General features: G+C 39.7%; 4 protein-coding genes across 4 annotated transcripts; 2 read left to right on the top strand and 2 right to left on the bottom strand.

Moving 5' to 3' along the window:
- Positions 1–11,097: 11,097 nt before the first annotated feature.
- On the top strand, positions 11,098–24,050 carry spdef (SAM pointed domain containing ets transcription factor). Its single transcript, XM_080026812.1, has 6 exons — positions 11,098–11,361; positions 18,681–19,148; positions 20,477–20,674; positions 20,824–20,871; positions 22,429–22,563; positions 22,781–24,050. Exons 2-6 carry the CDS (start codon positions 18,683–18,685, stop codon positions 23,023–23,025), a joined length of 1,092 nt encoding a protein of 363 aa, XP_079882938.1. The 5' UTR covers positions 11,098–11,361; positions 18,681–18,682; the 3' UTR covers positions 23,026–24,050.
- Positions 24,051–26,636: 2,586 nt separating this feature from the next.
- pacsin1b (protein kinase C and casein kinase substrate in neurons 1b) lies at positions 26,637–54,997 on the bottom strand. Its single transcript, XM_080026842.1, has 10 exons — positions 54,905–54,997; positions 35,027–35,152; positions 32,577–32,733; positions 32,244–32,479; positions 31,616–31,771; positions 30,879–31,054; positions 30,659–30,779; positions 30,295–30,413; positions 29,790–29,986; positions 26,637–29,077 (listed from the first exon to the last, which is right to left on the bottom strand). The coding sequence occupies exons 2-10, from the start codon at positions 35,084–35,086 to the stop codon at positions 28,968–28,970; spliced, it is 1,332 nt and encodes a 443-aa protein (XP_079882968.1). The 5' UTR covers positions 35,087–35,152; positions 54,905–54,997; the 3' UTR covers positions 26,637–28,967.
- An 887-nt stretch (positions 54,998–55,884) lies between these two features.
- rps10 (ribosomal protein S10) lies at positions 55,885–59,721 on the top strand. The gene is made up of 6 exons (XM_080025464.1): positions 55,885–55,936; positions 56,383–56,532; positions 57,287–57,461; positions 58,736–58,813; positions 59,265–59,320; positions 59,636–59,721. The coding sequence occupies exons 2-6, from the start codon at positions 56,383–56,385 to the stop codon at positions 59,675–59,677; spliced, it is 501 nt and encodes a 166-aa protein (XP_079881590.1). The 5' UTR covers positions 55,885–55,936; the 3' UTR covers positions 59,678–59,721.
- Positions 59,722–61,547: 1,826 nt separating this feature from the next.
- nudt3b (nudix (nucleoside diphosphate linked moiety X)-type motif 3b) lies at positions 61,548–71,774 on the bottom strand. The gene is made up of 5 exons (XM_080026827.1): positions 71,523–71,774; positions 68,648–68,758; positions 65,882–65,926; positions 65,679–65,763; positions 61,548–65,387 (listed from the first exon to the last, which is right to left on the bottom strand). The coding sequence occupies exons 1-5, from the start codon at positions 71,619–71,621 to the stop codon at positions 65,191–65,193; spliced, it is 537 nt and encodes a 178-aa protein (XP_079882953.1). The 5' UTR covers positions 71,622–71,774; the 3' UTR covers positions 61,548–65,190.
- Between the last annotated feature and the right edge of the window lie 315 nt (positions 71,775–72,089).

Below are 72,089 nucleotides of genomic sequence, written 5' to 3'. Positions count from 1 at the left end.
GGCAGGAGGAATGACAGAATAAACAGACAGGGTTGTCAGTTTTTTTTTTCTTCTTTTTTTCTTTTTTAATTTCCAAACTTCTCTGAGAGGATTGAACAAACAGTATCAGGTATCAGCCTTTTACATCTGATACACATTACCTTTCTACAACCTAGTGTAGCAAATAAAATACAAGCTCATTTCCTAATATTCAAATTATTTTTGTTTGTTTAGTGTCAGTGTACTGGTGCTCTCTTTACGTTTGTGGATTGCCTAAAAAAGTGTGCAACAAAAATGTTCACGCGTGTCTGCTGCCTGTAGCCCGGGGAAAGTTGTCTTCTCTCTACACGCCCTTTACAGCTCATCTCAGCTTCAACATGATTGGATTTTGCACAAATATTCGTTGGCTATTTTGTTGGTTTGAGTGCACTTCACTAGAAGAAAACTAACCTTAAAAAAAAAATCCTTCCTTGTTAAAACATCACACCTCTTTATTTAAACTAAAGTTAGTTACTTGATCCATGTGCATGCAGGTGGCGAGCACCGAGGCAATTATTTGAACGGTGCTTGTGTAGACATCGTGTGACATGGACTCTGATGGCAAATATTGACTTTTGCCTCAGCATGGATGCTCCAGACCTCCTATCATATCTCTGTTCTCTCATAGCCCTTGAGTCAACACAGGTTTGTTTTATTAATGACGGATAACTGCGTATCATTTTGTATCAAGTCAAACAGGCCTTTCACCTCTGCGGCTTCCAGAGCGCACATGTGAAGGAATGAAGCACAGGTGATGCTGACAGTGTTTTCTGGCTTGTGGAAGCAAAATATAATATATTGTGTGTAATGTGGAGAGAAGATGATTGCAAGTATGGGTTTTAAAAAAAGCCATAAAAAACTCAAAGATGAAAGTATATACTGTATTTGTCTTATTCACATTCAGGTGGTTTCAAATTGAAGAAAGACTATTATGGAGAACTTTGGGGAAACCCTTAAACTGAAATGTTCAATTTTAAAATCTCTTCCTCTGATCCTTATCTGGGACATTCAAATGAACCTCTCCATAATGTCTTGCCCCCAGCAGCAATGCACAACAAACAAAGACTCACCAAACACATGCATCACGACACAACATTGACATTATATTTATTTACTGAACATCAGAAAGATTTCATTTGAAGTGTTTAAAGGGACAATGCAAAAAAAAAGAGGCTGAAGGGTTAAGTGGTGCCGTGAGTGTCGGAGACAGGAAGCGGTGTGTGTTTCCATACGCCATCTGGTTGATAGAGTCCCTACTGCCTCGGAAGTATCAATGTGATTAGATTAGGGATTTTATTTGTCTGGGTGGGGAACGCTGTGGGCATCATAAACCAAGACCCAACGCAAGTCAAACTCAGAGCCTTCAGAACCCAGAGGAGAGACAATCTGCATGACAGATGGAAAGAAAGCGCAGAATAATTTGCATCAAAACATATCAGAAGTAGAAGACCTTTCATAAAAGCTGGAGTAGTCTGGAGCCATAAACCAAATGTTTATGTTGTAACTGGTCCAGGTGCCATAGTTTTACGGTTTTATATACTCCCCAGACCCCAGTAGCAATCTATAGCCTCTTAAGCAAGGCAACTCATATCTCATGTTATGAGTTTTTGTCTGTAAAATCGTTATCTTCGAAGGTAAACATTCACAACTGTTGTGTAATTATAGTTGAATAAAATACATATCCGTCTGATACGTATAGCAGAGTGGAAGCATAACGTTGTGGAAAGTCATTAAAGCACCTAGTAAAACATTGAGCTATAGTCAATGTTTTACTGCACATTTAGAAGCTACAAAGACAAATTATTATTTAAAACATTTTCAGGAGTTGGAGGAGACCAAAATGGAGCTTCAAGGAGAGTGAATATTAAACATATGTCTGTCAGGTGGCTAGAAACACAACTATCAAAGATAATTAGTGTCTAGTTCTGGCTGTGTAAATAAGCAAATGTATGCTAACAAGATAATAATATGCCAGTGTAATGTGTACAGCTTCTTACACTGCCCCACAAGTGGCTATAAAACAAATGTTGATGCTTTAAGTATCGCACATGAAGAAAACTGTACAATGTGAAATATGTTTAAGAAGAGGTTGATTAATTCACAGGTATAGTTGTGACTCAATATTGACAAAGCAGTGTTTAGAAATGTGTGGGATTACCAGTAGCACAAAGATTAATATTTACTATTAATATTCAGCCCATTATGTTAGTTTAATGAAATGCAAAATATTTTTGGTTTTTCTTTTTTCTTTCATGATATAGTAGTAAATAGTAAATGACTAACCTCTTCTGTATTTTACTAAATTTAAATACCTTATCAAGTTTATCCTTAATCCAGCTAAAAAAAATTCTTCTGTGAATGTTCAATAATCAATAATCAGTATATTTATAAAATGTAGCCTTCAGGTCAGTGATCCTCTTGTAGTAAGTAGTAGCCGAACGGTTGGGTGTCTTAATGCAACAAAATAAAGAGGTCTATACCCGTTTCATATTAAACTTGGCAAAATTGCTGCTCACTCACCACTTTGTCTGTGTACTTTGGATTGGATCCATTTGACATCAAAGACCTGTTCTGTTTTCTCTCTCTCTCTCTCTGAATCCCACAAAAAGAGTTATCAAGCTCTTCACCTATCCTGTTTTTCCACTTTCAGTTCCAACAAGAGGCTATCAAAGAGGAAATCTCCTGGTAGTTCGTTGTCAAAAGAACAGCAGTGGTATCTGGCATAAGAGCCTGTGGCATTGGGGTTGGCTATCAGGAAACACAATACAAATGTCTGTGTTTTCTGGACGTGTCAATTCTTGTGTGCATGTCGTGGAAAATATCAACCGATCGGGTAACGTGAAACTGAATAAATGATCAAGTTTGGCACCGTCAGCCACACAGGTGCAGCCCAGCACACAAACCTGATGGACATTTTTTCATTAACAGTCGGCGGAGTGTCTCCAGCTGCAGCAAATGTTCTTAAGTGGTGCACTGCATTCAAACAAAAACCTCGACATACAGTATGTAACAACATATACTGTACCTGTCTCATCTTTAAACTCTATGACAGTTAGTTTTAGGAGCAAGTCCTTCAATATATACTTTACAGCCCTGACTGTAGCTCTATGTCGGAGTGTTTCTTAATGTCAGAAGAATAATTATAAATAAGGCAAACCTTGTTTTGAGGCATCTCTATGCCCTTCCTTATTGATAATATAAGAAAGACGCAGTATTTTTTTCTTTTAACAAAATATCACACGTGTGTATGAAAGGCGTCAGCTTAACCAACATATATAATAACTAAACTGCAGCTCCCCACGCCTCTTTGTGGCTTTTAGCATCTTTCAGCTTTGTTTTGGGTTCACTCTCCAGGCTCTCATCACCGCTGTTTGCATATAAAGCCACAGCAGGCAGCTGTTTACTCAAAAAACCCACTGTGCACTAACCTGTTAGCCACAGGGCGGCAGACCGCCACAGTTAGCCTCAAGCGTATGAACACAGTGTAGCATTTAGCAGCCGAATGAACATATAAGTGAATCATGAGCAGTCTGTGTAGAAAACAAATCACTATCATGAAGTTTTGAGTTGGGTCGTATAATGTGCGTGGCCACCGTCTTGGACACAGTCCAGGGGATAGGTCACGTCGTCTTATCGTTGATGAACTTCTTGGGTTCTGTGATGTTTTGTGTGTTCAAGAGACTTTCTTAGCCAAACAGGATTTGGAAGATCTAAATGCATTACATAATGAATTTTATGGGGTAGGGGAATCTACTACTGATCTAACTACTAAAATCATCCGAGGTAGGATACCCGGGGGTGGAGCTATCCTCTGGAATAAGAAATATGATCCACTTATTTCACTTGTAAGATTGGGAGTGGATTGGGCTATTGGTATAGAGTTTAATTGTCATGATACAAAGTTTATCCTCATAAACATATACACTCCTTATGAGTGTCATGTCAATGAAGCAGAATATCTTAATCGATTAGCATGTCTTGAATCTTTTATTCAAGATAATGCCTCAACCTGTATTTTCGTTGTAGGAGACATGAATGCTGACATCTCTGATATGAATTCTCTCTTTGCTCTGATGCTGGTTTAGTACTCTCAAGCAATGTTCTCCTGCCTGCTGATAGTTACACTCACATCAGTGAAGCATGGCATTCTACCTCATGGTTAGATGACTGTGTTGGTACAACTGACGCTCATGACTCAGTGGATGCCATGGAGATTCATTATGAGTTTGCAAATGCTGATCATATACCATTTTCTTTGTCTGTGAATGTTGAGAAGCTACCCGCTTTGTCTACTGTGGCTAGTAGCATCAACACAGGGAGACTGGATTGGTCTAAGCTAACTGAAGAAGATGTCCTGAATTATTTAATTAAGACTGATAGGTTGCTGGGAAACATTTCATTGCCTAAAGATGCCATACAATGTTGTGATATTAACTGTAAAAATTCACAACATATTAATGACTTATGTGTTTTATATGATTTAATTGTGAAATCACTTCATGCTGCCTGTAGGCCTTTTTATAAATTCCAGTGTGGGCTTCAGAATATCAAGCCCGGATGGAATGAGCATGTGGCAGGGCTTCATGCCGAAGCTAGGAGGGCTTTTAAAGCCTGGATAGTGTCTGGTAGAGACAGACAGGGACCTTTATTCGAACAGAAGAAACGTGCAAATGCACATTTTAAATACGCACTTCGATACATCAAAAGGAATGAGAACTCGCTGAGGTCTGAGTCTCTGGCATGTAGATTACAATATAAAAACTATAATGATTTCTGGAAAGAGATTAGAGCCATGAACAATAGTAAATTGCCCTTACCTACAGATATTGAGGGAACCAGTGGATCAGATGCTATCTGTCAGATGTGGTGACAACATTATAATGAGTTGTTTAACTGTAATGGGAGGAATAATTTTGAGGTTGGATATGTTTATAATAATGAAAATGTGGTTATTAATTCAGAAGAGATACAATCTGCAGTATTGGGTTTAGATGACAACAAAGCTTGTGGTGCTGATAAAATAACTGCTGAACATCTAAAATATGCTAGCAGGAAACTATACTCTGCTTGCTATATGTATGACAGGATTCTTAGGCCATGGGTCTCTGCCTGAAGCCATTTTACCAGTACTATTAGTGCCTGTTCTTAAGGACAAAGCTGGCAAAATAAACAGTATAGACAATTATAGGCCCATAGCTTTAGCCTGCATTGTTTCCAAAATCTTGGAGAAAATCCTCCTTAGCAGGTTGGAAAAGTACATTCTTACCACAGATAACCAATTCGGTTTTAAACGTAAACATGGTACTGATATGTGTATATTTGCCTTAAAGGAAATTTTTGACCGATATAATAGCTTGAATTCCACTATCTTTACGTGTTTTATAGATGCTTCCAAGGCATTTGATCGTGTGAATCATCAGAAACTGTTCCTTAAGTTGCATCATAGAGGAGTGCCTAAAGTCATTATTAGAATCTTAGTCTACTGGTACGCTCATCATCAGTCTATGCAGGTGAAATGGGGGGATTCTGTGTGCAGAACCTTTCTATGTTGGTAACGGTGTACGCCATGGTGGAATCCTATCTCCTTTTCTTTTTAATGTGTATATGGACGAATTGTCACAGCAGTTGAATGCATGCAATACAGGATGTGTGATTGGCAATAGTCTCATTAATAACCTTATGTATGCAGATGATTTTGTCATATTTTGCCCATAGTGCTGGCTTACAACAACTTTTGAAGGTTTGTTCCCAATACAGTGTGGATTTTGATATTCGATATAATGCAAATAAAAGCAATATTATGATTGTCAGAGGCAAAGAAGACAGGAAATTGGTATTTCCTGATTTCTTTTTATCTGGTACTGCTCTTAAAGTATGTGATGATGTGAAGTATTTAGGCCACCATTTTGTTAATGATTTGTCAGATGATAAAGATATCAACAGACAGTGTCGTAAGATGTATGGTCAAGCCAATATGCTTGCACGTAAATTTAACATGTGTTCAACTGCTGTAAAGGTCGCGCTATTTAGAGCATTCTGTACCCCGCTATACTGCCCATTTGTGGCGTGCTTACAGAAAAAGCAATATGAAAAAACTAATTGTGGCTTATAATGACGGAATGCGGATGCTTCTCAGAATACCGAGATGGTCTAGTGCCAGTCAAATGTTTCTAAATGTTGGTGTGCCTACCTGTCATGCTTTAATTAGGAATTTGATGTATCGTTTTATGTGTAGGTTGACGGCATCTGAAAACAGTATTATTTAGGCATTGGCCAAGCCTGGGCTCAGCTCTGTCAGGTTCTCATCCACACTCTGGAGACATTGGAGGACATCTTTGTATACTGCAAGTGTTGTATGCTGATCTCTTATTTTATTTGTTTTTTTAATCTGTATGCATTGGTGTGCTTTTTTGTTGTTATTTTTGTATTGAGTCTATTTTGTATGCATTGTACTATGGATCTTCATGTGTCCTGAATAAAATCATATATATATATATATATATATATATATATATATATATAGGCTATATATATATTTATTTTTTTCATTTTTCATTTAACTTTTATTTATCCTCGAGAGACCAATATATATATATATATATATATATATATATATTCCTCATTGTATTACATTTACACATCCTCATCTATCTGATCATTTGCACTTTTTGGGTCAGGCTACCTCCTGCACAATTGTACAGCTCTTCTTTTGTGATAAAGGATAATTGCACATATTTCTCTTTATATAATATTTCATTGTAAATTGTAAATTATATTGTAAATTTGCTACTTATATTCTCAGACTTGCCTCTTTGCGTATGGTTATTGTGTGCCTCATTAAACAACAGAAAAGCCCTGTATGCATAAACATACCTGGCAATAAACCTTAATCTGATTCTGAAGAGCTAGATATTTCCCTTTTGGAGTTGTTAGAGACCAACAACAGAGTTAAAAGGAGAGGAAACATCACACCTTCATTCATCAGATAGTCAGAAACACGGTTCCAGCCTAATGCTCATGTTGCCCCAATTCTGCTGAAATAGCGCCAAGTTATCCCAGTCAACTTGAAAGGTCTAAATACAATTTCCAAAACTGTTTTACAAAAGAAATGTCCAAACCTGTTTGCAATGTCAAGATTCACAAATAATTTCCACTAGTAAAACAAGAAATCACCTTAATATTTGTTCATTACATATTTCTAAGAATTCCTGTATCTTCTTTTTTTTGTATTTTCAGAATATTGCTTGTTTAATATGTGTATTAATGCTTGCGCACACATGTACCTTTAGAAATACACATAATGCAATGTACATACAAACATCTGGCAAATATCAGTATAACTCACATCTATTCAAATTCTAACTCACGGATTATTGCATAAAACAGCTTCGTCCATCCATGGGTGAGTAACACAACCCATCTCAAGGACTGAAACTCTTCCGGATGCTTCCACCACTGCATGTCGTGTCTTGACATGTGTGACTTTTTTTGTTCATACTGTCCATGCCATCGTTTGACCTCATGTCTGTTGGTTTTTTACACATGTACGGGATCAGGCATGTCTCTGCAGTGTTAACTGTTTTACAGGCAGCATACTGTTTTGGCAAGCTGCCTGGCTGTTGAAGTAAATCATCAGGAAATGGATCTTACCTCGATCTCAAACTGTCCTTGTGACGACAAACATTGACGTTGAATGCAACACTGTCAATAAACCCCTCTCTCTCTCTTTCTCTGTCTCTCTCTCTCTCTCTCCATTTACTTTCAAGAGGAAGTAATTCTATAAGGTTCAGTTACTCACAACGCACTGTTTCAAATTAATGAAGTCGTATTTATTCAAGCAGTCATTCACAACTGACTGATTTTCCCTCTGATAAGGATACAAAAATACATTAAAAAAAACAGTTTGAAGAGCTGTCATAACTAAGAGGTGTCTAACTTCATACTTGCACATATATACAGTACATGGTCTGACAATATGACACAGCTCACTCAACAAAGATTAGATTATTTGCTGATTATTGAGTTTGCTAAAACAACTCAGAAGGTCATCGACACCTGTTCATAGCAGTGACACCTGCACAATCGTTATTCATCTCACCATCACAGTGGACCGATTGTGACAACGTATTTGACACCCAGTCTGTTTCTTCTTCTTGCTCATTGTCTTTCAACCATGAGAATGTTGTTCCGGAGCCAAGGAAAAGGTCAAACACTATTTGAAGAAACTGCCATGCAAATTTTTCCTTGAACTGGATGTGAGTTAAGCCAAAAGCAAACAGATGTTTTCTCTTTGTAAAAATCTGTAAATATTTCCTTTTTTTTGTAAATATATCAGCAAACTCTTTTTATGACAATATGTTCAGTTTTAATTACAATCATTTAGCTCTGTGCTATGCACTTATAATGTGTGTGGTCATGCACAATGTGCAAGTCTGTTGTCCAATGAAAGGAGGTTGTCATCGTTCAAGGTTTGATTTGGTGTGTCTACAAACACTCAGCGGCTGAGAAGTCTTGACGCAGTTTGGTGCACACCCTCTCTGTATTTCAAGATTAATCCATTCAGACTGTGTGACTGTATCAAGCTAGCAGCTCCTGAATTAGAAATGAAAGAATAGAAAATATGTCCTGGGACTGTAAAAGAGAAAGAAACCTTAGGATTCAGCGGTCGCTATCAGAAGACAGGCCATTTAGCGTCTTACATGGTGAATTAGAAGCCAGATTAGAGGGAAACGATTAGATACAGTGGTCTTTAAGTACTTTGATTGTTGTGGGTTACCACTGTTTTGTAAAGAACATAGTTTTCTTTGAAAGCCTTTTCACAAATACCTGTTAGTTCTATGGTTTGGACAGAGCCACATTGTTCAGACCCGGCTTAACTTACGCAAAGGAAACGGTTTTTCATTACAATGCATCAGTTCGCAGTTAGCAAACAGAGTTTACACACAGACCGGCTTTTTTTCTTTCTTTTACATTTGAAAAAAGGAGCCAATAATCCACTATTTCACAGATGAGTGGTGGTGCATGACAGTTTCTACTGCCATAGAAAAGTCAATATTTTATAGTACTCCTGTGCAATGATAGAGATCTCAATAGTTTCCCGTAATTGTTGTCGTTAGCCATGACATCACCCATGTAACTGAAGTGCAGTCCCTTTGGTTGAGTGGATGCAACCGTGGAAACCAGTGTGAATGAGGCAAAATATAGTATCAGAGCATAGCCCCAAGTAATAATGTCACATTATAAACTCATCATAATGTCATGCTATAAGGTTGATTATACACCTGAAATGTGGAAAGCATGTTCTTATCTATTTCTCAATAGAAAACCAAATGTTGACTCCTCTTTAACAAATGCGATCAAAATGATTTTATGATATATTGCACATATAATATACTGGAAGAATGTTTTGGCTTATTTAGCTTTTTGTTCCTTTGAGTTGTTCAAATAATTGCACTGAAAGAAATAAGGAAATCAGCACCTTATTTGGACTGCTGAATCTAAACACCAAATAATCAACTATATCTAATGTTGATGTATGAGCCTGAATTTTTTTTACAATTAAGGAACAATTACAGAATGCTCTATGGATCAACTTACCACTGCTAGTTACAAATAGCAGCTGTGCTAACTCAGCTGACAATATGTTAATGTTGGGATAAATGTGCCCAAAAATAGTCTAGCCACACTTTAGCAGCCAACAGCACAAGCTACTAACAAATACAGTGTATTTGGAGATATTTCTTGGGAGACTATAGCCTATGCCTTTTTCAAATACATTTATACAGATAGTCAGCAGAGAAGTTGAGTGAGCTGCAGTGTTTTGAGAAGTTCCTATGAATATTTCTCCTTGTATAGTTACTGATACAGTCTACAAGAGGTCAGTGTTTTGATACAAAAAAAATGGATATAAAAAGTAAACGTTTTTCATCTGTGGAAATAATTGTATATTGTATTTAGCTTATTCTTTCTTGAAACTCAAAGTCGCTAAGTAGCCTATAGCTGCATACATACAGTAGCCTACTTATACTTGAACAATTCAATGTTATGCTACTACACTACACGTAGGAAGGGATTCACTACAATCATTTATTGACTTTGACACATTGTTTATAAAGTACCCAACCGTATGTAAAGCAGTTAAAGTGAACTCCACCTCCAAAAGCTACATTATTAGAAGTCTGGTGGTTTTGACTTCTGGAGGATTCAGGAATCCCTAGAAAACAGTTTTGAAAACAGGTGGATTATCCTGGTGAAATAGAAATAGGATAAAATGATGTGAGGTCACCTAACTTAATGAATGAATAAACAATTTAATGCAAGAAGAGCAATTTAGGTGAGTGAGGAGATTAAACTAAAACACCTGTGGGACCATGGTTTGTATAGTATAATTCTGGAAACGGGCTAGTCTGTAAACTATTTTTAAAAACAACTTTCTTTGCACCACAAAGAAAATGTTTTGGGTTTTTCTCTGTTATTTTGTATTTGTTTATACAACCAATATACTGTATTTATTGTTTAAATGAAACCAGAAGTTTAGAGAAGAGACATCTGAACATGGGTCTTAAGCCAAAAAAGGTTTGGAATAACTGGTTTAACCGTTAATAATGTACTGTATAGTGACAATACAAGTGCCATTCTATATTCTATAGTCTCTTATCACTTTGTCTGTCACCTAAGTAGTGAGGTCAACTAATCATGCTAGAAGAGGTCTGTGCTTATGTCGACACACACACACACACACACACACACACAGACACACACACACACACACACACACACACACACACACACACACACACACACACACACACACACACACACACACACACACACACACACCCATACACACACACACACACACACACACACACACACACACACACCCATACACGCACAGCAGGTTGTGTGCATAAGTAAACACCACTACCCTATAAATACAAATTGCAGTCAATGGTGCTAGAATTCCTTTGCACTCACTCACTTGCCCTGGCTCACTCTCACTTTGTGCACACCCCCAGCAGGTGCTTTCACTTGAGGTTTACTTTGCAGTTGTGCTTTAGGCTGTGACTTTCAGGTTAAGTGGTAATTGTACCAGGGAGCCTGGGAGGGTCCAAGGCCTCAGGCTGGGGGTTCTGCGACAGTCATCAAGTGGGGGGAAAAAAAACAAAAAATATAGATTGTAGGGTGTCTCGCCTCTGTCCTCTGCCTCTAGCACCCTTCTGAGCTGAACATTTGTCCATCTGCAACAGGACAATAGGCCACCATTCATCGTCAACAGATCCAGAGCTGAGAACCGCATCTGCCTCCATCCAATCGGGTCTTCATCAGAGCATCTCTGCCTCGGTAAGAAGACACTTAACCTCTCTCAACATCCTCAATACGTATGTGACACTTTATTTTCCCTGTTCACTGCATGAATTTAAAGTTTTTAATTAAAGGAAAATGTATGGGACACTTGTTGTGAAGTTTGCTGGGAATAAATGAAATCCAAATTTCTACTGTTATGCAGGTTCAGAGGAGGGGGATTTGTATACATTTCCAGAGCCTGCAGTTAGTTTGCAAAACCTATTTACTCTACATGTAATTCTTAGTATTGAATATCATAAATCAAAAAGTAAATTATTTTCAGGAACCTGGGACCAAACACAGGACTATAATATGTTTGTAAACCAAACTGTGGGACCTGCTGTTGTAAACAACAACAGAGAAACAGTCATTCTCAGGAAGCTTTCTAACTTCAAACTGTGTTCCAGGGATCACATTTTCCTGTTAGGAAAGTGTGTTTATTAAGTTATGAGAATATACCATAGAAAATGTACATCTCTGACACACCCACAGTTACATATTGCATCTTTAATATTACATCTAACTTGTACCCTTTGCTCATCGATGTTGATATAATCATCTTATATTTCAGAGAAAAAATAAAAAGGCATCTCCTCTGTGACTTTCCTGGTATAGGATTACCACCATACAGCATTTTAAGGTGTTAACAGTCAGTTAGAATTATAAGGATAATCCAATTTATAAAGACAAATTTGCTTTGTAATTAATGTGTAGAAAGTTACAAAGTTTGATTGCACACAAATTGATTGTTTGGCATCACAACACAAGATTAAAAACAATAAGACCATTCATAAAGAGATATTTCAGAGAACATAACATCGTTAAACAACATCATGCAAAAAAAGAGTGACTGGATACAAGACTTAAAGCAAAACAAAGTACATTCTTGTTTACTTAAGCAGTTTTTAATATCACTGGTGAGTTGAAAACTATGAATTGGAAACAAAAGTTTATCAGGTAAAACATTTGTGTTGCTGCTGTTTGATAACAACAACGGGGAGGATTCATACAGCTTTTTTCATATTAATTTAATAATTTAATATTTTTTTTCAATCATCCCATTTCTTTTCTCTGTGTTTGCTCTGCAACTTGCGCCGTGCTTAACCGTTTTTCTCGTTCCTCTACATGTCAAATTTCATCATATAGCATTTACACGCTATGTTAAGGTGTGAAAAACAACATGCGGCAAGATAAACAGTGCCTGGGGACGTTGCTGGCTGTTTCAATGCCAAGACAAGCTGACAAATATGATATAAATGTGTCCCCGCTGTCAAGGATGAGATGGGGGATTTAAATGATGATGTTGACTAAAGATGACAGATTTCATTCATGGAGTCTGCTAAAAGCTTCCCTGGCTCTCTAGGTGGGTGGGGAGTGAAAAGGGACTTCACGTTATGATGATTTGCTTTTTCAAAGACACACATTTATGATCCATGCTGCTTTTTGATTGATCTCACAAGGAAAGGCTGACATAAGATGTAAAAAAAATAGGATAAGAAAGCATAAAACTAACTAAATTCTAAAAATAACTGCTGAGCAATGAACAACTGATTTTATGTCTTCCAGTCAGAACACCACAGCACTGAGACCGCTCTGGTTAAGAGCTTCAATGACATCCACTTAAACACAGACAGTGGAAAAAGTTCTGTCTTAGTTCTACTGGATCTCAGTGCTGAGTTCGACACAGTTGACTACAAGATATTACTAGATCGACTTGCAAACTGGGTTGGACTGGAACTGTGCTACACTGGTTTAAATCCTACATAAAGGACAGAGACTACTATGTGTCAATAGGCAATTTCACATCCGAGCGAACAAATATTGCATGCGGGTCCCCAAAGGTTTAATTCTTGGGCCTCTTCTGTTTAACATCTACATGCTCCCACTAGCCCAAATCATGAATGAGAACAAATAATGTTACCATAATTATGCAGACGACACACAAATTTACATAACCATTTCACCAGGAGACTATAGTGCCAACACTGGATGTGCCAACATTTTCTTCAATTAAACAACGACAAAACTGAAGTAATTGTCTTTGGTGCCAAATATGAACAATTAAAAGTCAGCGCACAGCTTAAATCTGCTATGTTAGAAACCACACACCAAGCCAAACATCTTGGTGTTGTCATCGACTCAGACTTGAATTTCAAGAAACACATTAAATCACTTACTAAGTCAGCCTACTACCACCTTACAAACATATCAAGAATCAAAGCGCTTATGTCTCAGCAAGATTTAGAAAAACTTGTCCATGGATTAGTAGACTTGTTAACTGTTACACATACGTAACAGATATTTGTGGTCCTGTCAATCAGACAACTTCAGCTAATTCAGAACGCTGCTGCTCTAGTCCTCACTAAGACCCAAAAAGTTGATCACATCACCCCAGTTCTGAGGTCTTTACACTGGCTTCCTGTCAATCAAAGAATTGACTTCAAAATATTGATGTTGGTTTATAAAGCACTAAATGGTTTAGGGCCAAAATACATTTGTGATCTCCTGATGCGTTATGAACCGTCCAGAGCCCTTGGGTCGTCTGGGACAGGTCTACTTACAGTCACCAGAGTTAGGACTAAACCAGGAGAAGCAGCTTTCAGTTTTTATGCACCGCATATCTGGAACAACCTCCCAGAAAACTTGAGGTCTGCTGCAACTCTCAGCTCTTTTAAATCAGATCTGAAGACTTTTCTGTTTCCCTTTTAACCTGCGATTTTTATTTAATTAAAATGTTTTATTTCTATTCATATTTCATATTTTTAATTTGCTTTTCTTGTGTCTATTCTATACTTGATGTATTTTATTCTTGATGTATTTCTTGCCCCTGTAAAAACACTTTGAATGGCCTTGTGTCTGAATTGTGCTATATAAATAAACTTATTATAGTATATTATATATAGTAGTGCTGTCAAACGATAATATTTAATGACAAGCTTTCTTTTCTGTTCTTTTTCCGCGAAGTCCCAGACTCACACCACACGGAAGAAGCTACTAGTGAAGGTCGCGCAGCTGAGCTAGAAAGAGCTAGGTTCCGGTTTCTGCTTCAAAATAAAAGTCAGAATTGACTGGACGTTTAGCCGTTTTGCCAGTTAAATGATTTTAATGTGAAATTACCCTGTAGGACATGTTCCGTTTGAATGAACAGTAACTTAACTGCGAGCCACATGTATAGTTTGTGGTGTTTCAGTTGTTCTAACATTACTAGTTGATTCAACAGCATGTGAAAAAACCACAACGTTTGCTAGGCCGTAAAGAGCGTAAAGAGCGTTAATCGCGCGATAATAAAAATATCGCCATTAAAATGGGTTTGCGTTAACGCCGTTAATAACGCGTTAAACTGACAGCACTAATATATAGTTATTATTTATGCCTTTAAACTGGTCAGATTTTTCCTGTAAACTATTTAGGGCAGGCAAACCGTAACAGCCTGTATTTCCAGATAAATTAAAATGTATTCTGCCTCACCATCGTCATATTACCATTATTAATGTTACAAACTCACAAAAAAATCTCTCTGCATTGATGTATTCCCTTTCTTCCTAAGAAATGCACAAGCAGGTGTAGTGCCAAGTTCAGCATGCCTGGCAAAAATTGCATGCACCTTTATAAATACTATGACGAAGCAGATTATATAGTCTTTTAACAAAAATGTGCCTTAATAATCACCACAATTTCTGCCAGTATCCCCTACAGCTAAGGTGCATGCCATTTTCGGCAGGCATGCAAAACTCTGTAGCACGTGCCTGGGTGCAGGTGTTGTAAAAAATGTTTTTTTAACAATATTATCGAAAGGTGCCGCTAGAAACAACAACAACTCAAAGTTCCTTGTAGCTAGGTGGATAGAAATTGAAAGTATTTGCACTATATATGAGCCCAATCGAAGTAGTGAAATTTGTGCATCACATTAAAGCTGGGGTTGAGGATTTGGGGAGAAAATGGCAGTTGGGATAGAGATTCAAATCCAAATACCTCAACCGCTCCACTTGTTCTCTTTGGTCCCTCCCTGACACGCACTACACCAGCAAAGTCGTGCCAAAGTGAATGGACAGTCCCAACAGCCAATAAGAACAGAGAATCGGAGCCTCGCTCTGATTGGTCAAAGTGTCAGCTCATGTTAACTTTGACCAATCAGAAATCATACAGTATACCCCAGCTTTAGTCTTCATTGGCAAATTGCTGGTGGTTATAATGTCACTTTAAAAGCGGCTGCCGATTGTACCAAACTTTTAGAACTATTAAAACAACTTGCTCCTTCTGATCTTCTGACAATTTGCACATTATATCCAGCTGCGCCAGAGCATGCCTTAAGGCCTTGTGGTGAGGGTGTCCATATCTTGGTCGTCTCTTCAATTTGTCTGAAAAAAAAAACTAAACAGGTGACAGGTTTTTCTTTCTCCATCCGTCCGTGCTATAACATCCAATCTTCAGGTCCAATCTCAGTGGTATGACGTTTATCATCTACATCATTAACTGTAAATGCTGCAAAAATAATTTGGACCAACCGCAAAGCACTTGCAAGTGCTTAGTTTCCAAGGATACTGGCCTAATGCCAGTGCACCTGACTAACAGTAGAAATGATTCACAGAGTGCAACACCATCCCTTCTTGGCAGTTAACACTTCCCACTGTGGACATGAAAGTAAAGTAGACATATAGGAGTATAATGAAATGGAATTAAAATGTCAGTTTTGCAGATATAAAATTGGAAGTAGTGATGGTCTTTGAAATCCAAATATTGTAAACAGCAATAAAAATAAAAGTAAGTGCAAACACATCACACGAAAACCAGCCTTTATTTGCAATTCATAAAATAAGCAACTACCTTTTTAACAACCTAAAAATAGTAACACCTAAACCTAATTTATAATGTGAACAGTGCACCTGCACCTGCCACAACAAATTGATTAGTCTTAGATCCTTATCACTTCCTCAAGCCTGAATACTTTCTTCCCAGCAATAGTCATATTGAGCAAAGGAGCCCAACACAAAGATGCAACCTTTTTCCTTGTTCGGGGAACAATGACTTCCTTAGCTGCTCCAAGTTTTCCCATGAGAAACAATAACAAGGAAAAGAAAATCTCCCTTTAACGCTCACATGGCAAACAGCCACGCCTGGCTGTACACACTCATCTAACTCCACACTCAAACAACACTTTCTTTTTTTTGTTATGAGCCAAGCACCCCAGTGTTGGTCACTACTAGATTGATGCTCTCTCGATACACTTTTGAATGAGCAGAACTTTTTGCTTGTTTAAATCACTACTTATTAACTTTAATCCAAACACTTTTGACTTATGTCACATAATTGTTTCAGCAACAATGATAAATGGGCTAGTGGGCACATTTCAAATTAGGTTGAATTGTTCTTCAACTTTTACCATTTTCAATTTCGAGAATGGACGTTATTCTTTTGATTAAAGCTGCGTGCGGATTTCCAGTAAAGATATCACACACAGGTAGCTCTTTGGTCAGTGTTTTGGTTACTTTTATTGGTCTTTATGTTAAATGAGAACAAGCTTGTAGAAGTAATATGGTTCCCAGGGTGGACGCCTGCATGGAGGGAGTTCCTTTTCCGCCTGTGTCAAAGGCTGACTTTGCAGAGTAAATGGAGCAAGCCCTAATGCCTCTGAAATGAATATCAGCATCTTGACCAAACTCATTTAGAGATCAGTCAGGGCCTTAATCCCCCTCCCCGGGGGTGTGTGTTTGTGTCTTTTTCTTGTGCCCCCTCTTCCTTTGGGAAGAAGGTAATATGGCTAAATTTGCTTTGCTAATGGGCTTAGCGCAAGCTGTTGCAGAGCAGAGTTGACACGCAGCAGCAGAGGCTTGGGATGCCAGCAGCTTTTAATCTGACTCCTGATGCAGTGAAAGGGAGGGTGGGTTATGGTTTACGAGAAATGTGGAGATAAAAGGAAGTCTGGGGAGGAGGTTTTACAGTGGGGGGTTGAGGACCAATACACGAAAAAAAAGGGGAATCCGTTTCAGGGGCGGGCAAGATAACTTTATTTAACTTTGGTGAAAGAGAGAAAAGATGTCTTATGTGTGCAGCCAACATCAAAGGAAATAAATTACAGAATGACAAAAAATATACAGTATACAATGTAAAAGAGGAAAGAAAAAATAGAAATGTATGACAAAAAAAGAGAACATTCTGATTAAAACTTTTTTGTCATTTTGTTTCTATGAAGTATGCGTTCATTTTGAACTCTGCCCTCACAGAGGATTTTGGTCAATGGGCGTAGCTGGTCATTGTTTAAATCTTTATCGGACTTTTAATTTATTTGTGTCTTGACAAATAAAGCCATGACTCTCCTTGAACATGTGCTCTGTGGGAGCACACTTCCTTTACTGTGGCATCAGCCTGATAACCTGGTGTGTGTGTGTGTGTGTGACAGCCGTGTGCCTTCCCGTATGCCAGCTGTGGCAGGTACACATTATGGGTGCGATTACAACACTTGTGCCACAGCTGACGTCCATAAATGAATACTTATGATGGCAATTTCCTGTTGCCAACAGCAGCTATCGGTCAACTCTTCATAAAACAGACTTGGTCGTTTGGTGCGCTGCTCTTTTTACGCATTATCTCACTTGATTAAAATCTCCAGCTGACAGTGGAGACAGAGGGCTGCAGAGACGGCACCTTGAAAGCCCAGGCAGGCGGCGGAGCTGCCTCAGGTCTCAATACAAGTCACCTACCCCCAAGACGTCAGCCATTCTGGCCCAATGACCCACAAATAAGAGACTCAGTCAAATCCATTTTGCCCCATGATGCCTGTCAGCGCTGTGTGTGTTTTTCACTCTCTTCAGGGTCATTTACCCCAGTATCTCCATTAGGCTGGGGGTTCTTATAAAGCATCGACCAGCACAGTCTCACCTCATTTCTGCTCATATCACATTACGGAAAGGAATTCTTGCCTGGATCTGCTCTGATGGACTTTGATGGACAAAAACAAATGCTGCTTTAGGAGCCAGATAATTGCAGTAAAGGAAAAGTTAGAGAAGGTATTACCTAATTGGCTTAATAACTATTGACATAATATTAAAGAAAGTGATGCTCAACTGCTCTAAACTTTCTAAATGTTGTCAGACAGGATTATCATTCATGAGCTCTTGTCTGTTACATTCCGAAGTGCTTATGGTACAGCCATTTGTGTTGATCCCTTTTGGTGTTCCACTTATCAGAATCATTCATCAAGAAAAAGCATTTTCCTTAAGGTTCCTTGCAATGCTGAAAGGAAACTTTTTAAATGTTTCCCTGACAGGTTAGCAATGTAAGGTCTAAGGTCTTTTTTATTGTCTCTCTTGTCTCCCCAGTTATGTCAACTCCTGTGGGCAGTTTATCAGAAGGCACAGTGTATGGATCCCGGATCGGGGCGACAACAGAGGACTCCCTGGCCATCCTGGAGCAGAGCAGGGAGAACTCTGGGGAACCCTGGGACCTCGGGGAGACCAAACCCAGCCTGGACGCCCTGGAGCGTGGCGTGCCGGGCCTCTACCTCTCCTGCTTTGACATGCTCCTCACCGAAGACGCCACCTGGCTGCTGAAGGTCTCGGAGACCTCCCCAACCACAACAACAACGCTGGCCGTGCCCATGACTCGCATGATGGAGCCCCGGGAGGAACCAGAGCAGTGCCCCGTCATCGACAGCCAGGAACAGGGCCTCTCTCCCGGGCTGGAGGGCCAGGAGGAGGAGCGCTCTCTGGAGCAGGTGCAGAGCATGGTGGTCGGAGAAGTGTTGAAGGACATCGAAACAGCCTGCAAACTGCTCAACATCACCCCAGGTAAGGCGTGCCGTCCAACACACCTGCTACTGCACTTTGTCATCTCCCAAAAAGGGCTGTTACAGTTCCGTTGATTAAATGACAAAGAAACAAATCTTTAAAGCACACAGGGGCATTTTTCATGACAAAAAGAAAAAAAGGAAACATCGCCATCATTATTTGCAGGTAGAGGAATATTGATTGAGCTCAATTTAAGCTACTGGATCTTTTTCCCATTATTAACACATATTTTGTATGGAGCGCCCGGGCAAGATGACAGATCTCTTCAATCATGTCCCTACAGACCTAACGCTGTGTTTGCCTGCTCCAGGATCTATGTAATCCTGACCTTTACATGAGTTCTCCTGGATCGGGACAGTGGTGGTTTCTTTCCTGCCATCAGACGTGTACACAGACTTATGGGCGAGGTCTCTCCCGCTCGCAAAGCAAACAGAGGAAGCATTATGTATTGTGAGGCTTCTGGCTGTCATAAAACCCTGTGCGATCCCCAGTCATCTGTTCTACTGATTAGAAGTGTAGGGGCATAAAAGACTTGTGGGTTTAGTACATTTAAATGTACTACAGTAGCAGGACATGATACGCAATAAAAACGAATGGGAATTAAACTGACTCAGCTTGACTCACATATGACTTTAATCTCACTGTAGGACTAGCCCCAAACAAGGCAATTCGCAGCAGGGAGTTTTTTTTAAACTGGACGAACCTATTGCAATTTCATCCTTCAAAATCGCCATCTCGGCCGTTTACACCGATCCATGCAGTTTCTTTTCTACATTATGATTTGCTTATTGCTAAATTTGTAAGGTTTCTCCCTTCTTATTCACCCATCATATACCTGTGCACTCCTCATGTTATGCTTATTGACTGTTGTCCATATTGTCATTGCTAATTTTATTTATTTTTAATCATATTTTATTTCTTATTTATCTCTTAGCCCTCCTCCCCTTTCCCTAAATGGCTTTTGTCTCTTGTCAGGCCGCCATTGCAAATAAGAACTTTTTCTTAAAGTTTATCCGAGGAACTTTCAGTTTGTGTTAATTGTTGCACCCTCTTTGAACAAAAGGGGTAGTATTTTTACTACGCCAGCTGTTCATCCTGCGTGAGCGTACTTATGACAAAGGCATTAAGAAAAACTATTTAAAAATAGCATTCTTTGCACTGATGGTCTCCTTTGCTGTAACATGTACATTATGATCATCAGACGAAAAATAAAACATACAGAAATATTTAAAAGTTCCTCGTAACACCTATAATGACATGCCTATAAAAATAAAAGGTGAAATATAGAAATAATACATGTTTTCCCACTTTCTCTGTTTCTGCGTCAGACCCCATAGACTGGAACACAGGGAACGTCCAGAAGTGGCTGCTGTGGACTGAGCATCTTTACCGGTTGCCCCACGCAGGGAAAGCCTTCCAGGAGCTGACGGGAAAGGACCTGTGTGCCATGAGCGAGGAGGAGTTCCGCCAACGTTCGCCGCAGTGTGGTGACACGCTGCACGCACACCTGGACATATGGAAGTCAGGTATGTGTGTGTGTGAGATATGTATTTAACAAGTTCATCACAATGCTCGTATTGTCTTAATGTTGTAACTGACAATGATGTTCTAAAAGAGTAAGCCATGTGAAATCAATTTCAAGTAAATGTATTCATTGTCTTTCTCGTTCCTCCAGCTGCCTGGATGAAAGAGAGGTGTTCAGTTGGAGATACAAAAGCTACTGGTAGGTGTTTTCCTAAGACCCTGTTTCCACCTGGCATTAATATGTGGTTCTGAGGAATCCGATCGTTATATGTAAATGTAATATGCTTGTTCACACCTGGCCTTAACAATGCGTCTTCTATGCGCGTTTGCGATCCGGATTCGAATTCCCCGCGCTGTATGGAAATCAGCTCGTACATCATTTCCGCTTATAGGCTACTGTTGTTTTTAATCGGCGGGGGCAGCAGTGCCCCGCCCTTGCCTAGTCTGCCGGAAATAAAAGAAGAAGAAGAAGAAGAAGTGTTGACCATCCACGACCATAGACATTATAAATCCCTTTATAATGTCTATGGTCACCTCGGCAAGAGTCTTGTGTTTTGGTGAAAATGTGAGCACAGCACTGTTTATTGTGTGGTGTTTTCCTCGTCAATAAATTAATCACTTGGTTACACTGTGTCCCACTGCGTAGCTGCCGCAGCCAGCACTGTTCGCTCACTGTCTCTATTATGAGTTGCACCGAGCCGTCTCTGTGTGTTTACGCCATAGATAGTAGTAGGCTAAATACACGCTCACAACAACACGGGGAGAATAAATAAAAAAGCGGCTGGTTTGACCGAGCAAAAACGAGAGACCGCTGGCTTGACCACAGTTGGTCGAAAGAATCATTTCCGCCTTGTGTAGTCACCTCGGCTAGAGTGAAGAGAGTCAGTGTGTTTTGGCGAAAATGTGAGCGCGGCACTGTTTATTGTGTGGTGTTTTTCCTCGTCATTAAATGAATCAGTTGGCTACACTGTGTCCCACTGCTACGATGTCACGAAGCTGCCGCAGCCAGAGCTGTTCGCTCACTGTCTCTATCAGTTGCACCGAGCCGTCTCTGTGCTCACAACAACACGGGGGGAATAAATAAAGAAGCGGCTGGTTTGACCATGCAAAAACAAGAGACCGCTGGCTTGACCACAGTTGTTCCACACATAGACTTTATTATTTACCTGCAACGGTGCGCTTTTATGACGTGAATTGTCGCGTGAATGAGTACGCCTTTCCGCCCAGTCACTCGCCGCAGTTGAGTGGGCGGGGCCTAATGTGTATGAGATACGCATACGTGTTTCCACTGTTAATGGGTATGTGGATATGTGGTCTCAAACCACCTCCGAATGTGGATAATCTCAATGCGCATTCAATGCGCATTGAGCGTGTTTCCACCTGTAGTTAGCGCGATCGGATCCTAAAAACCACATATTAATGCCAGGTGGAAACAGGGTCTTAGGCGCATTTCATTAAAAACAAAAACATTTATATATGATGAAATAAGAAAAGAAAAAGACTGTAAGGAATTGAAATTGCACTGTTACTTTGCACATAATTTGGACATTTTAGTTGACCTTTTTAATTCTAATAAAATTATTAGGAGTAAGATTTTGTCTTTCATGCTAATCAAGAAGCCGCTTTGTGAATTGTATGTTCTTGTTAGTTTGTAAACCTTATAAGACTCGCTTCTTTAGAAATGTGTGTTTTTATCTGTGTACCACTACACCGTGGCCTAAAGGTCCAAATATCGTTGTGACTTTTTGCTGTTTAGTCAGCGAGGATCTTTGGTCCGAGGCAGATTCGTCATGTTCGGGTCAGCCCATTCATCTTTGGCAGTTTCTCAGAGAACTCCTGCTCAAACCGCACAGCTATGGACGCTGCATCCGCTGGCTCAACAAAGAAAAGGGTATTTCAATTTTATTTTATGTCATTGTAATGCTACGCTATAACTTGCATCTAACGTTTACTCATCCTTTATCTCAACGAGACTGAATAAAATAAAAAAGTAAGCAAATGTGTATGTATGTAGTGGACTAACAATGTGCTCTTCCTGGCCATAGGTCAAATGTAAGCAACCACAGTTGAGTCGTTACAAATGTCAAATCTCTTTTGATTCCCACTAGGTATTTTTAAAATTGAAGACTCGGCTCACGTTGCGAGACTCTGGGGACTCAGGAAGAATCGGCCTGCTATGAACTATGACAAACTGAGCCGCTCCATACGTCAATACTACAAGAAAGGCATCATCCGCAAGCCTGATGTGTCTCAGAGACTGGTGTACCAGTTTGTTCACCCAATATTAGGCAGCAGCATAGGAGGTGACAGAGGAGGAGCAAGAGGAGGAGGAGATGGAAACCTACACAACTAGAAAGACACACCGTCACCGTGCACTAGAACGGCTAAGCCTGCGATGAATGTGACATGGAACATGTGCACGGACCAACCCCAATGGTACACACTTCCACTGCCAACCTAGAAGTAGCAGCTGGCAGCTGCTGCACGAAGGCTTATCTTTGCATGGGCCGAGAGGACCAGACAAAACAACGTGGCTGCTGAAGCTTTTCCCTTCTGCAGAATTAAAAATTAAAAAAAACATGCAGATAAAAAAAACAAGAAAAAACTAATAATAAATGAACTGCCTTATCATTTGCATAATCTGCCTGTTTATTTTGTATCCCATGACTACCCTTCCCTCATTTCACCAAACAGAACAGATTGCTCCTTCAAGCTTCAGGAAAACGCCCATGGCCATGAGCTACGTTTGCTTTGTCTTTTTGTTTCACTCATCTTGACCGCTGTCTCTGTTTGAATAAGGGCCCATTCTCCAGGTACAGCTGACAATGTGGTTAGGATCGGTTTGCTTCCATTTGGGGTTTGGTCCTGGCTGTTACAGACTTAATCAGTCAGTCAGCTCCTGTAAGCTCCTGTAAGCCATCCACCACATCAATAAATCACTCTATCTTCTCATCTGCAAGGAACATAGAAGAGACTTCAGCAGTTTGAATCTGGATCCTACAGTGAGAACCTCTGGAGGATTCTCAAACCCTGCTGACTATGTACTAATGTAATTTGTCTTTGTAAGGTGTAACTTGGTAAGGAGTGATACATTCCCTTCATATTGTTTCACGGCTGAGGAGACATGCTTTAAATAGCCATATTGTGCTGTCAACTCCGGACTACCACTGTATGTTGGCTTACATTTTATGTTGTGGGTGTTGGACTATCTACCACAAGTGTAACATAATGTAATGAATAGATATAAAATTATACAAATAAAGATGGACAAAATGTATGATACAACCATGAAATTGTTAATATTTCAATACGTTTTAAGCCATTCATTTTCCCCTCTGCTTGATGTTCGGTTTTTACTTGTAAAACAAATGTTGTTCCTGCCAGGCTGCACTTTGCTAATCGTCAAATGTTAGCATGCTAACACGCTAAAGTGAGATGGAAACTAAAAATAAATACCTGCTAAACATCCACATTTTTATGAAAATATTCCACAATGATGTTTGACTCTTCTTCTTTCACAGTGTTTTTTTTTCCCTAATGAGAGAGTTGTATAAAAAAAGGTCCCTGTAAATTACAAAGTCTTTGTCTTTTAAAATGTTTAAGAATTAAAGTAGCTACAAGGAACTTTAAACAATATTTAACATTTTTCCCCTGAGGATAGTAAATTACATGTAACAGCAAACGAAACCATCAGTGCAAAGAACGTTATTATTTATATAGTTTTATTTTTTATTTTTTTGTAAACTTTTTTATTTACGTGATGCCGGACAAGACAGGTGAAAGACATAACATCAGGTGAGGTAGATGACAATTTAAGTGCTCACATTTAAGACAGAACGGACGAGACAAAAAGTATAGCCTATAGTTTTTCTTAATGCTTTTGTCCAGTTACGAGGTATGAGTATTTATTTCATATTTGATTTAGTGATTTATTTTTGAAGCCTTGGGGGCTGTATGTTACACTCACTTTTTAGCATTGTGCTTATATTATTCTCATCTGGAGTATGCCTAAATGTCTGCCTGGGTGAGGATGGGATATCCAAGCCTCAAACGCGGCTCAATAAACTTAATTTCTGATCTGAAAATGTGTGGGTGTTCATTCAGTAAAAAGGCTTCATGAATTCAGTTATATGTAACGTACGTTTGAAACACACCGTTTCAATTATAAAAAGGCTCAACAACCATTATTTAATCACACTTAAAATAGGCTACTGTGTGTCCTTTCATCTTTTCTTTTTGCCACCGACTGTTCAACGGGTTTCTAAATGTGTCATAATTGTTCTTCAGATGAAGCGAACTAGGGCGGTCGGCCTGCATCTGCCAAGAAAAAGTGGCCTTGAGCAATAGGCTACTGAACAGTTTAATCCTGCATTTAAGGGTTCCTTTCAAACAACAAGTGGAAGTTCAACCTATCCCTTAATATACTGCGTGGGTTTTAAAGAGGCATTTAAAGGATCAAGTGGAGTTAAGATGTCAGACGTTAAATGAACGATTGAGGGATATCTGATTATTTTAGTCATGAGCAACATGTGATAACTCACTGCCTAATGTGTACCGCCTCAGGGAATTATTTCAATTACAGGCCTATCGAAAAAAACACAATTACTTCTGTATTATTAAGGACTGTGGGCAGTGATGAGTCCTATATCATGTAAAGAAAAATATAATCTATACAAATGTTTTACAGTATTGGATTTTCTTTAGCTATTTTCCCCTGCTGCAGCATTGCATCGTTTTGCATAACATTGTACAGGTTATTATACCTATATATAATTATACCTTCTGACTGGTTAAGCATCAGCGAAAAAAAGTTTATTATGTGCTTCATTAACAATTAATCCAAAATGTGATTACATAAGTCTAGAAAGAAACCTTTGCACTTTGATTTGAAGGAACTTACATCTACAGCTTTAGGAAGGTGAAAAAAACACACACATACATACAATTGTAGTTTGAGGTGTTACCGAAATGTCAGTGTCTGTGACTGCTGTCACTGGGAGAAAGAAAGATATACACCACTCAACCACAAAATGTACTTGTAGAAAAAGCAAATAATAGTTGAGGACACCGTGTCCTGTGGCACTGTGGGGAAACTGTGTTGTCTTAAGGTCCACTAACTGGCAGCAGGTGTGTTGAAACCAAATGATTAGGTTGTTTGTGGGAATCTCACAACAAGATGATTGATGTGACACATCATCTTGAAAGGCTTCCTGTCAAAGAGCTGGATGTGGTCATTACTGATCTCTAGTGGCAGAGTCTGTTATTACACTACAGCCTTTATTATTAGACTGCAATGATGCTCACCATTAACTATCTCCACTGAGATAATAAATGTATATCCTGTCAAGAGTTGCGCTATACCCAAGCTGTAGTATGTCTTTGGGATTAAATATTTTTGTTTGAATTTATGGATATTAGAGATTACATTGAAAGTCAACTTGTTGCCTCTCACAAATAATTCCGTCATCTCATGACCCCTCAGATTTAGCACATGAGCCTTTTATTAGTATCTTACTTTAAACAACGGGTATAAAATAACTAAGCTGTGTAAAAAGTAGTTCAATCTAACTGCACCTCGAACGAACTGCAACATTACTGCAACTGATCAGAATACAAAAAGTCTGGCGACACTTCGCAATTTATAAGATTTGTGTTGACATATAATGACATATGTGTAGGCCTACTTAATAATTTGTAGTAAGAGCATTTTAGCTATATTCTGTTTTGTCTGAAAAAGTCTCATATGTGCCTCAGAGTTTTCTGATGACATCTTTTATTTTTTGCTTATGCAGATGAACAGGCACTACAGTTGGGAAATTACAACACTATGCTAAAACAAAAGGAGGAGAGACAGACATACAGAGAGACAGAGAAAGCCCTGTAGTTTACCTCAACATTGCAGATCAATGTTTCCAGCTTCCAGCATTGGCAAAAATAACAAAGACAGAAGGATTGTGTATTTTTTTCTTTTAAAATATGCTTTACCGTCCTTCAGTATATCACAGGAGTTTCACAGTGGTTGTACCTTACACATCAGCCTTTATAGCACACTCAAATAGTCCCATTTCATTTTACAAGTACAGTTAGAGAGACAGTGGTTCTGTGTGTGGTGTCAGTGTAAACTGAGCTAGATAAGCCAGAGTCAGATTCTCTTTTGCTTTGTTGAACGTGACGGTTTTAGAGAGTCCTCTGTTACATGGCGGTAGATTTTGATAAGGCAATATTTATTTCTACCCCTCTGAATCCAGTGCTTACAAGGAGCTACACTCAAACAATAAAGCATACAGACAACAACCCCTATACTCCCCCCTACTCACCACCTGATAATTTAGAAAATTAGCATCTTTACCACTGCAGTACAAAAAAAAGTAGCAACTGTCTAATCAATATTTCAGAGACAGATGCTCTTTCTGCTTTCTTGTGCAGCGCTCTTCGGTAAGAGGACACTACACCCTCCTCATCGAGAAAGGTGTAGATTTCACCTGTGGTTACCAGGGGTAACCTACAAGTCTCATATAACGTACTGTACTGCCACATGCACTCACAAGCTTTTGTTTGTGAACATTTTGATATTTCTGATTAAAAACAAGAAATGTTTGCCATAAAGACGTGTACAGCCTGTGTGTTTTAATACAGTGAAACAGGACCGACAATGTTACGCAACGCAAATCAATGGCATCATTGTTATCATCGTTATCATCCGGATCAGAGTTTGAATAAACTTCAATAATTTAGTTGAAACAAATGGAGGCCATGCACTGGATCAGTTCAGAAGCTCACATTGGTACAAGACAGCTGCGAGTTTATATTTGAAGGCCAGTCTGCAGCGTAAAGACGAACCAGGAAGAGAAACCAGACGACAGATCACATTTACAAAAAAGCACCTTGTTAGAGGGACAACAGATGTTATTGTAAACAATCCTTGCACATATTTCCATTTCAAAGAGAAGCTCTGCGGAGATCTTGTTTTAAAATGCTAATTTGGTGACATGCTGAAGAGTTGAGCAGAAAAAATCAAAAACAATTAAGTGCATTAAAGGAAAAAAAAGAATTTTTGAGAAAAATGCTTATTCACTTTCTATTTTTTGCCGAGAGTTTGATGAGAAGATAGATTCCACTCTCATGTCTGCACACTAAGTATGAAGCTTCAGTCAACAGCTGTTTAGTTTACTTTAGCATAACAACACAAATAAATGGGAAGATAATCTAGCCTTACTCTGTCTCTAAAACTAACATAATAACCTTTTCGGTCAAGTTTATAATCCAAACAAGAAAATAAGTGGATTGGGGGTTTCCACTTCCATTTTGCGGAGATTCAATGAGGATTTTTTTGTAAGACTTTGAGCCCTCCCTCAGACAGAAACAAAGCCCACCAGCTCTTCTCAATAATATTAGACTGTTAGAATATTTACTATAGCTTAAATCTCATGCAGGTCCTGAGGAACACTATGTATCAAGTTTGAATGCTGTCAGCTTCTAGCACTTGAGGTAGTAGGCCTACTGTTCATCATATTTTTTATATTTGTTTAGCTCCTATAGTTCCAGGCTTCAAAGCTGTTGGTATTAAACAATGCTTTATTATTCACCTCAATGAAGTTGCCTCAATTAACTGTGTAAGCATGTTTCCAAACTACAAACATTGCCGTCTTTTTTGTTGTTATCTTTTTTTAAACTGAACTAGCCTGGTCCTGGCTGAAGCTTCATATAGGTGTACATACACTGTTACTGTAAAAAACGAGAGTGGGTATCAATCCTTTCAACCAGTTCACAGGAAAAAAGCTAATAAGTGCATTTCAACCAAATGTCAAATTATTCATTTAAATGGGAAATGTAAATACTGTATTTCACAAAGAAAAGAGAACACTTTCCTATGAGAAAAGAAAGACTAGACTGTACAAGCATCCAGATGGTAACAAATTAGGACTAAAATATATACATGAAATGCACAATGCATAGCTCATTCTTGCTATCCAGGCACAACAATGCCATATCAAGATTATGATGGGGGAACATACTGTGTGGCATGTTAGCGTCATGAAATAAAACACAGCTACACCCTGAAGAGACTAAAACATTTTTTTGCTTCAGTTGCAGCGTTTAGAGACGATGTGATCGTAAGCAAAGTCTTGTCTGTGATGAGTTGATAAGATGGAGACAGCTCACTGTGCCCCGACAGGTAGAGGAAGCGTTGCTTTAAAGTCTCTGGCAATGTGCAGTTAAGACCGGACGGTTCAGTCAGTTTTTTATTTTATTTTTATTCCCCTCCAATGAGACAAGAGTCCTCAGCTGAAAGAGTTAGATTGCCTCCACGTAATTGGCTGGGTAGAGACCCAGCTGGCCGTTGTCTAGACGACCTTTACACCAGCCCTGTTCATCCTCATCCTCCAGCTTTGTCAGCTCTTCCCCTTTATAATGACAAGGAGACAGAAATGCAAATGTATTGAAGGAATAGTGAAATGTGACAGTTTCAGAAGTTACACTTTATCACTTTCTTGCCAAGAGTTTGATGAGAAAATTGACATCCCTTTTGTATTTGTCTATTAAATATAACCAGGCTATGGCCAGCAGCGAGTTAGCATAGCTAAGCATACAGACTGGAAGCAGGGGGAAATCTAGCCGGGCTCTTTCCATTGGTTACAAAATAATTGCCAATATGCAGCCCTGAAAAATTGATTTTTAGTATTTCTGTCTGTTTTCTTCTTTCTCATGACTTACTTATTGTGATATAATACAACCCTACTATAATACTAATCATTTTCTAACACACCCAAATCATGTTTTACCTAAATATGCTTCCAGTTTTTGCTAGCACAGCTTGACGTTTACCCTTCACACACCGACTACACTTGCTTACCATGATCGTGAACAACTTGAGTAAGCAGATATTTTGTTTCGCTATGCCACTGCGACTGCTGATTAAAAGAGCTTTCATTTGGACATTATGATCCACACTAACAGTGCAGCAGCAGGATGTGTACTTGACAGGCAAGCGTTTATTAGTGAAATGGTTACAAGCTTGAGTCACAATGGTTCTGGCAGAGATTCACTCTTTTGTCTGAAGATTCCAAACTTTTTTTTTTTTAATGTTGCTGCAGGAATCAACCCTGTGACGCTCACCTGCTGTGAAGGTGAGCTCGTCTTGCTCTTGGCCGTCGTAGTCGTACAGAGCCTTCACTCTCACTCCTCTGGCCGTCTCCTCCTCAAAGGGGTTGGAGCCTCCGTTGGTGTCGTTGCCTGAGTCCGGTGCCGTCTGGTCCTCGTCCGACCACTCGGTGGAGGCCGTGTACGCCTGGTTCTTCTCGTAGCTGCTCACACTGCACATTACACATTTCAGCAGAACTTCAATTTTCAGTCTCTCCAGTCATAACTCTGTTTGTTTTCAGTGTGTGTGTGTGGGTTGTGTTTTATTTTCTTTTATATACATATGAAGTATTTCTTCTTTCACTGCTCGTACTTCTGCTGCTATAACTACTATGACTTTTGAAAATAAAATAAAATACAAAACCATATGAATACCACATAATATGAAGTTATGATAAGGGTTAGGGGTTAGCGTTATACCAGATGTAGTATGCAAAGAAATTGATTTAAAAAATATATATATATTCGTGTTAATACTGACCTTCCCCGGTCTTGAGCGTGTTCCACTGCAGTGGTGACGTTAGTCAGCATGATTCCATCGCTGCCTTTCTTTGACTTTTCTTTCTTACTGATGTGATGGGTCAGTTCTGGGTTGTATTCCTGCAAAACACAAGATACAACATGTTTAGGGTTGTAATACTTATTGTGCGTCAAACAGCATTATGATGCTCATCAAAGCAGGACACTGCCTCAATGTTCCATAGCCAACTTTTAACACCACCACTTGCATTCTGAAGTGTCTCTCTAATCTTTTTCATTTGTGCTACTGCTAAACAAGTATAGTTTAACATGGTCTCCTCTCCAGTGATAATATAACAATACAATTGTATCTTGTATTTTTGCACCTCAAATTGCGGCCAGTTCATATGCATTCCGGGGCCGTGGTTGTTGCTGAACCACTTCAGGTCTTCCTGCGCGCTGGCTGACGTGATGGTGCGTTCAACCTCTATGTAGACGGTAGCATAACTGTAAAAAAAGAGAGCAAGGATTTAGTGATAATGAAAATGATGGCCGTGCGTGGTCAAATTAACACATTAACCTGTTTTTTTTAAAAACATCTCAAACCTATTGTCTTCTGTGAGGTTGAGGTGGCACTTGACGTCCTGGAGCACCTCCCTGAGGAAGCTCAGCCTCTTCTCTTCAAACTGCTGGCACGTGTCGAACACCACCTCCATGTTCTCCATGTACTGTGGCGTGCATTTACCCAACTCGTCCAGAGCCTTCTCGTACTTCTCCTTGGCCTGGGTTGCAACACAAACACAAGCAGCACATTTATTATCAACATGATCAAAATATTTAGTTATGTGATATCTCACTGTCATGGGGTAATGTTGTGATAACACGTCTTGTTTGCATCTTCCTGTTTTTCAGGTTTGGGCTTGTCAAATGTCATTCCTATTAAACCTGGGTCTGCTGCAACAAGGACTTAGCCTTAATGGTACATTCTCTACCGGTGAGCCACCAGGGGCACCCCATTCCTTTTAACCTTTACAGACATCAAATGTGTATTCAAGGAGAAGACAGAATCATAGTTCAAGAGCGTTAGGGTCAAGGCAGTCCAAGGAGAGCAGAGTCCACTTTGGCACGAGGGAGGAACAAAGAGGGGGAGGAGTGACATTCAGTCACACATTAACAATGCTACACGGACTACAGCTATTTGGCCTGTGTAACACCTAGAGGAAGCTGTTATAAATCTCTTAAAATAGCCTGTGAGCTTAATTTGCTTTCGGGCTTGAAAACAACAGTTTGCATAAAGATGATCCCATGGGCCTGTTGGGAGCTGCAGCAGTCGACGCCCTCACCTTCTGCGAGTCCTGTTTGCACTTGTCCAATTTCTCATGGAGTTTCTTCTGCTGGTCGGCTGTAACAGAGGCCTCTCCCTTACTGTTGGCCTCTCTGACGGCCGCCAGCCTCTCCTCTTTACAGGCCATGTGGAAGGACTTCTTGGCAGCCTCCAGCTAAAGGAACAAGACGAGATGAACACATTCCCTCATGCATGTTGGGTTCATCTGCACATACAGTATGAGAAGTTAACACAAGCACTTGGTTGGTCGTAATAAACTTTCTTTAAAGAAAGTAAGGTTTAATTTCTGTACAAATTATTAATTAATCATTTAATTGCTTCGAAAATATAAAAAGAAAAGGGGAAAATTGTCCAAAACCTAAAGATATTTATTTTACTATCTAATAAGACAGGCCAATATCTCGCCTCCTCAAAAACAACATCCCGGTTACTTCGGACACCTTTCAAAGCTGTCCAAAAAAACTTTTTTAAACCTCTGCAAATAAAACAAACTTAGAATGTTCTTCTTGTAATTTGGATAACCGATGAAAATTTCAAATGCGTCCACTAGTGTCTTTGGGCAGTCTAAAAAGTTGGCTGCACGTTCATATCATAGATAGGTAAAAGAGATACACACACTCGCTCACCTCTTTTAGCTTTTTGGCCCAGGGTTTCTGGGCCTTCTTGAAGCCTTCTTCTGCCTCTTTGGTTTCCTTGAATCCTCCCATCATCTGTTTGTGGTACGAGTCCTTCTGCCAGTTCTTCACCTTCTCAAAGTCCTCGTTGATCAGGTTGTTTTTCACTTCCTGGTGAAGCTCGCTCACCTTCTCCGCCTCCGTCATCACCGCCATCCAGGCCCGCTCCACTGTGCCGTACTGAGGCCCTGAGGTGGGAGCACAGGAGTGGGTTTAAAACAAGATAACCACAGATTTGTTAGTAGAATACCTTTGCATAAAATGAGTCTGAAACACACAACTTACCTTTGTCTACCAGCTGCCTCCATCTCTTGGACCAATCCGTGAGTTGCTGTGCGTAGGCTTTCTCGATTTTGGCACGCTCCTGGATGCAGTTCATCAGGTCGTTGCAGAGCCGGTGTCCATCGTCAATCCGCTTCACCGAACGTTTGTAGTTCCCAACCTTACATTTAAAACAACTTCCTTTCAGTAAAAAAAAATCTGTTTGTGACCTTTTTCAAAATGTTTTGATGATCTTGTCATGGCACTGCATCTGCAGTCAGGTATTGATTTACTCTATATAAGTCCTTAAATTTAATTTATTTTTAGGAATAGGTCGACATTATGGGACATAAGCTTAGTTGATTTCTTACTGAGGGTATGAGAGGATCGGTACCACTCTTATGTCTGTGTGATAAGTACGAAGTTTGAGCCAGACGTAGGTTCGTATTTACCGGACAGATATAAGAGTCGTATTGATCTTTTCATATAACTTTTTTCAAGAAAGCAAATACGAGTATTTCCCTAAATGTCAAGCTAATTCTGTCACTGCGGGTTTTCTTCACATGTAATCTGTTATCATGGCTAAACACTATAGTTATTGGGAGTCCTGTGGGAGTTGCCACCTTTAAAATGGAACTCAGCCAGCAGACGATGCAATGTACATGCAGGAGAGGAACAGCAGGTAAAAGAAAAAATACTGCTGGTGTGTGTGTGGAGGTATGCAATGAAAGCCGAGGGTGTGTTAATATCATATAATAATTTACAACTCTCCACTGACGCAGGGGCAGCAACCTCCCAGCAAGCTGTTAGCCTCTCCCAGAGAGAGAGGGAGGGAGAGAGAGAGACAGAGAGCGAGAGAGAGGCAGGCTAACATCACCGCTTACTGTGTTCATTTCACACCTTTGTGGCAGGGAAATGAAAAATAATCGCTGCATCTTCGCTGGGCGTGTAGTAGATGTTTACTTGTGGTAAGTTATTGTATTCCACACCAGCTCTCGGCCTCATCAGGAGAGCAAGCCGAGTCAGCAGGCAGCACTGCAGCAGCAGCTCCACTGTAATGCGTGGAGTGACTGTGATGTAGTGACTGTGTGCTAGGAACAGACACCTCTGCTGCTCTTGCTGATTGCTGAACCTACAGCGAGGCCAGAGAGACGCGATGAGGATGAAACACTAGTTGAGACTGAGAGGAAATGGATCATAAAACCCGAACCGTATAAAGGGAATATAAGTCTTTTACTGTCCAAAATACTTGCGGAGTCCATCCGTCACACATAGTGTTTCTAAACATGCAGCAGTGTTATCTGTCGCTGGAGATGAGTCAAACCTTTTCCCCGCTTCGGACACTGTGAACACTCACCAGCTCTCATATAATGAATGGATGGGCGACTTGCTCAAATTACTTGGGACTGAAAGCTTGCTGTTGGTGATGTAATGACGAAGGCCGAAGTCCAGTAAAATATACTGTCATCCAGAGCTACAACAATAAATCAATTATACAATTAACAAAAAAACCTTTAGGGATAAATGATCGGTTAAGCAATTTGTTTGAACGTTAACTAGTCCCAGTTCCGTAATTGGGCCGACTTGCTGCTTTTCTCTATTTATGTGTGTGTGTGTGGGGGGGGGGGGGGTTAGGACTAAAAAAAGCAATCTGATATCCTCTATGGCATTAGGAAACTGTGTAATTTACCCCTACTTTCTGACCAACCATTTATAATCGATTAATTGATCAAGCATTTCATTTCACATATAAGTCGAACTCATTGTTACTTGCATCCCTTCTATCATCCATCTATCAACCTGAAATGGTTACGATCACAGTAAGAACCTTACTAAATCAATGTCGTGCCGTTTTCAGTGAAATGATAATCAAATCAAATCAGTTTTATTTGTATAGCCCAATGTCACAAATACAAATTCACATTCCGTACAGTATGACACCCTCTGCCCAAAAGACTCTTAGCTCGACTGAGAAAAAACTCCCAGTAAAAAAAACTTTACCGGGAAGAAAAATAATTGATAAATGACAGAGGAAGGGATTATTATCTATGTGATTTGGTTTAAGTCCAGGACACAGATAGCAGATGGCTCCATTTTGCTCCTAATTTCCGTTGATGCAAGGCCTGTCTGCCCTTCCGATCTTTCAACCGGACACAGAAGCTGGAGGAGTCAGTTTGGAAGTCAGAATATGCAGTAACACACGTGTGTCGGAAGGTGTAGAGTAATAAACATTATTGATAAACCTGTCTTCGATGCGTAAAGAATTGAGCACATGCGTTAATACGTGAATCTGTGCCTCCACCTCTTTTACTGTATAAACATGTCAAGGTCCTCCCCGGGGGTTGATAAGCAAAGCCCCAAAAATGTCCTCTCACCGGCTGGACTGGGCAGGTCCAGTGAGAGTTCATCACATTGCAGTGTCAATTCCCAACTAGGTTCAATCTGTCAAGAGACGGGTTGGCGGGCTGTCTCACCTCCCAGAAACTGTCTGTGGTCTCCTCCAGGCTGGCCGACTCGTCGAACCCTCCAGACATGGTCCCAGATTTGGCAGGATGGCTTCAGGCTGTGGCGGTCTGCGGCAGAGTAGCGTTCCTCATGCACTGAAAGAGACGACAAGAAAAGAGGAGTGTAAACACGGAGGCTATGAGCTGTGCGAACAGAGGGATACAAGAGGCGCATAAACAAAGTGCTTTAAAAGGTGCACTATGCAACTTTGTGTGTCAGAGAAGTGAACATTTTCAAAGGTATATTCTCATAACTAAACAAACTTTCCTCACAGGCAAATTGGATCCCTGGAACACTCTGTTTCACTGTCATTGTTTACAGCAGCAGGGCCCAGTTTTTTTTAACAAACAGATTCGAGTCTTACATTTGTTCCAGGTGTCTCAAAATAATTTTGTTTTGATTCATGATGATATAATTATTCAATACTAAGAATCACATGAAGAGAAAATATGTTTTGTAAAGTAACTCCAGGCTCTGCAAATGTAAACAAATACCCCATCCCCTGAAGCTGCATTGTGCACCCTTAAAAGTGTGGATATAAGCTTCTAACATTGTTGCTATAATCTCTGGCTAGACACAGTAAGATATTGGTCCCACATGTAAACTAAACATCATCCGTTCTTGACTGATTATGTTTAGTTTGAACATAATGATATGATATGATTGAAAACAACAGCCCATCACGTCAAGAAGTGATCACAACATTACATTCCTAATCTACGTACTTTGTTCACGCGTCCATTTTACCCACAAATGCTGTGTAATGGATTTTAAAGTGCAAATGCAATGAGAGGAGTGCAATACACATAAAATATGTATGGGATGCATTATTAACTACACAGAGTAGCAAAGACAATGTGTGACTATAACTGAAAAATAAAAGGTATACTGATTTCCCAGATGCTACACACTTTGGAAACCAAGTTATAAAATATAATCTAAGGCTGAAACTGCGGCTGCCACTAACGATTATTTTATTCATTTATTCTGCCGAATTTTTTTCAATTAATCGATTGACAGTTCTGAAAAATGGCTTTCACACTTTCCTTAAGCCAAGGACTACGTCTTAAAAATGCACAATTAACGTGGCCAACAGCAGTCTAAAACACAAAGATTTTAAGTTCAGTTAAGTTTGATGGTCAACCTATAAGACATGACAAAATTAAAACAGATGTGCCCCTCTTAATATTGGATAGCCCAAGGATACATATTCAAATAGCTTATTTTGTATGAACAACAGTCTAAACACAATGATATTCAATAAACACTGATATAAAAAGGGAACAATACATTACATAAATACAATATGTGACTCAAACAAATGCTTCATTTCTTAAATTGATTTATTTGTTTATTTGACAGGAACAGTGCACAGCTCATTAGCAGTACCAGAGTTATCTATGAACTCATTCTCATCTGTAGTTGTGTTATTTTACAACACTCAACTTTGCAAACAGATAAGTCTGCGGAATGAGCTAACACACATGTCCAAAGTCCAAACTAAGGTGACAAGAACAGAGATTACCATCAGGGAAAAATGTAATTTTACTTGCACAATACATTCCACACACTGATATCAGGTAATCTCAGGTACTTACACAACCACAATCACCCTCATAACCTGAGTGCTTCTGCCTATTTTCTATCACCTCTCCCATGAGAGGACTAAATAATTTAATGACTGACGATTTTCAATGGCATCATGGACTCACTCAGAACACTGTAACCTTATCGCAGAGTAATACTAACATTATCCCGAGGACTCGCCGGAATCACCTTATGCTGCTGTAAAAAGGAATAGCTGTGAAATGATTGCTAAAGATGACACAAAATGAGAGGAAACGAGAGGGGATGAGGGGAAAGAAAGAGAAATAAAGAAATCAAAACTATCAATGTATCCGTCCATCTCAAGGGATTCCTATGCCTGGGCCTCAGTTTGAATTCACTCTTAACAATTCTTAGGGGAAAGTCAATGAAGCTACGAAGATGTCATGATCCTGCTTGGGCCTCAAGCCCTTGTGTTGTTTTTTCCCCTTTACCCTTGTCTGTGTGCTGGTGTAATTGCAGGGTTGGAGTCAGGTGTGTTGGAGTCAGTTACCAGCATTCACAGCTGCCATCAATCAACAATCAACTGCTCTTCATATACCCGGCCCTACCTTCCAGACACTGCCACATTGTAAACTCGGTTACCCAGTCAGTAACTCTCCAGCCACCTAGACCTTTTGTAGTTCCGCCTGCATTTAGCTTGTTGCTAAACTCTGCTCGTCTCCCCGGATTCTCCCCTTGGCACTTCCTCCTGGACCCCCATGCCTGTCAGCCACTCCAGATCCCGACCCAAAACCCCAGATTCCTTCTAAATAAACCCTCTTAAACTGGTACTGTCTCTGCGCCTGTGTCCTCTCTGTCCAGCCGTTACAGAAGACATGCAAAACGACTTAACACAACACACACAAACAGATGCTAAGTAAGACACACACGACCAAAAAGAAAGTGAAAAGTTGCATAACAACTAAAATGGGAAGGAAATAACCCATAAGAGATGCAAACTGACAACCCAGAGCCAATCAACAACTACAGCGAAGCAGCAAGACAACTTGAAAGACACACAAATAAACACACAACCACAAAGAGAAAAAAGAAAATTATATTAAAGAGACAGAAAACAAACAAAGAGATTAAAATGATGAAAAAGGCACCTAAAATAAGCACGGATAGTGTCTCTATATTGGTGGGGGCCCTTTTACATGTCTGTGCCCATGGGGCCTATTGTTTAAAAATGTGTCTGTTCATTAAGGGCTGGTTATAAGAAGGAAACCACTGAATACCACAAGAGTAGGGAGGCAGTGATCTATGTCTAATCTATGACAGCAGAGTAATGAGTGATTGACTGCACTGATTGTCTAGGTACTGCTGCATGCTGAATCATCAACGCAACCTTCACCTCCACCAGATCAGGTTCACTTCACAGCTCAAACTGTTAATAACCTAAATGGGTGATTCTCATGAAGCCTAAGTGAACATGTCCAAGTCTTATTTCACAAAAGCAGCTTTTTATTATTAATACTTAAGATATTTTCTATAAAGATATTGAATGGCACTATAGGGTGAAATGGTTTTTAAAATAATTTTACCATTATTTTCATAATTTTTTGCAAAATATCCTGGTGAATTCTCATTACCGAAATGCGTCCGGATACATTATTCTATTGTTCTTTTCAATTCCCTAAAAATTCCTCTTCATATAAATAAAACAAAAGTATGCAGTATTATGTAAAACATTTCAATATTAATGGTGAATAGGGATATTTATGATATTTAACCCCAAAAAATATTTATTTAATGGAAAATTACTGTGTCCGCACAAAAATGTTCTCATCACCGCAACGCAACTTCACCTGCCTATAAAAACTACCCTGTCACTTTAAATATACAAGCACTCCCATGATGCATTACTTGAAGCAGAAGATTCAAAATGGACACAAGGTCATTTGCACTCTCTTTACTCACATTATTGAAATGTTTGTAAACGTCACTCAATCTTCCTGCTGGTTCACTATCGATTATCATTACCGATATGAGGTGATAATCTATACTTCTAAAACTTATATTACATAATTTTCTGTGATGGTTAAGACAATATAAGACTTCAACATGTAGCAAAGGTGGAAGGTGTGTAGCATGCTCGAATTTCAAGTTATTTGATAATTTAGCTATTTACTTCTCATTACCGTTACTCATTTTTCTCATTACCGCGTACTTTAAAGGCTCATGTTGGTAATGAGAAGCTGTAGTACGGTAATGAGATCTTAATATAACATCCTTCAAATCAAAAATAAACCGTTGTTTTATATAACATCTTATTAATTTCTATCAATTATTATTATTTAATTTACTTTGAACAGTTATTAAAAATATAATTACTCAATATTAACTATGTTAACTACTTCGGTAGTTAACAATAAGGGAGAATTATATCTGACACATTTAATCTGAGAGGCCATATCTAAATGATAATTTTGAATGTTTTTGTGACTGCTGCAAAGACTAACAGACAATCAGCGCAAGAAGGCGGCAGCCAAAGCAAAAACTGTGGGAGAAACTATGGGTCGGATCCACTTAGAATGGATTGTGTGCACTAATAGCTCCAGGATTTGCTGCGAATAGCGTCCACTATCAGCTCTGTTATAGCACAGTATCCACAAAGGAACTGCCGGCGCCAATCTTAGTAACACTAGGTGAAGGTCTAATTCCACCCTAGTGGTATTCCCACATTTGCATTTCATTAATGAATCACTGGCTCACTTATCTTCATCCGCTTATGCAGGCTCCAGTCGCGGGTGCAACGGATCCCTCATGGACCACAAATTTCCCTTTCCTAGGCACCATTAACCAGCTCTGACTGGGAGATCTCGAGGCGTTCACAGTATAGTATGGATAATATCTCCACTTAGCCTTGGGTCTTGGTAGTGCCTGGAACACCTCCCTAGGAAGGCGCCCAGGAGGCATCCTCACCAGATGCCCGAACCACCTCAACTGGCTCCTTTCTACGCGAGCGGCTCTGCTCCAAGTCTCTCAGGATGACTGATCTAGCTCATTCGGTCATTAGCCAGCCTTCATGACCATAGGTGAGAGTAGGGACACAGATCGACCAGTAGATGGAGAGGTAGACCTTCCGACTCAGCTCTCTTTAACGGTTCGGTAAAGCAAGTGCAATAAGGCCCTTGCTGATCCGATTCTCTGTCCAATCTCACACTCCATTTTTCCCTCAATCGCAAACAATACCCTGACAAACTGAACTCCTTTACTTGGGGTAAGGACTCATTCCCTATCCGGAGGAGGCAGTCCATCGGTTTTCTGCTAAATACCATGGACAAATCTCTACCGTTATACTGCCCGAACATAATCAGCAATACTATATTTATTACATATTAATTAGTCTTGCAGTGCCAGACCAAACAACAGCTAGTAGTATGGTCTGAATTGAAGCTATTTAGTTTCTAGTATACGGGGTAAAACTGGGCTGGCCTGTTTTTATTTCTTTAAACCAATCACAATCGTCTTTGGTGACGCTAACCCAGGAAGCCGTAAAGTGTGTGCAAATTAATGCCGACCATGGACCTATTGTAAAAGGTGACGACCCAAAACAGTTAATCACACACACACACACGCGCGCCGTCTGTGTGCAGCAACAATATGAGCTGGATACTTTCAAGCCGTATCAAACACACTTCGCAGTCTCTGTTGTCTACCGTTCTGAGCAAAGCATAAACGGTAGACTACAGCGGGAAAGAGGAAGGGGAGGAGTTTGACAATGCTCCCGGCTCCATTAGAGATCCGTGTAGATGCAGGAGTGGAAATAGAATCCGTATGAAGACATATTCCGCCACTGTAACTAACATGGGGGATAAAGTGTAGTACTTCCAAGACGATAATGAAGTCATCCCAGAGCCAATCCCGGCAACTTCTTCTGGTCGACATGTTTTAGTCTTGCCTAAAATTTCGGCAAAGTACTAAACAAAAGACTGAATTAGATTCAATGGAACTTCAATCAATTGCTTGTAATTTAAATCTTGTAACTTTCAAATGTCCATCAGTTATGTCATGTCCTAAGGACCTTTTCAATTAGGTGAAATAAAATCATTCTCATTACCGCAACATAAAATCTCATCCTCCGTAATGGACTTCTCATTACCGTTATGCGTGCAATGAAACAGATATTTTAATATTATTATGAACCAGATAAATGAATGTGTTTAATTTATGATTTTATGTTCCTGAAGTATGCCCCACATGTGTTTTCCGTAAATAATTTCTTGTTTACAAAGAGATTATTTGAAAAATTGGGATCTAAAATTACTTCTGTGTATCGGTAATGAGAGTTTTTTCAATTTAAATATGACAAAAATATATATAAAACACTGCTTTTGATGAACTCTGCTGTTCCTTAAATGTGCTCATTTGTGTAAATGTGAAAAATTAAGCAAAATGGATTTTTTTTAAATGGTCTGCTATCTTCATTCACTATATCGGTAATGAGAGTTAATCTGGATCATGCGGTTATGAAATTGGAATAAAATTGAAATGATTTTTTCCCCTTAGTAACTTTTATCAAAAACTAAAAGTCTACATTCTATTTCAGTCACTAGAGCTAGAAAATCCTTCAAAAAGAGTGATTTTATTTTGATGTCACTTTGACACACTTCGTGAGAATCACCCAAATATGAATGTAAAACAAAAGTCATTGGAATTAGAGATACATTTGTGTTGTTTGAGGAAGGATTTACTTGAGATATTTGTTAGGTACGGTCATTTAGGAAGGACCTTTATGGGGTTTAAATCTAAGTAAACATGGTCACATTTCCAATTATACAAGCAGCACACCATATTCTAGTGTAAATCTTATCAGCTTGAGAGAGACTTAATGAAAATCGGTGAAGTGTAAACTCAGTTTGTGAAAGGTGTTACTTGTAGTAATGAACCTACAGGGAATTATCACCTGAATCTGCCTCTGGATTAGTTATTCTAGTTATCTCTTCAGGGATCTACTTTGGGGAAAAACCAAGCGACCTGCATCACTATGTTGTTTTGCCGGACTCTGCAGTATGCAGGATCTCCACAAGGTAAGCAGAAAAGGTTAAAATGACCCACTGTCAAAATGGACACAAACATTTGTATAAGACCAAGGTTGAAAAATACTGCATTCTTGATATTATCTGAGCTTCCCACCTGCACATGAGCTCACCAGACTATTTTAATCAATCATCACAACCACTTGCACTTCCCCACTATGATGATATGATCACAAAAGCCTGGACCTTTTGTTTACTTTATATATTTGCAAAAGTTCGAATCCCGAAGTGATAAAAAAAACTGAGATAAAAAGAAAGATGCATTAAGAATAAGAATAAGAAGTAGAATATACATGAGTGCAAGTGAGGAAAGAGTGAGAACAACAACAACAAAACTAAACACACAAGCCAAGCAGCCAACAGAAACGCAGATCAAGATAAAATGCAAAGCTAGGATGCAGATGAACTGGATGACAAAAACAAGACGACAGCAAAACAATCGAGAGGGATTTATGAAAATACTGTTATTATCAGTGTGGCTAAATGCCAGCTGCAGCTACAGATCAGTTTGTCTGAGTCACTGCTGGAATACAAAATATCAGTAAACAGATGGTACGGGAGAGCATTTGATGAGGATTTTTGATGTGATGTTTTCACCACAGAATGAGTCATCTCTTAGCTCAGATGAACCATACACTTTGTATGTTAAATGTTAGTTTTCATATTTTCATATAGGCGTATTTGACTTCCTGCTGAGCGTAAGTAAGATGATGACATCAATATGCTGTAGCTCTCTTGTTAGTAGCCTATGATAAATATGAAGCTACAGCCAGCAGACAGTTAGCTTAGCATAGCATAAAGACTGAAAACGGAGGGAAACAGCTAGCCTCGCTCAGGCCAAAAGTAACCAGCCCCTCTAAAGCTCTAGTTTGTTTAATCTGAAATTGTAGTTTTTAATTGTTTTATGTGCTGTTTCTTGGCTTAAGACAAACAACATATTTCTTTACAACACATATTTATATTGTACCTCAGTATCTCAAACAATGAAAAGGACATTAAACTGTCACAAACGTTAATACAACCTCACAATACATTTCCTGGTCAGAACTATCATTGCACTGTAGTTTCTCTGAATGGCCTAACCACATCTGACGGTTAGATACTTGCTTCGTTAACTAATTAACAAAAACTTAACACAAATCTTGCAAAGCCAAAGTTGTTGATCTGGAAAGACTTGACACAGGAGAGACACATAATGAAAACAAAAGATAGAGAAGGAGCAGGGCTGTGTTGTGATGATAGGAGGTCAGTGGGAGGGGCGGGAGCTGCATGGGTATTTGGGTCAACCTTGGAGCCAATGGATGGAGCAACACTTCTGACAATAAAGGGCAGAGATGAGAGCGAGAAAGTCAGGACACCACCAAAAAAATTCAAAAAGCCAGTTAATTGAGGGAGAATTTCCAGGGTGGGTTAATTCCGACAGCTATATGAGCTAAAACAAAACTGCCTCGACCGGATGCAGTTTGGAGCATGGCATGAGTGGGTGTTTATCACGCTTAGTTAATCCATTAGCTCCATGCCGAGAGGGGGCTTTTGTTCAGGATAGACCTTTGCTTGGCTTACAGAAAAGGCAGATCGTAAAAGTGGGGAAACAGCAACTGACTGAAGCTTATTCCACTTTTGGCGATTCATGGCATAAATCCTACTGTACTTCTAATTCAGAGAGTTATTAATTGTAGACAGACAAACAAACAATGCCTACAACACCCACCCATCCACCTACACACACACCCACATATACACACACACCCACATATACATATACACACACACACACACACACACACAACCAAACATTGGGAAGCAGCCTCCAAGGTTTAGTCAACATCACATTGCCTATATTATTCACCCTTTCTCCTTTTTCTATCCGTGCAACATGCAGCAAATGAGACCCAAAGAGCATTGGGGATACCCATCCTTCCAAAGCAAGTGCAAAGGCACCTAATAAAAAAAAGGCACCACAACTCGCAGCACGGCTAGAGAGTCAAACCCAGAGACAAAGAGCGGCAACACAGCCCCCCACCACAGCAACAAAAGCCTTACCCCAAGTCCTCCATTAACAGCGGCTAAGGCTGCAGCTAGGAGAAAAGAGACACGTGGGCTCCTCCAGCACTCAGACGCTCTCCCCTCCCGTTTCCTTTCTTTACTGTTGCGTCCTCTCTGACTGACGGAGCATCAGCACGCAGAGCAGAGAGGAAGAGGACCACTAATCTGTGATTCTGAGATCTTCCAGCCCAGAGCACTGTGCTGGAGAGGACTGTTAGTGTGTGTGTGTGTGTGTGTGTGTGTGTGGGTGGGTGTGTGTGTGTGTATGTATGTGTGTGTTTCTCAATGAGTGAGGGATAATCCTGTGGTGCTTTGCTTGAATGGCTCAGACAGAGGAGGGGGTTGGAGTAGCTGCTGCTGTTGTATGAACACTAATAGCACAGTGTATGTATGAGGTTAACTTAAATGTTCTTGTACAGACTAGTATCAATGTTTAGGACCTTGAGATGTTTCGGCTGCTCAGAAGTGTCAGAAGTTGCTGTGACGTGTTGTGGCAGAACGTTAAACATGTCAAGGTGACTATGGTGGAACTGGGGATATGAACGGCTGGATCAACAGAGCTTTGTTTCAAAATGAGATTGTATAAGAAAAACGGAGACAGTTGAGAACCTCCATTATACAAGCACTAAAGTATCATGAATTTTAGTTTCCACTTAAGATGATTTTGTCACTTATGGAATTGACATGCAGTCACAACTGCTTTTTAAGGTCAAATATAACTGTGAAAAACAAAGAGGGATTTTGGTTGGCAAAAGGAGACCCAGAGCCAAAGCTCAATAAAAATTACGCAGTGTCATTTTCAAAAGCCTATTTCGAACTCAGTGTGGACATTTTCTGAGATGGAGGATGGGAAGACCTGAGGGGACAAACATGCTTTAAAAGGTGAAATGAAAGAAAGTTTGCAGACTTTGGTCCAGTAGTCCGGATAATAAAAGAGTCATCAATTGAATATACGCCACAAATTCCTTTGATACGCTCCGGTAACAGACTAACTCACGGGAGGGACAATACCAAGCTGAGCATGAAGGGTGGAGGTGATGTCAAGATAAATAGACCTGTTTGCCTCGAGGCCAGAGAGCAGGTCCGAGCTGTTGACACAGCAGCCATAAATTAGGCAACTTGTCATAAAGTTCAGAACAAAAGTTAAGCTACACGGCTGTGAGAACAACATTTCCACAGCCCCTCTCTCTGGCAGCATTGTTTAGACCCATATTATCATCATTTTGAGGTGAGGGGGGATAATGCTGTCGGGACATGGCTGTGCCAGAGTCTGTAACCAGTGCTGTTACAATGGTGATTTCATGATTCATGCAAAAAATAATTTGGTTTGGTCATCACCAACACACACAGACAGACAGACAGACGCACACATCCACTGGGTGCTGCCCTGGGTCACGGCCCGTTTTGTGAAATCCTGGCCACATTAATCAAATGCAGCACTTTTTCTTTCCCTCAGGACAAACTGTGTTGCTCCTGCTACCCTCATCAGATTCAAGTCCTATATATAGAATTGCATTCATCAATAATTCACACTGCTGTGTAAACAGATAGAGGTGGAGATGACCAACCTTGCTCACGTGGAGAAACTCTTCTAGGTTTGATGTAATCTCACGTCACTGTCAAAGACAATTGGATTGTAAAACAAAGACACTGTCGTAAGTGAGCAACACCACTTTGGACCTCAAAATGGTCTTTGTTTTTAATGTGTTTTTTTCTACTTGAGGACAGTTTGGTATTTCAGCAAGGTGTTTCAAGCCCAGCTCAATGTGTGAGGCAATGCAATCTTGCAATAAAAAAGTACACTCATCTCGAGTTTCTACCAAGAGTCATTTTATAACCACTGTTTAGAAACAAAAACTAATTCAGCCCTGCAAAACATCCTCGATCGTCATCTGATGTGACTGCTGCTAATGTGAGCTTTGCAGGTAAATAAAATGTGAAAAAAAGGGAATCTGCACGCCTTTCTCCACCTCAACAGGTATTGGTATTATTGCTGAAGCCTTGATAAAAGTGAATATACCATGAGCTGCTCTCGTGGTGTTGCTTCATAGCTGAAGAGGGCTGTGGTTGTTTTGCAATTCTCTGGTACAAATATGTGTAGCTGTACGAAGAGAGAAATGAGTGCACTGTTGGAAAGAAACTGAGAAACTCAAACACATGCAGGAGAAGTTTCAAAAATAATACACAGCAGCAAGAAAGTGGGCTTTAAAACTCTTGTGAAACATTTCAGGCAGCCAACTACAATTTGTCCAAACCTCAGCAGGAAGCCAGTAAAATAAAGTCAAACTCCGTCCTGTTTCTCATCTGCAGCCTCTATGGAGAACAAATCAATGTCAAATTAATTAGCAAGACCAAAAGGTGATTGCTAACTTGGAGGCCAATTATCTGCACAGGAGATAGAGCCTCGGAAGATCGAACAGACCTCAAAGATAAATATAAGGATAAGTCCAACCACAAATCGGTCACTTTAATTAGTGTGTCCGTCCCTTAACAAATATACAGAGGGCGTCCGATGATACTGAAATGCTTTTGTGAACACATAAAGACAAACTGTTTACAGGTCTAGGGGAGTAATACTGCTTTGTGAAGAAAAGTTGTGGAAAGCCTTTAGTAGATCATGATGATCTCTAATAAAATGCCTTTGTGTGATTTAACTTTAGGCAGTGTAATTGGGTCTGAAGACAATAAGTTTGGAAGTGGAACAAATCTGGAGGTGTTGGATCTGCGGAATAAGTGAGCTAACCAGACCTTTGTAGCTCACTCTTCAACTCTGTTTGATGCTAGTGACCAAAGGCTACATAAGCCGCCACTCGTGGCACTATAATGTGCATTGTGTTGCATTGTGGGTAACAAGGCTGAAACGATTCTTCGAATCACTTGAGTAACTCGAAGACTAACAATCCTTAATACAAATTCCTAGCATTGAAGCTCCATTTCCATATAAGAACAGTATACGATAGGGGCGCACTGTGTTTCGGACAGATTCTTTGGGACAGTTTGCTTACCCTGCGGACACATGACCTTTCAATGCAGAGTCTTGTTGGCTGGCTGTGGATAGGACATGGAAGCTCCAATTTGCTCAAATAAGGTTCAAATCAAAAGGCCACGGTGTATCCAACATTTTGGAACCAAAGTACCGGCAATGTTAAATCGCTAACGTGTGTAATGACAGAAAATCTGCCAGCTCAGTTTGTGTGTTGGTGTCTGGCATAGGTGTTGATCGTCCCTGGTCTTCAGCTACTGAATGACAATAATCTTAACTTTCCAAAGATATGTCACACAAGTAATTGTTTGAATACTAAAGCACTAAATTAATTGACATCTGTAGTCCTTGTGAGTAATTTAGGCGACATGTTATGACATCAAAGAAGAATGCAGGAATAAAGAAGGTACTTTATTTCTGGTTCTTCAGCACCAATTTTGAAAAAAAAAATAAAGACTGTATTGTGAGTCTGACAATGTTATAGGAGTACAATGCAGAATTGGTTCTATTTACCTTTAGACCAGTGGTTCTCAAAGTGCAGCCCGCGGGCCAATGGCGGCCCGCGGAAGCATATCTGGCGGCCCGCGGCCCGCATTGAATTGAAAATCATATATATATTTTTTTTTTGAAACGCACGGAGGGGATGCGTCCCCCGTAACAGTAAAAACAGTACAGGGGTCGAAACACTTAAATATCCCTCCTAATTCATTCCCCACTTATTAAACTTGCGAAGTTCGGCTGGCCTCTGCCTCTCGTTGCAGACGGCTGGTCAGCCTCCCGCAGTGCAGCAGGTAGTGTAGTGGTCCCAATGTAAGTTGTTAGATAGTGAGCTTGTCAAGCCCAATACGATGCACTTTCTCACATTCAAGGTGAATTAGATTAGGTCAAGTGTCTAAGGATGGATGCTAACATTATCTGGTTTCTAACTCATTTGCCTAAAGTTTAGCTAACAAACTAATGTTAGCTAGCTGCTGATAGCCATGGAACTATCTGCCTAGTTGACTGCTGATAGCCCACCCTGTTTATTTCCAATGTATAGTGTCATAATAGTTAACACTGCTGCTGCATCATGAGTAGTGAGTCCTACAAAAAAACACTCCAAAAGGTGATACGTTTTCAATGTGTAGAAAGTTTTGAACAATAAAGTAGAATAAATATTTGAATGCAATACAGAATGCCTCAGTGCCTTGATTTATATTCCATTAGATGTGTGTCAATGGGAGCGAGTTGTCTTTTCCTTAACATTTCCACCATAAATAAATACAGAAGACACAAATTACTGCATAAAAATTAACCAAAATGCACAAAATGAAGTGTTCGAACCTCAAATTTTTCTGGGGGACAACCCCCAGACCCCCGCTTTTAATGTGTGTTCCCCAATGTTGAAATGAGACCTAGCCCTTCATTTATTACTTTAAATGTGTTAATTACACAGTATTGGATGCTGACCAATACATGTAAACTGTAAAGACGCAAAGACGCTGGCCATTGAAATTATTTCAGTTTTATAATTTTTTTTCCTTCGGCGGCCCTCGGTCCAATGTTGGGTTCCTAAATTGGCCCTCAGCTATCAAAAGTTTGAGAACCCCTGCTTTAGACCATACCTTTAATAAGACAAGACAAAAATAAAGGTCAACGTCCACTCAATCTACGATATCTTGTTTGCCTCTTTTTAATCATGACCTACAATCTCAACACAACACAGCTCATTTATTAATTTGAGTCAGAATTCATTGTCTTATATGACAGTTAACCAACTACTGGGAAACGCGGACAACTAAAAATTCAGCTAACCAACAATAAGTACACACAACTATAGATCTATAACATTAACACGTGTCATTACAGATTAGGGCACTTTACTGAACCTGGTGTGTCGTCTCTACGGCCGCTCAGTCCTCGACAACCTCACTTCAAGTACAATTCTATCAGCCTTCAGGAGAACCAGACACCTGAAACCGCAACACGTCCTAAGGTCTGGCACACCTTTACCACATACACTCACTCACTCTCACGCACACACACACACACTCACTGTGAGACCGAACTTTGACATATCCCTGAGAAGACGCATTAGACTATCAATAATTAGCTAGCTGTGAGGCAGGGTGGGGAGAGACTGAGGAGCTCTCCCTGGTCACACACATTGCTTTAGAAAGGGGGCCAAAACAAAGATTGACAGAAGGACGAGAAGAGACAGAAAGCGACTCATCGCAAGGATAAAGGTGGACGGGAAGAACAGGCAGAGGAGACGTGACACCGCTGGTTAGATAAAGCCAGACGGGGATGAGTCAACATCAGGGCATCAGGTCAGCCGCCATGCATACTGATCATTGCTCAATCAATACAGATTTACTGATGTCCAATGAATGCCACCAGTGAAGACTGAACAGTCCTTTAAACTGACGTCCGAGCCACAGCAAGTCAATATATTAGGAACATTTGTATGAAAAAAAGAAAACGAGCTTAATGATCTGGCAGGAGTGTGTCCTCTGATAATAGACAGAGAGAAGCTTCCCTCTGAAGCAGCCAGCAAATGTTCCCACTGATTGTAAAACAAGCAACATGCAGAGGATGTAACAACTTGCAGGATTGTCGTTCTGAAATCCTTGAAAGTCATGAAATATCCCAGTAGACAGATGCTCGTCTCCCCACTCTGTGCCATCTGTGTATCATCTAATCATGTTTCTCCCCCGGGGGTCACTCCGATTGACCCCGGTGTTATATCCCATTGTAGCTACACAAGTAATATATGACCCTTGCACAGGCAAAAGAAAGGAGTGAAAGGGCTGCAGGTCAGGTACTAATGGTTGTATAGAAAACACATCTTATAATTGATTCTGTTTTCTTGCTTCGATTTGACAATATGCAACATCCTGAGGTCAACAGTGAAAGATCCCCCCCAAATACGTATCCGCTTTTTCTATTCTACAAGTGCTTATACTTCACCTCAACTAAAATCTGATTAAAACAATAGTGAGCTTTATCTATATTTATTGCAACATGACCAAATTAAAGTTTGAAGTGCTGGTTTACTATCTCCAGCTTAATATTTACCGAAAAGACACACGGCTGGTATCGACTTTCTCATCTCACTTTCACAAGCACACTATCATGAATTTTGAGAAATACTGAACTCCCTCATTACCACAACTGTGGTGCCCTTGAGCAAGACCCTGAAGCCCCAACTGATCTAGTGAGCCTGCTCAGAGGCAGACGGATCAGATTGTGGGAGCCCAGAAGAAAAAGAGAGCATTGATCTAAAAAAAAAAACTTTCCTTCCTCTTATATGCATGACAACATTTCAAACACAAGCTCTCTTCTACTAGATATCATACCATCAGACTATACCTCCATCATCACATGATGTCCTGTGCAGATAACAAACATTATGCATTAACACACCACAGTATTCTGTGTAAAGCCAATTTCTCACACTCCAGGGTTGAAACACTTTGATCAATACTCAAAGGGGCAAGTAGGGAGGACCCTCTTTGCTCTCCATCCTAGTTTGGTTGTAATCAATACACGTTTTTTTTTCTTCTGCCCCGCCCAGTGCATGGAGTCAATGCAGACAGGGCATTTATTGAAGCCCCTGGTTTCAGCTGCTGCAGTCAAAGTGTGCAAACACACACTGAAGCTGATACTTGGCAGGAAAATGCAAGTGCCTCATTCTAAGACAGTGCAGCGGCTAAAAGATATGGGAGTTAAACAGAGAGAAAGATATACAAACATACACATAAAGCCTCTGTTGGTATACTCAAGTCATGAATCAGAACTATTCTTGCTGTTAGAAGTGAGATCATCTGAGAGGAAACGTCAACAGTCATGTTGTGTGCTATTGTTTGAACAGCTTTGACAGGTAAAGATAATCCAGAAAAGTATAGAAAATCACTTCAAACATTGGTCCATAAACACTGGCTTCCACTGCTGCATGCACAACGCAAATACCCCATCTTTAATACACCCAGTCGTCAAGGCAACACCAAGCCCTCTTCCTTATACTTCCTCCTCCTGTGGCTAGCACTTCACTGACACTATAAATCCGACACGCTTGAGCCTCAGAGGAGCAAAGCAAATGTGCAGCCAACAATCTCCTCATAGCCTCTCCTTGTTGCTCTTTCGCTGTGATATTGGTTTTGTAATGTATAAGTAATTCCACGGCGGAGGTGCCCTGGAGGTATACGGACTGATTTATGGCGCACCAGAAAGTGGAAGCACGGGCGTCACACGATGCAGATTGACAAAGGACTCATCCCATGGCACTTTTTCAGGCTCTTGCCAGTACTTGCACAAAGCCGACTTACTTTATTAAACTATACCTTAAATAAAGTTTGAGCAATTTTACAACACTGGATCCCGACCTTTTTGTCCATGAAACATTCAACAATATCTACAACAGTTGCAACTTGTGAACAGTTCAACATTATGTTTGTGGCATTTCTCAAGAAACAAGCAACAAGCTAAAATTAATAATTTAATATGAAAGAATACAATCACATTCATTAAAAATGTACTTCATCTGATATCCTGTTTAGTCTGACCAACAGTGCAAATAAAATTATTCCATTTACTAAAGTTTGAGACATTTTCAAGTTTGGCCTTTTTGGCCTGTGATGCCATGAATACGTTTGCTTCTGATCTGTATACTGCAAGGCCTGCTTCTTAGATTCTGCTGACTCAGGCTCTATGGGCATGGTGCAGCACAGTCAGACAGTCTCGTAGTACACAACAGGGAATTTTTTAATCAGTGTCTGGGTAGAGCTTTCCAAAATAGCTCATACACAACCCAACTTCAATATGTTCAAGATTTACCTTTTGTGAGTGATTGGCTATTAATCTTGGGGAAAACGTCTGACCTCAGCATCAACCCACACATGTGCATCTATCAGAAACAAGCTGAAATGATTAATCAATAAGTCAGTCCGGACACAAATCCTCAAACATTATATTTTCATAATCAATACACCATTTATGTAGCCTGGCATTCCCAGACCTGCCACTAGGCGCTGGCAAATTAAATTTGCTGCGCGTGTTGGTCTGGACACGCTCCGTTGAAGCTTTATCAAGAAAGCCAGAAATCTGGCTGGTGGTTTCAATTGGTTCTATCTAATATGGGCGCGCCAGAGCCCTTTATATGGTGCTCTGGGGAGGACGTAACCGGATGACGACAGTGACGTGCATGCGACGTCGAAGCCGTGATAGTAAACATCAAATATGGCTGCGGATATGTTGTGTGAGTTTGAGACTGCTTTGGCCTCGACCCTTAACGATTTGGAAGACGGCACTCAAATCTTTCATTAGCAAGTAAGTGGAATGTTCTATTTTGCCGACCGACAACGGCAAACGTTTAATTTAACAGTTTAACAGCTGTTCGCTAAACGAAAGGGGCTTACGTCGCCTTGTGCATCGCTCTGATTGGTTGTAGTGCTATCCAACTGCATGCAGTGGCATTTGAAATGCACGAGTAGGAGCCGCCCCTTGAGTTGGAAATTACTAATGATCGTGGCCAGACCCTCTATCGTTCAAGATATCAGGGTCTGGATTTCCAGGCTACCATTTATGTGAATTTCTTAAGGAAAAAAATCAGCTTCTCAAATGTTATACCTAACAGACACACCTGGTGGTACGCATACTTTACAAGATTTACAGATGCTAAGGAATCATCATCATTTTGCATCATCACTGATAGGCATTTTTGGCCGAAAGTTGTGAGCAAGCCACAGTCACTTAACCTTGTGTGACCAGCCTGATCTTGGGAGCTTCACTTTTGTTTCTCTCCTGCAGATCAGTCTGGCATTTCTCCAATCTCCATGGGGAGGAGCCGCTCAAAAAATGACCAGGCCAATCTGGGCCTGCCTTCTGACCTAATGTCCGTTTCTTAGTGGAAGCAGCTTCTGATTGGTTCATGTAGTCGCCAATCTAGCCTCCAGGCAGACCGGGCCCTCCCCACTTTCTGTCCGTTGAGGAGAAATGCCAGACTGATCTCTGAGAGAGAAACGAATGTGAAGCTTGCAAGATCAGGCTGTTCTTTTTTTATGTGAGAAAACAGCCTTAAAAGAAAAATCTGCAGATGCAGAACCCCACTGGCCCTTTAAGGAAACACAGTCTGCCTTTCTCCCATGATCCCCTGTGCGGATCATATCTCAGGCTCCAATTACCTTACAGTTCAGGCCAAAGCCATCTGAAGGCTTTCTGAACGTGTATGCAGGAGAAGCTTTGAGAGAGTCCTCCCTTTCCATTCAGTGGTGCTTTAGCCCATAGATACACTACAGCAGCTTTGAGAATACGCTCCAGGGCCACGCAGGGGAGCCGTGCTTAACTTTGAAACAATCCTAACCTACTTAGCGTTGTGGTGATCACAGAGGAAGTGAGATGAAATGGACGTTTTAATTCCATTGATCTAATCCCAGACATAGAAGGAAAAGGCTTATGATTGGCTGAAGCCATATTCTTGGTCACACAGGGCAAGAAGGGACAAGTATAAAAGAAGAAGAAATCTTCATTGCTTTCCGTCTGGTGGGGATCGCGAGCACCAGATGTGACATGCAAGGCTTGTAAATTACAAATTGAAATTGGTAGCAACAAATGACGTCCACGCCTACTGGGAATAACAATCTATAATTATGCATACGGGGAAAAGAAATATGGGTGATTTAGGGGTTTAATCTGATTAATTATATTAGCAATGACAGCTCATCCGACTACAACAGAAAGTCGTTGAACCCAGCCCTGCAAATCAAATGAGTGCCCCTCGTTTGTCACATAAATAAATCCAATTAAGCACTCACTCAAATAAAAGCAATTTAACATGAGTGCCTCATACCTCTCTCTCTCTCTCTTTCTCTCTCTCTCTCTCTCTCTCTCTCAAATGACCCTCAGCTATTATTTACATGAGATTCAAAACTGAGTTTGTAGGTTAAGATAATTGAGCATTGAGATTAATTATCCAAACTAAATAAACCTCCTATCCTTGAATGACCCTTCAACGCTCAATAGTGCACTTTGCAAAACTTATTTAAAAATAGATAGTTCATATTCCTTTTGAAATTTTTTGTGGGGAATAAAGAAACAAATATTTTGCTAGGCTAGGCATATTCCTCAGTGAACAGTTAGGAGGAGGATTCATACTCAGCTAGTTGTCTGAAAAAAACTCTGAGAGAGGATAACCAAATATTTTATGACAAATTCATCGTTTAGTCTAGACTTGTTTTTATGTCGTCAAATTGCTTGTTGAAGTGTAAAACCCAAATGTGCACAAAACAGAAAGCATTACATTATCATGTTTTAGAAAGCTGTACCAGCAAGTATTTGCCTTTGTTTTAACTTTATGAATGAATTAAGTGATTCAGCAATTATCAACACAGTTGTTGATTAATTAGCAATTCATTACTAACAAAATGTCCATTTCTTTCAAACCTAGAAATGTGTGACGCAATGATTTAAAAAAAATAAAGTAGGCATATCACTCAGGCACACACAACACTTTTGTCGTGTTTTTAATTGAATCTGCCCAACCTGTTTCCACTGCAGATGCACAGTGTCTAGCAGCTTGTTGTGCTGCGTGTGGTCCATCAGTGATCCGAGTTCAGAACCGTGGACAGAGCCACGAGAGTCTGTCAGATGCAGGCCAGCACCTTACAGCTGACCCTAACCAGTCAGACCACCTGCTTCTCTCCAGCGATACATCAAAGAAATATGCTAGTTTAGAAGAAGGATAGATTAAAATATAGCCTATATCTTTCTATCTATCAGCCACCCCATCTCTGCCCTCTGCTGCTGCATTCTCTGTTTATCAACTGTTGCTAAATGTGTTTCCCTCATGTAAAACCATACAGTAGCCTATTTTGATCATGACTTATTTTGATTGGAAACAAACGAGTGACATGATAGCAGGTTACAGTGGCGGTGGGTCAAGTTAGCCAAGATGTACCACATTTGAACACCAATCTACGGGTCAAATGATGCAAACACAGAGGCTACAGCAATAAGCAGACTTGCATTCGCTAAACAGTAAACTTTTAATTCAGGCTCAGCAGCATCATAACTGGTCGGAAAAAGCCTGATCTCACCACAACAGATGTATGGTTCCGCAATACGAACAATAAATTAAGATGCTTTATCATAACTTACCTAAGCTAGCTGAAGCTAACTGATAAACGGTTATAAAATGTGAAAAAATAACATACCGAAAGGAAATTTTAATCCAGCTTCTTTGAATATTTTTTAAAATGTAGGCTAATCATTGTATACTTCAGGATCCGTTGTATCGCTGCTGGTAGATGTACCGCTGAAAGGAGCCGCCAGATGGGGGGAGGGTCAAAGAGAGTTTTGGTCAAGTTAGCCAAGGTAACGGACCAAAGGATTTCCAGGAAGCTCTTTCAAAATAAAGGGAAGCCCCTCACATGTAGGACAACAGGCCCAAATTAAAATTAATTAAATTGAACAATAATCTGATGCTGTTGTAGGCTATGGAATCAAACCGACATTGTCATGTTTATGTGACTGCCAAGGCATTCCCATCCCACCAAGCTTTTTTGATATTTAAAACTAGATTTTAACATGTCAGAACTACAAATCTAAGGAAGAGACAATAACAGAATTACAATGATCCTAAATAAATAATAAATAAAATAAAATACACAAAAAGGCATTAGGGCCTACATTTAAGAGACCAACATTAGGCTAATGCTTTAGTTTGGAAAGAGGACATACACAATAGCTTAAATCAAAACAACACATCACAGGAATAAGGCTGGTCTATGATCATGCTGACTTTGTTCTTGCAGCTTTATGTAGCCTATTTTACCATAAATATATTGCTTGCTGCGCATTCATTACTATGCTATTGAACATTATAAAGTAGTTATGTCAGTCTTGATCTTGATTCTTGAATCTCTCTTTATTAGCCTATTTCTCACTGTTTTATTATTTTTCCTGTTATGTTTAATTATTTTCTTTAAAAATATTTCTCTGGATTGTTGAGAACAAGTAGGCCTATCCAAGACGATGCATCTTGTTCTTCCAATGTAATTTACAGTACAGTATAACGTGAATAACCCATGGACCATTAACAGCTCTATAACCAAGCTGACGTTTCCCTTCTCCCGCCGCACCAGAAGGGGGAGACGCAGCGGCATCGGGCCCCTGGCCGAGGGGATAAACCTTCCCGGTCAACGGCAAACGTTCCTTCCGGCTCCGGTCCCCTCACAAGTGGAAAGGTAAAGACAGATCTGGCGTAGTAATCTAAATATATCTTCAACATCTCATGTTCTATAAAACAACAATGTCTCATATTCGATTATCGTTTATGTATTTGTAGAATACGTGGAGGCATTTCAGCGTTAAACATTTTATAATCCTTGATATTTGGCTTGAAAGTGGGGAAGTAACCCCGGCTCTGATGTTCACGAACGACTGCCATTTTTTTCTCTGTCAACGCTTTCCCCCCTTCGACACATAACGTATATAACGTTTAGTGATATGTCCGTTGTAAAACACCCCTATCAAAGTGGTATAACAAAGCTACTTGATTGGGTTACTATCCCCAGCCTGTTTATCAGTAGATGTAGCGAAGTTGGCTTTCAGGCTAGCCAGTTAGCATGCTATCAAAGCTGTCCGCGCGATACTTTTCTACATTGATGCTCAAACATGTCGCTTCACACAGATGCTGATGCCCAAGAAGAATCGCATTGCTATCTATGAGCTCCTTTTCAAGGAGGGAGTCATGGTGGCTAAGAAAGATGTCCACTTGCCAAAGCATCCCGAGCTTGCGGACAAGAATGTGCCCAACCTTCATGTGATGAAAGCGATGCAGGTGAGAAACTTAAGGTTCATCAGTGAAAATGTATCTGTGTGTGTCGGTGTGGATTTGGCCTGAACCGAGCTGTATACATGTTTATTGATCTGTTTCCTGTGGAGCCTTGGTAGCACAATACCAGGGTATCTGCAGGTCCTGGAAAGGTCCAAAAGTATAATCTGAATTTCCCTCCTTTTAAATGTTTAAAAACTTAACTTAGTAAGAAAACTACAAAGCCTATATAAAACCCCAGAATCCAACTTAAATTTGAATAAATGTATCTACTTTGCAAGCCATTCAGGGATTCCAATTGTCTTTACTATTGCGCTTATATCTTACATTTCTCCTACCTAAAGGGATGTGAAAGGTCTTCTGTTTCTGACAGGGAAGAGTAACATTTGATGCTCATCAAGGAACTTTAATCAGTAGGCTTCTGGAGAGCTTTTTGCTCTATTTTCAGAAACTCTGACAGTTTGATAGAAGTTGAACTTGCACAAAATAACGTTATGAGAGTGCTCCCTGTAAAGAAACAAATAATGTTCTTGATGACGGTTTGTCTCTTAAAACTCTAATGCGGTTGTGAAACACATTATACATGGTTAGGGGCAGTGGGTTTACATGTTTCTTATTAAGCTTTTACGGGAACAGCATTGCTGTAAAGTGTCAAACCCATTCTGTTTTAAACCATGAACTTGGCGTGCTAGGTATAGCATATGTGGCAGGACTCTACCCAGTGTGAAAACTACATGAATTGTGTGTCCTTTTCTTCCAGTCCTTGAAGTCCTGTGGGTATGTCAAGGAGCAATTTGCCTGGCGTCATTTTTACTGGTACCTCACCAATGAAGGTATTCAGTACCTGAGAGACTTCCTCCACCTTCCCCCAGAGATCGTGCCCGCCACCCTGCGCCGCCAGACCCGCCCTGAGACCGCAAGGCCCAGGCCCAAGGGTAAGCTCACTGATACACATGTAGTGTGTATTTTATCTATTGTACTGCAGGGTTTCCCCCTAGAAAAGATGTTGGGCATGGTGGAAAGTATCTTTCGATGGGGGGTCAGCTGCCCACAGGAAGGAGTTGGCGACATAACCTAACATTTATTTCACTGTTTTTTTCATGTTTTGGACAATGACAGTATATCATAACTTTTCTCTGTATCCTATATTTTGGGATGAGAACCTTGGTGTAAAAGTTGGTTTCAGCCAAACTCGGAACTCTAATGTGTTTTCAGTACTAGATTTTTTGTTGACTACATTCTTGAGTTGAACAAAAAACACAAATCGGCTTTTGTTGTAAACCCGCTGAGTCGAGCCATTCGAGAGATTAACATCATGTAGTCAAAAGACTAGCCTTGGCTAGGGGTTCAACAACTCTGGGATCTGATAACTTCCGGATGTGTATTAAGAGTGATATGACCTGTAATTTAAAACTACTTTTGATTTATAAGAAAGGACTTAGACTTAAAAGAAATCATAAGCCACATACTCCAAAATGTAATAGGCTGTCAATTAGACTGCATTCCTCTGCTTCTATAACATGGCACTTAGTTTATATAGAACAAATAATGTCTTATTCATCTGGTTTCGGGTCTTTTCATGTTATGTTACTTAAAATCTATTTAACATTTAAACAGGAATCTTTGTGTGAATCCCAGAGGAAATTGCTTAAAATAAAGAAATTGATTTTCAGGGTCAATAATAATTTTGAACGAAAAATATCTTTTTCAGATAGACATATTTATTTCTTAGGACCAAATAAAGAATACTTCAACTCGACACATCTTTGTTTTAAAGATTGTTTATTTTATGGGTCCTAACTGTTAGAGACAACAACAAATCTACGAGCATCATTGCTCGTCTGTTCATCCTCCCTCTTTCCTGCCTTTGTAAAGGATATTTGCTGTTAAAGTGGAGGGCCTGTGTGGCCTCTGCCTCAAAGCCTCCAAGAATTCAACCCATTTTATTCAGATAATGGCCAATTAGGCTCAACAGCTACATATGAGTAGTGTACATTTTGTAGCTCGTTCATCACCATTTGCTCTTCACATAACAAGCTCAGAATGTTTGAAAAACATACGTGATGTGGACCTTAAGTCTGTTTGATTCTCTTCGCTGTGGTTCCTCTGAAGTCTCTGATCTTCTACTGCTTTCATCTTTGTTGCAGCAAAATAACCTCTAACCATTGTGTACCTGAGCTGAATTTTCCCGCTGTTTTTATGTGTGCAGGAATGGAAGGAGAGAGGCCTGCTCGCCTTAACCGTGATGGTGGCGACAGAGATACCTACAGGCGATCTGCTGCACCCCGTAAGTACACCTCTAACAACATCGGTCATGTTTATGGCCCGTCGCTTCTATGTGGTCTTCGGCTTTGTTAAAATATGGAATAAGCAGCATGAAGCTTTAAAAGTGAGCCAGGTAGAAATAATCACTTTGGCTTTAAGATATTATACATTTAAATCTTGAAATTAGATTCAACAATGCAAGAAAAATATAATGCAAAAATTCTTATTCCATAAAGAAATTCAACAATGTTAATTAGTTTTAGTCAATAAGTAATTGAATTTGTTGTTTATACATATTTTTAAGTTTCACATTGAAAGCCAATTTACTTTCTTTGAGTGGAGAATACCATCAAAAGTATTTATTTTGTGTGTGTGCAAGAGCCTTTCGTTTGGCTAGTATCTGGTATCTAATGATTTTTATGAAATGAAGGTATTTTGGCTAACAATTTTTAATTCATGAATTTCTTCATCAGCTGGTGCTGACAAGAAAGCAGAGGCTGGTGCTGGAGCCGCCACAGAGTTCCAGTTCGTAAGTACTACTGCCATATTTTCAGTGAAACTTTGTAAATTATGTTTTCTATTTTGTGGGCATTATTTGTATCGAAGTGCATATTTCTTGTAAAATATATATATATTTTTAAATCCTCCTATTGCAATAAAGCTATTTAAAAGCAAGAATGCCGAACTGCCCCTAAGCTGTGGTTGGCTTGTGGGTGTTCTTACAATGGGTTCAATAAGGAATGCCCTCAAGCTAAATTTTAGTTTGTTTAGAGCAGTTTTACTAACTATTCTGTTGAACTGTTTGTTTGAATGATGTATTCATAAACGTTTTTCTTGTTTACAGAGGGGTGGCTTTGGACGCGGCAGAGGACAGCAGCCTCAGTAAATTTCCTGCACTCTTTCTGTACAATAAAGAAAATCAAAATACAACATGTCTACATCAGTATTGTTCGTATTAAAAAGGATTGATGATGCATTTAAATGCATGCTGATTAGCAGGAGTTTAGGCACCAGGTTTAGATTCTGAAGAGTGAGAACAAATGTGACAGTGACCCAGATATTAACCACAGGATCAAGTTAAGTGAGACTTTATGTAAAATATTAGTGCTGTCAAGCCTAATTTTTGTGTGATTAATTAATCGAAATGAACGCGTTAGTTTGACAGCCCTATAAAATATATGTTTCATTAATGAGTTGGTTTAAGGAGGAAGTGTTCTTGTGGTTACAAGCATGTATCCTCTGAACAGACAGGATGCAGGGCACACAATAATTTGGAAGAATTTCGCTTTATTGTATGTTGTATAAGTGACCCAGCATGCACATTACCAGAACACAAACTGAATTAAACCAAAAATTATCTAATACACCTGTGGGTTTCCACTGACATGTCTAATGTGAACATTTTTTTGGGGTAACCTACTCACCTTGAGGAAGGGACAAGTCCTTACAGTTGATCACTACATGGACTTGCTGACCACAGGCAGATGTTTTACACGGCAGCGGGTGTACGCTCAAACTTAAAGTGAACCATCGATATAGGAAATATGAACTGTCCAGATTGTTCAGCATAGTGTTGGGACAGTTTCTAGAAAACCACTTTTGCTCAAGGGCAATACATCTGAGTTATTGCAAACAGTTCACATTAAGTGTCACTTAGCGTTTTTATGATACTGATAAACTCATATAACCACGTCATTGTAAATGAGGGTCACTCACCCCTCAATTGGCCTCGAGGATAAATAAAAGTTAAATGAAATATCCATACCACATACTGATTCTTATTTGGTTTTGAGTGTTGTCTGCACGGAAATTGATGCACTGATACAAGTACATGCGGTGTTGGCCTACTAAACATTATAAAGGCATATTAAGTACACAAACCAAACACAAGGCTACTTGTGCCAACCAGCCATTTTTTAAATGTAGTATTTACTAATTTCTTCCTGTTTCTGCAGCTGTTTTGCCCCCATCCACAGATTTACTCAAGTAAAAGCTTCACCGTTGTGTAGTGAATACATATGGGGCCAGTCTCACAGACATGGTTTAAGGCCAAGTCCTCGACTAAATTGTATTTTCAATGGACAATCTCCATTAAACATTTCATTTAGTCCAGGATTTGGCTTAATCCGTGTCTGTGAAACTGGCCCATACTGTACTTAAATCTGCCTAAAATCAGAACGTGGTATGGATTTGGTGACACAGTTTGAGCACAGCTTTTAATATTTAAAAATAAGTGGTGAGATAACTCCAGACAGTCTTGGACTTTGTTTTATTCCCATAGAATCAATTCTAAATTATTTTAGAAAACACTTTTAAATAATCCAATGTGTATTAAACGAAGTTAATGCTTAATAAACCTTAACTAACCACTAATTACTGCTCAGTCGAGGCTTAATAATCATGCATTAGCTAACTGTTGTGCATAGTTATTGCTTAACCTAGCAATAGTTAACTAAGCAGTTAATGCTTAATCAAACATTAACTACACGTTTATAACTAAGCATGAACAGGTCGTAAATGCCTAATAAGCATTAGGTATGCATTAACTAACAATGTAACCTTATAGAAAAGTATAACCGTATTTTGCTTTTTTAAGAGTGTAAGGTTAATTTAAGACATTCTAATAGCGCCTTTTAGATGAATGAACCCAATACCTTCTGCAGGAACTCTGTATGAATCAAATGCTGTAGGTGCAAACTCAAATCTTACAGACATGAACACAAACGATGACACTGGCCTGAATGTGAAATACTGGTGTTTATTTGTTGGCACATATATATTACAATCTTCAGTCTTCTCGCACTGGTTTTATTCCACAGTCCCAAATGACAAAAGAGAGGAAAAGAAAATTCCAGTGACACGTACAGCCCTCGGAGAACACATCAAAGAGCATGGTACTTCCTGGCTTATGACCAAGTTCACATGTTCATTTTTTTTTATTCAATTGCAAGTATTTGGGGTAATCTTTTAACAGCTTTTCCAATCAGTTTATAACTAATTAGACTCACGCAGTCTTTAGTATGCCCTAAAGGCAACTAAGTATCACAATCCTCTGCCCAAAGTGATGTGCTTTAAATATTTTTTACTTTGGCCACAAGATGGGGTAATATGAATATAAACCATCACCTTTGATAAATTAAAAAAGTAAGTGACTTTGTTCTCAATAAACCCTATTCCCTCAAGTTTAGAAGCTTACATGTCATATACAGACGAGCCAATTATGATAGCAGAAATCTCCAGGGAGAAGTGGGTAGATGCGTTTGCTCAATTATTACTCCACACATTAACACCAACGTGCTTACATTACTTCATAAATTCGAGCCTAAATCGCTTTAATTATGACAGGAACTGCCTGGATTTTGAGTAAAAATCCGGACACTAATCCTTACTGACCATAGCCAAAGTGCATCCTCTGGGCTGTAAGGGAACTGTGTTAGCTATTTACATGACATTGGCTTGTCAATAACGCAACAGATTCAAGAACAAACAGAAAAAAAATATATGGATAATAACAAGTGGTCATTAAATATTAAGTCACTGGCTGTTACTTGTTGAAATCCTCCTCACATTCATTTTGACAGTACCTGTCACCTGCATCAAACGACCCATGGCTAATTAAATCATCACCAATAAATCAGGGACAATTTTTTTTTAAAGCCATATACAGGTCCACCACCTTAACAACCAATTGCACATTTCGATAAAAGGTCTAATCAACATGAAGTTCCATGTAGGGCATCATAAAGCAGAACTTTGGCCACCACGCCTTTCTGATACACAGCAATAAAATCAGTTTAAAGTCTGAAACTGTTTGTGAAGGAGACTTCAGACTCCTCACATATTTTTCATTAAGGGATTATAAACCAATTTGGAATCCGTCTAAAGCTTGATTTGCTGGCAGAATTGTGCCCACTTGAAAACAATTAGCGGAAAAAAAGCAAGAATAAAGACAACCACTGCTGTCAATGTAGAGAGCGTTACCGCTCCTTTTTCTGGTTTAGCTTTTGATCCACTAGCTGTCAGTTCTCAATGTCATTTCCCATGAAGGCTTTTGTTCTTCTAGACATCTGAATCAGTTTTACGTCTATACTCAAAGTTCAATATGCATTTGCTTCTGGGCTGGACAATTGCATTTGAGCACGCCATAATGTTAAGCAAGATAACAAAAAAAAAAAGTTTTTGTTTATTTTGTTAACATTCAAAAACTAAACGTCCCAGAAGTCATAGCAATCGGTGGCGGACACATTTTGTGACCAGCATGTGAACATGGTGGAGCATTTGGTAACCTAAAGAGCCTGATATTTCCTTCAGGTACCAAAACGGACCCAAAAGAAGAACGAATATTGGCATTACACTTAATTGGATAAACACAGGCACAACGCCATAAGAATGCTAATTTTGCGCCAAATATGCCAGATGTGTAAACAGACATAAGCCAGCTAGTAATATAATTGTGTGTTTTTTTTTCCAGCTTGTTTTTGCTGCTCCCAAGAGGCCAACAATGTATTTTAAATAGAATTAGACATGGAGAGAAAACCTCAGTATTACGTTTTTACCAATACAGAAACCCTCTGTAGGAAAGATCACTGCCTGGAGATAGTGGAACATCTGCTGGCCAGAAAAATACTTTGGTTGTGCTTTACTTCCAAACTAAGTAGTGGTCACTAGACTGCACTTCACTGTATAGTTTCGCCAAAGTGAAATAAAGATGGTAATTGTAACTGTTGCAAATTAGTTCGTCTCAATTTTTTTTTGACAATATTATATTCTAGCTAAAATCCAACAGCAGCGACGTTCTTTAGCCTCCAATGTACGGTACGTCATCTCAAGAGAGAAGTCGCCATGACTTCAATCAGTTTTTCCAGCCTCAGTTGAAATAACATGTACGACTCACAGATGTGTAAGAGGAGTTTTGTCATTTGTACTCTCACCTTTGATCTATACAGAAATAAACAATTTACAATAAAAACCTCTAACCTGCTATCTACAGCGCCTCCAGTTTCACAGTATTGAGCCTGCTGCTTCACGCCACAGAGGCCAGGTGACGCAGCTCAGCTAAAGAGACTTTTGCCAGACATTAGAGAGAGAGAAAAAAAAAGTATTCAAAAGCATTTTACATGTTAAAAACGAGGTCTCAAACTGTACAAGGCTTGTTTGTTCTGCATCTTGCCAAAGACAGCATTAAAGATTCCTTTACTTTCAATGTCAAGCAGGTGTTTTGAGTGTTTTTGGGGATGCAGATTAAATACTAAAGGAAGGGATAAAAAAAAATCATGACCATAATGAAGTGCCCACTAAAGTCACCCGTGCTATGTTATAAACACCATGTAAACAATTGCTTTTAACCAAACTGAATGTGAGGAGTAAAATATGAAAAATTACTTTTTAATAACTTAAGTGATATGTGTTGGATTTTGAAATTACAAGTCCATGATTTGGAAATCTCCTACTTCTACGCTCTCAGTATGTGGAGGAAGATGTTGTAGTCAATCACAAGAAAGCATTCAAAAACAGAGAAACAAAACAAAAAAGGGGATTCAAAAGGAGGTAAAGACACTGAGGAGAAAAAGCTGGCTCATTTTACATTGTACGTACGATGACATTCTTTCACTCCCTTAACAGTATATATGGTCTGTTTGAGAGCGAAACGTGTAGTGCTTGGCTAGCTTCCCAAATGAGAGACAAACACACTTGACACTTGAAATTCAAAAGACTAGTAAAGGGGCAATATCCTTCTTATTAATGAGACATCAACAACCACGATAAGGACCAAAATGAAGAGAATCCAAAGTCCTATCCCCAAGTCTGTCGCAGTCAGCATCGGGTCACTCGAGCAAGTGAGACACAACAAAACAGTGCTCATGCAAGACAAATCACTTACCACAATTCTGTTCATTCAGATACAGACAACATTTCCTATCCTTATTAAACAGGGGAGGGGGGTACACTAATGGGCACATTCATCCACAGAGAAATAAAAGAAAAATGGAGGAAAGTTTAAAAAGACCACCAAAAGCCTTCAGCTTAAGCACTAAGTATACACTTTTACATTACAACAGTAAAAAGTAGTTCTTGCATTCATTAAACACCACGCTAAGGGCGCATTAAGGAAAGAGAATGAGTGGAGCGAGGGGAACATTTCATGCAGTTGTCAGTAAAAAGAAAAAAAAAAAGAAAAAAAAACAAGGGGTCAAAATTACATTTACAAAGTGTTTCAGACTATTCACCCAACACTTGTCATCAAGTCTGTGCCACAGCTCTGGCACAAAGGAGTTGGCAAGGCAAACCATGTTATTGAGACAGAAGAGAAGAAAAGAAAAGAGACAAGAAGAGAAATGACACAAGTAAGAGCGCAAGTGGTGGCGAAAGCTCCTCGGGGTGTCAGAGATATGGTTTTAGTTATCTGATTCCCGAGACAGAGCTCTGATTGATGTTGTAGGTAGGGGAAAGGTCCCCACCTATCGTGGCCACCAAAGGTGTTCCGTTGCTGGTCAGGCAACTCTGCTGGAGAGCCTCGAAGTAGGTGGCCTGCACAGGCTTGTGTGACAGCAACACTTGTATGGCATCGTCTATTTTAAACCATTCCCTTTTTCTCCCTGTTGACAAAACAAGACACCATTGTGGGGCACGTTAAGACATGCAGGACAAAATTGTTGAAAAATAGGTTTTGGCTACCGTAATTATTGGTGCTGTACAAAGTGTTAAAGTGGAAATCAAAAGGGCAGGACCAAAGCCGGCATTATAATCTCCCAACACAAATTAAATCCTTGAACTGTAATATCACTCAGGCTTGGGAAAGAAAAATAAAGCCACAGACAGCATGTGACCGTCTGAAACCTTGTCCGTCTATTCTCCATTTTGACAAGAAAACAAGTGCAGTGCTTTACCAATGTTGAGCGAGTCCTCCCAGTCCTCCAGCAGCTCTGTTACAATGAGAACATAGACGAATGTTCTGTGTTTCCTCTCTTGGTTCTGTAGGGGGGGAAAACAAATGGTAATTTTCTCTTCTCATTAACAAACATGCTGCACATTATGTTGACATCTCAAAGCCATAGATGGTATATAAAGGCCTAAAAAGAAAAACCCTCACCTCAAATACTCCAACTAAGCGACCTAGAGTTCCCTTCACTCCGGCCTGTAAAATAAAGAGAATATAATTTAAAAGTTGAGCAAATACAGACCACAGCATTACAATGGACAAGTAAGAAATGTCCCTTAAGATATAGAAGCAGATGGGATGTCAATACAAAAACATAACACCTGTACAAGGTAGTGCAATCCAACATCCTAACAAACTACATTTTTAAACATCAGTGTTTAGTGTATCGGAGAGGTACTGACTTTTTAAAACTGAATGTTTATAATTATTCTGAAACTGTAGTAAGATGATAAGATTGTTTCGATTCCCTGAAAATGCACTCCCATCAAATTCCTGGATTTTTAATGAATCCTCCCAAAACCGTAAAAGATCAAATACAAACTAGTTTTGACCAAAAGCTGAAGTCATGTCCAATACTGTCAATGTGGTCTCATTTACAGTAAGATAAAAATAATTTGACAATTAGATTCTGGGAGCAGACATTTATAGTTGCGAAGAGTTACTTGGAAATTAGCTTTGTTTTAAACGGTCATTACCAATCTAAGTAACTCAAGACTGTTGATGCAAACACATAATAGACTATATTCGAGTGGCAAATAACTATCAGTCTTACCACTGATTTGATGGTCTAGTTATTTTGTTTATCAATTGACCCATCCTTCCTTCAATACAAATTTAACAAAATAGTGAAAGAGAATTTTTTTTTTGCATTTATCAGCAGGACCAAATTTGTCATCTATACTTTCTTATGAAATTAATTTTAAAAAGTTGCCGGTCTCAATTCTACAACCGAAAAATACATGTTAAAATTTCTGCTCAGCTATCAATAACTGACACGCATACAGCTTCTCTGCACATTATATTTAAGTATCATGTAAGATCAAGTAAAAAGGTCAAAAACAAACAGGATACCCGCTATGACGTCGTAGGTGCCGTTACTTGCCAATAATCCTAAAACCTGAGCCACACAAATGTCACAACATGTCATACGAAGAGGACAACTTGAACATCTATCACAGCTTGTTGTTACCCTTCAATTTATTTTAATAACAAACAAAAAAATTCCATGTCAATCTTAACTCCCAGAGGTGCATAATAGGTAATGTTTTGATGCAGCGCCAGGCTGTTCGCTGACATCTTTGCAGCTTCTTCAGGTTCCAGTTTCAGTTTAAAAATAAATGTTGACTGCACAGTCTAACACGTCCTCAGTGTTGGACTCTTAGGCTTTCAGCACGATCATTTGTAGAAGAGTAGGCCAACCACTAGAAATCTCAAATATGTGCCAGGGATAAGTAGTAATAGGCCAAAAGTCAACCTGTATGTTTTTACGAGATAGAAAATGTAACCTATCTCAAGCACTAGTGTTATTTAAGACTGCTGGGCATTATCTTGGAAGAGGATGTCCAGCATTGAAGCTGCATTTCAACTTATGCAATGTGTCTTCTTGGTGCAGGGTCAGAGCGTATGACTACCAATGAGCTCATGTTGTGACCAACAGTCAAGATAGACAAAGGAACCCTGTGGGGTGAACCTTGGGCCGCTCTCCACTGCTGTGTCTTCACTGTCCTCTCTGGTAAGACTCCAAACCGATGAGCATAAAGCAATCCCTCACTCATTACTCATATACTCATCAAAAAAACCTTGCCAGGATTAGGATATGTCCTGTTACACCATTGCCCCAATAAGAGGCTTAGGAAGCCACATTGCTTAGTGATGCACCGAGTGCCACTAAAAGTCATCACAAAGTTTCTGAATGCCGCCTTTTGGCGTAATTAACAAACAGTCACAATGTGAAATCATGTTTGACCCTGTGGAAATGTGTAAGCAAGCCGCAGCGTCCTGCTATCGCTATAGAAAATCAAACAGCAGGAGCCAGGATAAGAGATGAGACCAGCATCCATCAATGTGATGGATCACACAAATAGAATAGCTTTGATATGAATTAGTGACCTGTAGAGAGCCCACCAGCAGGGTGAGATCCAGTGTCTTCAGGGCCTTGTTGCCTTCTTGATAAAACCCTCCCACAAGGTACAAAAGAGGGATGGATGTAGGCGGTGTGAGTGGGATATTGATTTCCAATGAGCCACAGAACTGTTTACTAATTGCTACCTATCTGCCGCAATGCACATTACCCAAAAAAAATACATAAATATTTTGTCCTTAAATGCCTATGTGACAAGGCCGGTGATGTAAAAATGAAAACAGTCTTAAACGTACATAGAATGATAGCCGATTGTTTTCCTTCATTTGCTGAATTTGTGGGATTGGACGGTGCTGCAGTGTAACCGCTGGGCAGCCAGTGTTCAATCTCAGCCTGACCTCATGTGACACCTAAACACTGCTTTGTAACACGATGCTACGATACAGCTTACATGTTGCTAGGCTCTCCCTTCTCTGTCCGTGCAAACAGGATGACTGCGCTGACAAAATGAGCTTTCAGAGCAAGGTATTAGACCTAGTGTTAAATACAGAGCTGATTTAATAGAAATGTAATACAATACATCTTGTGAGCCACGCTTCAAATGGAGATCCTTTCTCAGAACAATATTCCTGGCTATGAACTAAGTCTAGACAGGCATGTTTCACATTTGTGTTGCTTATACAAGGGTCAAGTAAGGTTTGCCAGTGCCATGGTCTACTAGGAATGCTTATCGGACAACATAAGTCATTTACAAGGAGAACAAAAGAAAAGGGGGGCCCACAACATATAGGCTTGAATGAGTTAATTTAATGGTGAAAAACAGTTGCAGGACCAACCTCTTCACACACTTCACGAGCTGCAGCAACATTGGGCTCCTCCTCGGGCTCCATTCCACCTCCAGGAACTATCCACTTGTCAGGATGTCGACTACTGCTCACCAGCAGCACCTGCAAGGCATACAAGAGTGGTTAGACATTGCGGGCTAACTCATCGTGTTTGTTGTCATTGGTGTATGTTCATATTACACAAGCATTGCTGCTTGAGCAAGATATTTAAGTTATCAGTGTTGGTAATAGACGGCAGAAGAACCAAACCCTGACACCTGACAATAAAGCTACTTCAAGAAAACTATCCCTGAAATGCCCGAGAGCTAGTTATCCTGCTGTATATTGTGTGAATGAAATTTACTCACAGGATGGTTGTGAGCAAATCATGCAAATGTTTTCCAGAGCTACTGTATGAGTCACTGAGTTTGCTTTTCTTTTCTTTCCATTCACTCAGTGTGAGTTCATGGTGTCAACAATCTGCTGGAGAAAAAAAAATGATGTTGGATGAATGCCGGTCTAGTAGACTACGTGTCTTTTTACCTACGTGCAGGTCATACCGATGTGTTTACTGTAATGAACAGTCCATGTTGTTCACAGTCTGCGCTCTGCTTTAACCACAATGACGAATACATTTAGTCTCAATTTGTCTCCTTTCCTGGTAAAATGTTTTACAGCACAAAGACATCTTTGTGCATGTTGTTGCCTGGACATCAGCTTCCCAAATTGCCTCTGATCTCAAATAACCCTTTGCAGGCTACTACGGAGTGGTTCAGAGCACACAAACATAGGGGGTGACACATTAATAATTATGCTAACTACGTGATTGAATTTGTACACGGCAACAAACAGGTGTTGAGGTTGACATTACGCAGTTGGTTTTTCAAATATTCAAATCATTAAGTATAAAATCCTCCCAATAAAGCACAAATAAAAACAAACAAATTAACACTTGTTTTGACCAAAATCTAAAGTTTTTTCCTGCAAGTACGGATGCTCACTTCATTACTTCAACACTTCACTACATTATGGTCTAAATACATTAAAAACATTTTTTTGACAATTTTGTTCTGAAAACAGACTTAAAAAGTGTTACTTGTCAGGTTTCTGAACTCTCGTGACTAACTGTGGCAACCATGTCTCTACAAGCTCTCCATTAGTTTTCATATTTAGATGTACATTAACACATTCATTCATACCATTAAGTTAATATCTGTCTATAGTTACATTTGTTGTCTTAGATTCTGGTGTGTTCTTCTTTCTTCGTTTTAGTATGTTGCATTGTTGGAGGGATTCAGAGGGATTAAAGAATTCCATTGCCAATGACTGTGCCTGTATCCGATTGTGTTGTGTATATGATTACTAAACAAACTTAACAGCTAGCTATATATACACACCCACTATTTGGTTAGCAATACCAGTTCAGTATTCAAGAAGGTTGATTCGTCTGTCATGTGCACAACAATTACAGGACCAGTCATTGGCTATATCAATTCTTCATTCTCACGCTCCCTTCCCTGAAGCAACATTAAAGAAAAGGAAATAAAATAAAAATGTATATAGAGAAACGTACAAGCGATGAGAGCCACCTGAGACCAAGATAAACACAAACATACTGCAAAGAGTTAGGTGAATTAAATTCAAAATGTAGAGATATGGTAAAATAGAAAATACAGCTAAGAGTAAATGGAATAGAACACTCTAAAATGAAATATGTTTCTGCACCATTTGCAGATGTAAATGGCAAGTTATAAGCAGTGTTAATTATAAACAGACGCAACATCATGAACAGATGTAATCACAATATACAAATGTAAACAGTGTCATTGTAAACATTGTAGTCTCTTTACATATGTTGACTGTAGTCAAGAGATGACAGCCTGAGCCTGACAGCTCAACAGTTAAGCAGTTGTATGGCCTGTAGAATGAAACCCTCCCTGAGCCTGGTTAACATAGTTAAGTTAACACTAACAGCTACTTAGCTTCCCACATCTACTATAAACATAATCAGACACATCTCTGATTCCCTCACTTAAAAGGCTATGCAATGGTTGGTCATTATTACAACGTCAACTCTAACAGCAGCCTGGTGTGGGGGCTGTGGTCTATCAGGCTAACGAAGAGATAACGTTAGCATTAGCACGCAGCTAACAGGTTAATTTCAAGTAGAAAATCCAGAGGTTGCTAAATGCTAAGCTAAAGAAGCTTACATAACTACGGAAGCCCTAAACGAACAGGGAATCATACATTGTAGTTATGATTTAATTCCCTGTTTCCCCGACATAGCGGTATATTTTTTTCCATATCCGAACACAACAAAAAACTTTGTTTTCCATAGGCAACAGGATAATTCATTTGAGATCACAATTCAATATAATGTGTCAATTAAGTAATGAAGGATGACTTGAACACTCCTGTATCAGTTACCCGAAGACTAATAAACCTATATCTGCATGTTCTGAGCTTCATTACGGAAGCCCTAAACTGAAGTCGTTACTCAACAAAACATATTAGACCGTGATCTCAAATTAATTGTCCCCTTTCTCAGTAAAAACTCAGGCTCGTTTTCTCGAGAAAATACAAAAATATCCCGTTATCTCGGCTAAACAACTCAACTCTATCAAGGGAAAAACTGAGGAAATAAAATGTATGATTCAATGTCCGTTTAGGGCTTCCGTACATATCACCTGGGTAAGTAAACTAAAAAATAACTGTTTAATGTACAACCGCAAAAGACAACAATAAACTAAGAATAGACTGAGTTATCGTTTCCAATTGGTATAAAACCCCAGCTGTGTAGATAAATGTGCCCATTGACAGACAGAGATGACACTGATAGCAGCTAATGTTAGCATGGCCCGTCAGACAGCTACATCCCCGGACTCACCTCCTCCTCGGCTTCGCTCCTGAAGCACAGACAGGCGGCCCGCTTCTTGTACCCATCCCCGTCGTACGTCCGGGTTTGGTTAGACTTAAGCTTCATCATTTTTAAAAGGGCACAAAAGTTCAAAAGTACAGCTAAGTTTACCGCTTGAAAAGCTGACGGTTTTGGACGTAAAGTCCTTCTCCGGGGAACCTCGGCGTTTAGCTTAACAGAAATAACTTCTTCTTCGCTTCATTTTCACAAACCCAGGCACATCTACGGCACGGTCGCCATTACAAGGAGCCGCTACGCCCACGACGTAATTTAACCTTTAATAGCTCGAGGAGCGTAAGAAATGTACGTATGTGGCGTTGGAGAATTGGGGCAGCGGATACGGGGAAAACGCAACACCATGCTCTGACTGGAGCAAGCCGGTGAGGGAAACTGGCACTTTTGGCTCCAACTAGCTCGTAATAAAGTAGCCTAAGTATATACCAACTTACCTAAAAATGTAAACTGTTACATTATATATGTAATATGCTGTGTCAGAAAATTATTAGATAAGGTTTGATTAATCAGTTTCAGCACCTC

Source organism: Ammodytes marinus, assembly GCF_949987685.1.
Source record: "Ammodytes marinus genome assembly, chromosome: 4".
NCBI lineage: Eukaryota > Metazoa > Chordata > Actinopteri > Uranoscopiformes > Ammodytidae > Ammodytes > Ammodytes marinus.
The sequence above is the reverse complement of the archived record's forward strand: the minus strand, read 5'-3'. Positions and strand labels throughout refer to the sequence as shown.

Excerpts from the sequence above, each read along its gene's own strand:
- spdef (XM_080026812.1), top strand. The coding sequence starts at position 18,683 with ATGTCAACTCCTGTGGGCAGTTTATCAGAAGGCACAGTGTATGGATCC. Across the intron at positions 19,149-20,476 it reads ACTGCTCAACATCACCCCAG|ACCCCATAGACTGGAACACA; the intron begins GTAAGGCGTGCC and ends TTTCTGCGTCAG. Across the intron at positions 20,675-20,823 it reads CCTGGACATATGGAAGTCAG|CTGCCTGGATGAAAGAGAGG; the intron begins GTATGTGTGTGT and ends TCGTTCCTCCAG.
- pacsin1b (XM_080026842.1), bottom strand. The coding sequence starts at position 35,086 with ATGTCTGGAGGGTTCGACGAGTCGGCCAGCCTGGAGGAGACCACAGAC. Across the intron at positions 31,772-32,243 it reads GGGCCAAAAAGCTAAAAGAG|CTGGAGGCTGCCAAGAAGTC; the intron begins GTGAGCGAGTGT and ends TTGTTCCTTTAG. Across the intron at positions 31,055-31,615 it reads GCAAACAGGACTCGCAGAAG|GCCAAGGAGAAGTACGAGAA; the intron begins GTGAGGGCGTCG and ends GTTGCAACCCAG.
- rps10 (XM_080025464.1), top strand. The coding sequence starts at position 56,383 with ATGCTGATGCCCAAGAAGAATCGCATTGCTATCTATGAGCTCCTTTTC. Across the intron at positions 57,462-58,735 it reads CGCAAGGCCCAGGCCCAAGG|GAATGGAAGGAGAGAGGCCT; the intron begins GTAAGCTCACTG and ends TTATGTGTGCAG. Across the intron at positions 59,321-59,635 it reads CCGCCACAGAGTTCCAGTTC|AGGGGTGGCTTTGGACGCGG; the intron begins GTAAGTACTACT and ends TCTTGTTTACAG.
- nudt3b (XM_080026827.1), bottom strand. The coding sequence starts at position 71,621 with ATGATGAAGCTTAAGTCTAACCAAACCCGGACGTACGACGGGGATGGG. Across the intron at positions 65,927-68,647 it reads CTCGTGAAGTGTGTGAAGAG|GCCGGAGTGAAGGGAACTCT; the intron begins GTTGGTCCTGCA and ends TTTATTTTACAG. Across the intron at positions 65,388-65,678 it reads GGAGGACTCGCTCAACATTG|GGAGAAAAAGGGAATGGTTT; the intron begins GTAAAGCACTGC and ends TTTTGTCAACAG.